Genomic DNA, 72,089 nt, shown 5'->3' on the forward strand with positions numbered 1-72,089 from the left:
TGCAGGTGCCTGCAGAGGCCAGAAGATGGTGTCATATACTCCTCGGACTGGAGAGCTACAGGCAGTTGTGAGCTGCCATGTGGGTGCTGGGAATTGAACCCGGGTCCTCTGGAAGAGCAGCCAGTGCTCTTAACCACTGAGCCATCTCTCCAGCCCCATTGTCAGTAATGTTTCAGTAACGAGTCACTGGGGGTGGGCTTTGAGGTTACAAAAGCCAACACTAAGACCAGAGTTTCTCTCTTGGCCTATTGACCGGGATGTAGCTCTCATCTCCAGTGCCACCTGTGCCCCCATGCTCCCTGCAAGGATGATAATGGACAAACCTCTGAAACTATAAGCAAGATCTCAAGTAAATGCTTTCTTTTTTAAGTTGCCTTGGTCATGGCATCTCTTCATAGCAATATTACAGTAACTAAGACAGACCCTGTAGGTGAGCATGAATTTACCTCATCTCTGTCACCACAAGGTCAGTTTCTAGTCTGGCTACAGCTGATGTTCTTTTCTGTGTGTGTGTGTGTGTATGTGTGTGTGTGTGTGTGTGTGTGTGTGTGTGTTACAGCTGATGTTCTTTTCTCTCTCTGTGTGTGTGTGTGTGTGTGTGTGTGTGTGTGTGTGTGTGTGTGTATGTTTGGTTTTGGTTTTTTGAGACAAAGTTTCTCTGTGTAACAGCTCTGGCTGTCCTGGAACTTGCTTTATAGACCAGGCCGACCTTGAACTTACAGAGATTTGCTTGCTTCTGCCTCCTGAGTGCTGGGATTACAGGCACTCCCCACGATCACTCATCACCCGTCTTCTGTTAGTTGGCCTCAAATTCACAGAGATCCATCTGGCTCTGCCCCCGGAGTGCTGGGATTAAAGGCATGTGCTACCACCACTTGGCTAGGTTTTTACAGCTCTGACATTAAATCTTACTAAATTATTCCAATAACTGTAAGAAAGACTACAAAACTGCTCTGATAAGAACATCTTTTAATGCCTAGACACAGACACAGCACAGAATGGGTCACAAGTAAAAGCCTGGCAAATAAAAACTGAAGGTTGGTTTGAGTCCTTAATTTTAAGTACGCCTCTGGCAAAAAAACCCAGTGGGGGTAAACAGTCTCAAACTGTTTTCAAAACCAGCACCTTTCCACCTGTCGTCTTTATTGGCTTTCCTGTAGACAACTGAAAGGCCACTGGCCATGCTCCAGGCCTCAGGCAACAGTTCCCCAAAGCAAGCTCTCACTTCCTCTGCACCGTGGTGAATGAGGGCATTTGGATGGGTTGGATGGGGTGCACAGGCTGGAACACGGGCTTCTTCCTCACGTCAGAGTGCGCCTTCACTGCGGGGAGCAGCTGGTTCCGCTTGATCATCTGCAGGGCCAGCTGTGTGTTGCCTAAAAAAACACTGTCCATTAAAGAAAACCAAGCACAGAACACTACCAATGCACAGACCAAGCCACCAGAACCCTGAAAAGGAGGTGAAGGAGGCCTAGACAGCCCTGCTCTGCAGCCCTGGCTATACACCATGACAAAAGCCACTGCTTAGGCCACACATTCTCATTTAAGTGATGTGTAGTGAGGCAGAGTGATGTTTGTGGGGGGCCCAAAGTAGCTTGACCACACAGCTGCCATGACAGGCTTAGGGGCCCAGACATAGCTGCTGTGATAGGCTTACAGCATCACCCAGGGATGGGCCAGCATCTAACGGGAAGAACCTGTCATCCCAAACATTTCAATCATTAGATAAGATTAGACAAGATAGATATCCCTGAGCCTAGCACATACCTATTTTCCTTTTTTTTTTTTCCTTTTTTTTTTTTTTGGTTTTTCGAGACAGGGTTTCTCTGTGTAGCTTTGCGCCTTTCCTGGAACTCACTTGGTAGCCCAGGCTGGCCTCGAACTCACAGAGATCCGCCTGGCTCTGCCTCCCGAGTGCTGGGATTAAAGGCGTGCGCCACCACCGCCCGGCCCTATTTTCCTTTTACAGATAGCCCTGGACAAATATCAGCCAGGGTCCTGAACCCTAGAAATCTCCTCACCCCAACCTCTGCTAAAGACCCTACCCTGCCTGGGCTTAGGGCTCACACCACTGTGTGGGACAGACAAGAGAGACCAAGCTCAGAGCCTGAAATAAAGGCTTTTACATATGGGATTTGGTCTCTGTGCTGTTCTTTTGGAGGTCGCCGTGATCTGGGCGAAACAATGTTGTTTTGTCCTGTGCTAGGGTTTAAACACAGACCCTGTACATGTTTACTACTCAACTACATCCCAGGCCAGCAACCTGTTATAATACAGGTGGGCTGTACTAAGAAGGGGTTCAAGGGATTCAGGACCACAAACTCATTCAAGTCTTGGCTTTCAGTCAGCCAAGACCTGTGGAGTGCCAGGCACTTAATGTTTCTTCAGTTATAAAAACAGGAGTTGGAGTGGTGGCATATATCTCTAACCAGTAGTCAGAGGCAGAGAGGCAGGCAGATTTAGGAGTTTGAGGCCAGCCTGGTCTACATAGTGAGTTCCAGATCAGCCAGGGCAACATAGTGAGACTTCAAAAAACAAAAGAATAAGCCGGGCGGTGGTGGCGCACACCTCTAATCCCAGCACTCGGGAGGCAGAGCCAGGCGGATCTTTGTGAGTTCGAGGCCAGCCTGGTCTACAGAGCGAGATCCAGGAAAGGCACAAAAGCTACACAGAGAAACCCTGTCTCGAAAAACCAAAAAAAAAAAAAAACCAAAAAAAAAAAAAGAAAAAAAGAAAAAGAAAAAGAAAACAAAAGAATAAAAATGACCAAACAAACAAAACAAAAAAAATACTGCATTGTTCAACTCCAAGTAAGCAGCATCGTGACTCATGTTCTCAAGAGTCAGTCAGCTGCCCAAGAAAAGCTGAATGTTCAGGGACTAGTTTTGATGGTCAGAAGTTAAAACTCTGCATTCTTTTTTGTTTGTTTGTTTTTCAAGACAGGGTTTCTCTGTGTAGCACTTGTCCTGGAACTCACTCTGTAGACCAGGCTGGCCTCGAACTCAGAGATCCACTGCCTCTACCTCCCAAGTGCTGAGATTAAAGGTGTGTGTGTGTGTGTGTGTGTGTGCGCGCTACCACTGCCTGGCAAAACTCTGCATTCTTCAGACTAAAGGGAATATTTTAATTTGTGGGCAGGAATCTGTATGACATCAAAACCGTGCTAACTAACTACTCTTTCCATCCCTGACTTCCTCTGGGCAGTGCTATGGACAGAACCCGGGCCAGCACGCCTGCTAAGCTCCAGTTGAGGCCCTTGTTGTGTGTGTGAGCACATGTGTGCATGCATGTTGGCATATGTATGGAGGTGAGAGGATAACTTTGTGATTCAAGCTCAGGTCACTAGGAGCAAATGTCCTTTATCTGCTGAGCCACTGTGCTGGCCCCTAAGTTATTCTCTCTACTTAGAAAACCGGATGGGTCATGTTCTCAAGGACTGCGAAACTTTGAATTGTTTTAAGGACACACCAGTATGGATCACATGACCCTTCTGCCTCTGCCTCTCAAATGCTTTAATTAGAGACACAAACCAACATGTCCTGAGTTTGGATCTGAAGAGAAACAGCATACACCAAAAATCATGAGCGTTTTGAAGGACAGCAGCATCCAATGAGAATCACTCACCGTTCTGCAGTTCAAGGTAGACTGCCAGCAGGATGGCCTCAGGGGGCACCTCCTTAGGATGGATCATTGAAGCCGCCTTTGCGCAAGAGAAAGACACCCATGAAAACAAAGTCCTCAGTGAGTCTCCATGAGAAGCTGGACACTGACTCGGGGCTCATGTTCACAGGACCCCTTGGCAGCTCTGCTGTCTCCCAGCTGCCTTTGCTTTTCTCAGAAACAGTTTCTCATACTGTAGCCCAGGATGGTCCCACACTGAGTGATGGGAGCTAGCATGCTTGGCTATCTGTGGCCAAATGAGGATGACAGGCCTGAACACACGGGGATGTCCTGCCTCATCCTGAGTACAGGGTACAGTAATATGCCACCTCACCCAACAGTGCATTATCTTGGTACCTATTAAACTCAACGATACTCTTTTTACTCTTTTTTTTTTTTTTTTGAGACAGGGTTTCTCTGTGTAGTTTTGGTGCCTTTCCTGGAACTCCCTCTGTAGTCCAGCCAGATCCGCCTGGCTCTGCCTCCCGAGTTCTGGGATTAAAGGCGTGCACCACCACTGCTCGGCTCAATGATATTCTTCCTCATGTATGGCATAAAAATGTAGATTTCCCAGCCTCCACCCATTTCTCCAACCCTGACTTTGGCTTTTTTCCCTTTGCTACCCCAAACTATGTAGCCAAGGATGAACTTGAATTGCTAACCCTGACCTCTACCACCTCCCTCTTCAATGGCTGGGAGTAGAGGACTGTATGACTATATCTGTTTTTAAAATAACAAAAAAAAATATGTAGATCTATTCATTTTTTTGTGTATTTTGCCTGTATGTGTGAATGTGCACCACATACATGCCTGGCACTGAGAAGGTCAGAAGAAGGCATCAGCGGATCCTTCGGAACTAGAGTTGTAAATGGTTGTGAGCCAGCAAGTGGGTGCTGGGAACCAAACCTGGGTCTTCTGAGCAGCCAGGGCTCAGAGGAGCCATCTCTCTAGCCCCCTTATTTTATTTTATTTTTTTTTGGCTTTTCAAGACAGAGTTTTGCTGTGTAGCCCTGGCTGTCCTGGAACTCACTCTGTAGACCAGGGTGGCTCACAGAGATCTGCCTGTCTCTGCCTTCATTGTGCTGGGATTAAAGGTGCGAGCCACCACTGCCCAGCGAACAAGGGCTCTTAATAGCTTAGCCATCACCTGATGTGGTGGCACATCCGTTTAGTCCTAGCACTCGGGAGGCAGAGGCAGGTGTATCTGAGTTCGAGCCCAGCCTGGTCTACAGAGTGAGTTCTAGGACAGCCAGGGCTATACAGAGAAACCCTGTTTCATAAAACCAAAATAACAAAAAAACCAAAAAGCTGAGTCATCTCTCCAGTCCCTAATTCATTTTTTTCCTAATTCAATTTTAAAAAATGATTTATTCTCTTGTGTGTGTGTGGGGCAGTGTGCACGCCACAGTGCAAATGTGGAAGTCAGAGGACAATTTGTGCCAAGTTGCTCTCACCATGTGGTTCCTGGGGAACTGAACTCAGGCCATCAGGCTTTACAGCAAGTGACTACCAGCTGAATCATCTTACTGGTCCTGTTTTCCTGCTTCTAACTTTTAAAAATGTTTGTGCAAGTGAGTGTGGGTGCGGGTACTCATAGAGGCTAGATCTAATAGCTTTAGACCCCCTGAGTGCTGGGATTAAAGGCACACCCACCACTGTCCTGCAGAACCCATGCTCTGAAGACATGCCCTATGAGCGAGGTGGGCAAGTTTTTTCTCCCACATCACAGATGTCTAACAGCTAGGTCTAGAAACTGAAAATTCTATACCTTTTTTTTTTCTTTCTTTTTTTTTTCTTTTTTCGAGACAGGGTTTCTCTGTGTAGCTTTGGAGCCTGTTCTGGAACTCGCTCTGTTGACCAATTTGGCCTCCAACTCACAGAGATCCACCTGCCTTTGCCTCCTGGGTGCTGGGACTAAAGGCATGTGCCACCACCGCCCAATCTGAAAATTCTATACTTACAGGTAGGCTAAGGTTTTATGTGGGGAAGAGCATCATCACACCACTTTGTAGACACTAAGATCTTTTTTTTTTGTGGGGTGGGTGGTGGTGGTGGGTGGTGGTTGTTGAGATGGATCAGTGGATAAAGGAAAAAACTAACTCCTTTCAGTTGTACACACACACACACACACACACACACACACACACACACACACACACACAGTGTAAAAAAGAAATTTAAGTTCTATTTTTTAGTGTCTAATAAACACAGGCAATTTGTTGTTGTTTTTGCATCAGCCTCAACCTACACAGCTTTTTCTAAGATACAAGATTTCAAGGTAACGACTTTCTGAGACTTAATGGCATTTGGCTGCTGACTGCTCAGAATCATGGGGTGGAGAATGACTTTGGAAGCATCAGCTCAGAGCCCTTTCCGACTCTCCAAATCATTGTCTGCTCTGCCAGACAGGGTGGGCCTCCCAATTAACAATGGTCCTGCCACTGGATTAACCCAAAGAACAGAGACCAAAAACAAACCGGGGACCCCGAACCAGGACTGACCTCATCTGCCTCTTCTGCATGGCAGCAGCCACGACCACCTGCAGTACGGGAACCTGAGCTGGACTGCACACACTAACTGCAGATCAAAAGCCCTGATGGCCACAGGGTCGGGGGCATCAGAAGGGCTGGTGACTACAGAGCTCTATCCCTGAGAACAGTTCACACTCAGCTCACGTGCGTGCTCAGCTCCTCGAGGTTCCCTGGAGAGCTCAGCATCGATTTTCTGATTCTGCACTAGAAATGCTGACCCTAAGTAACTACAGCTCACGGATGGTTGTTTTCCATGATGCAGCCCCATCACTTCTGGACACATAAGGTCACCTGCATAAGCAGACAGTGTCTGGAGACTGTAATGTATCCCGAGAGTCCAATCAGTTTCAGTGGCAGTCTCCCCAACACCATGTCAGAACACAGGTTCTCTCATGGTGTCTTGTGTTTGGCTTTGCTTTTTTTCTTTGAGACAGGCTGTCTTAGTTAGGGTTTATATTGCTGTGAAAAACACCATGAACTAAATCAATTTGGGGAGGAAAGGGGTGATTTCCACTTACAGTTTACAATTCATCATCCACAGAAGTCAGGATAGGAACTCAAGCAGGGCAGGAACCTGGAGGCAGGAGCTGATGCAGAGGCCATGGAGGAGTGCTGCTTACTGGCTTGGTTCCCATGGCTTGCTCAGCCTGCTTTCTTATAGCACACCCTCCCCCATCAATCACTAATTAAGAAAATGTGCCAGGTGGTGGTGGTGGTGGTGGTGGTGGTGGTGGTGGTGCAGGCCTTTAATCCCAGCAGGCAGACCTCTGAGTTCGAGGCCAGTCTGGCCTACAGAGATAATTCAAGGACAGCCAAGGCTACACAGAGAAATCTTGTCTCAACAAACAAACAAACAACAACAAATGGAAGGAAGGAAGGAAGGGAGAGAGAAAGGGGAAAAAATGCCCCACAGACCTGCCTACAGCCAATCTTATGGAGGCATTTTCTCAGTTGAAGTCCCTCTTCCCAATGACTCTAACTTATATAAAGCTGACATAAAACTATCCAGCACACAGGATCTTACTATGTAGCCCAGGGTGGCCAGGAACTCTCTTTGTAGGCCAAGTTGGCCTCAAACTCACAGAGATGCACCTGAATGGTGGAATTAAAGGTGTGCCCCGCCATGCTCCCAAGAATATTTTAAAGCTGGAAAATATTTCAGGTGTTTATTGATCCTAAACCACAAATAAAACGTCACACCCCATAAGCTCTGGTCCTCTAATGTATGCATGAATGCTGCCCTCTCCACACCCTCTTACCTGGTGCAGACACTTGCGGGCTTTGTCATACTCGCTCCTCAGGCAGTAGGCACTGCCCAGGTTGAAGAGCATCACAGTCCGGGCAGAGTTGACAGAACTGGGGTAGCACTGAGGGGCACGCTTGCCAGCTGAGGAGAGAGCGTAGATACTGATGAAGGGGCTGTGCAGAGGCCACGGAGCACCACTCCACCGCTGAGCACTTGGAACAAAGCACTATGCCTCAGGCTGACAGATACACGAAGGACATAAGAGATGCAGAGTCTAGATCTTTGGGATGCAGGCCAGGCTACTTAAGGGTTTACAAAACTTCTTACTTACAGGATTCCATTGCTTCATTTTCACCCTTGTCTGATCCTACAAATACACGAAAATAAATCTGAGGGCAGGACAACAGCACATTCTAAACACCTAAGTTTCTTACCAAGTAGGAACTTAACGGATGGTAGCGTTGACTTTTGGTGTTGTGGAGGTTTTGTTAAAGGGGTCAGGATGCAGCCTCACCACCACCCCCATGTGAGCTAGCCATGAAGAGAGGGGACCACATGGCTTCATAGCCTCCGAAACTTAACATGACTGAAAATTGTTTGAAAACCACACCTCCATTCCCTCTTACATGGAGGAATCAGTTCAAAGGAAAAAAAAAAAAAAAAAAGTGTCAGAACCAAACCAAAATGAATCCTCTTAAGCCAGGTGAGCTGGCGCAAATGTCTGTAATCTTAGCACTGAAAAGGTTCAGCCAGACCAGAGGATGGCATGTTCCCAGGAGTTTGAAGCCAGCCTGGGCAAACAGTGAGATTACGTCTCTTAAAAAAAAGGGGGTGGTGGGGTGGGGAGAGGAAAGGGAGGAAGGAAGGAAGGAAGGAAGGAAGGAAGGAAGGAAGGAAGGAAGGAAGGAAGGAATGGGAGGGAAGGGAGGAATCCTAACATTATCAGCCTTTGAGTGAGAATTTAGGCCAGTGACAATCGTTCCCAGAAGGAGGGAATGGGAGGGAAGGGAGGAATCCTAACATTATCAGCCTTTGAGTGAGAATTTAGGCCAGTGACAATCGTTCCCAGGCTTACTTAGCAAACAATTACTACACAGTAAGAACAGCCATGAACATGGAGAGCTGACTTCAAACTTCCTTCCCTTCACAACCATGCCCTTAGGTCTCTACATATCCTCAAGTACACCAGGAAGGAAGTGTCAACAATGACCAGTTCTGATCAAATGTGTCCTCATTAACCTTGGTCCTGCTCATTTGAAGAGATCCCTAAGGAGACATCAGTGACATTCTCTGGGTTCAAGTGCGTAATGGCATCGGATATTCTGTCGAGGGAGATGAGGGCTTCTGCAGCATATAAATGGCCCAAAAACCTGAAATGGAAATGCAGATTTCAGTCTGAAGAACAGGTCATCACAGAAATGCTTAGTGTACAGTAATACTGGGCATACGATTCACATACTCCATGTCACTGACCTGAAAGCTAAGCTTATTGGTCATTCTAATCCAGCAAGAAATCAGTGGGTAAAGCTATTTGCCACCAAATCTTATGTCCCAAATTCAATCCCTGGGACCCATGTGCTGGAAGGAGGGAGCTAAATCTTGCAAGTTGTTCTATGACCACCATATGCATATTATGGCATGTACTTGCCAACCTCAATTTGCACAAATACCACAAACAAATAAACAAACAAACATAATGAAAAAAAAAAAAAAAAAAAAAGGAACAAAACCATTGTAGGAGGGGCTGGAGAGGTGGCTCAGATGTGACACTGACTGCTCTTTCAGAGGACCTGGGTTCCCTTCTCAGTGGCCCAGAACCGGCTGCTAACTCTAGTTCCAGGTTATCCAATGCCCTCTTCTGGCCTTCAAAGGCAATGCACACATCGTGGTGTACAGTGGTGTACAAATCTACATCTAGACAAGACACCCATACACATGAAGTTAAAAATAAGTAAATCTCAGATCGCTGCCCCTCCCCCCCCAAAACCACTGCAGATTAGAAAGAAGCTGGTGAGATGGCCTAGTAGGTAAAGGTGCTTGAAAATGCAAGCCTGCTGCCCAAGTTCAATCCCCATAAAGTTGGAAGGGCCTCCCTGGCTCCCAGCCTGGAGTAGACAGCACAGTGGCAGAAACAGCAGGAGGAACTGGCTCCAGAACGCGGACCGTGAGCTGACTCTGAAGAGCGGTCCTCTGACTTCCAGAGTGCGGCATTCGCATAGCTACATTCACACACATTCTAACAATAAACTAAGTGTACACCCCGCCCCTCATCATGAGCCAGGCAAGGTGGAGCACACCTTTAACCCTAACACAGGAGACAGAGGTAAACAGCCAGTCCCCCAGGGCTACACAGTGAAGTCCTGTCTAAAAGTAAATACAACTGGAGATCCTCTTGCCAGCCTGTGCCACTACAGCTGGGGTTATGTGGCACATGTCATGTGGATGCTTCACCGGAACCCAGGGCTTCATCCCTGTGAGGCAAGCACACTATCAACCTAGCCACGCACGTTTGTTTGTTTGTTTTTTTCTAGGCAGGGTTTCTCTGTGTAGTTTTGGTGCCTGTTCTGGATCTCACTCTGTAGATCAGGCTGGCCTTGAACTCACAGAGATCCACCTGGCTCTGCCTCACGGGTGCTGGGATTAAAGGCATACATCACCAACGCCCAGGATGTGCCATGTTTTATACTTTTTTTGTTTTGTTTTTAAAGATAAGCCCTGGTTGGCTTTGAAGTCAAAGCAATTAATCCTCCTGCCTCAAGTCTTAAGTTCTGGGATTATAGTTATGAGCTACCATTGCCCGCCTGTCCTTCCTTCCTTCTTCCCTCCCTTTCTTATCTTGAGACAGGGTCTCAAGTAGCTCAGGATAGCCTTGAACTCGGTATGTGTCTGAGACTGGCTATGAATTCCTGATCCTCTTGCCTCCACCTCCGAAGTTCTGGGATAACAGTCACACATTACCATGTGCTGTTCTCACCAACACTTATCCCACTGGAGAGTAAAAGCAAGCCATGTAAAGAGCACCCAGAATCCTGGAAACAATCCTGAGTGCAGGGGAAGTCATACTTACTTAAGAGAACCCGACAGCTTGGGCTGCTGAAGGAGCTGGTCTGCATGATTCAAAGCCATGAGGTTATCACCTAATGCGAGAGCCACGTAAGCGCTGCAAGCAAGGATGGAACACCTACAACAGAAGACAGAAGGCAGGAGCCTGAGTCAGAGCCACGACGGGGTCCTGGTCCAGTACCAAGTCGTCATCCACTCATTCCCAGGGGCCATGTTGAGCTCTGTGTCCATCAGTTTTAGTACAGATGCTGCCAGAGTGAGCATGGAAATAGGGTCTCACTCCTAAGTACATACTGTTCTCAAACTTACATAGTTGAGACTGGCCTTATACTTGAGCCTCCCAGTGCTGACTGACAGACGTGCTCCCCATCAGGTGCTGACTGACAGGCGTGAGCCCCATGCCAACTTCTGTTTGGTTTTCTTTTTCTGAGACAGGGTCTTCCTCTGTAGTCTAGGCTGGCCTCAAAACTCACAGCAATCCTCCTTCCTCTGCTTCCCAAATGCTGGGATTACAGGCATCAGGATTACAGGCACGAGTCACCTTCTGGCACTTACTAGAGAGACCAGACTGGCCTCAAACTCACAGAAATATGCCTGCCTCCACCTCCAGAGTCCTGGAGTGAAAGCTGTATGTCACTGTACCTGGCTTGCTTTAATTCCTCTTTCTTTCTTTCTTTCTTTCTTTCTTCTTTTTTTTTTTTTTAAAGATTTATTTATTATGTATACAGAAGAGGGTGCCAGATCTCATTACAGATGGTTGTGAGCCACCATGTGGGTGCTGGGAATTGAACTCAGGACCTCTGGAAGAGCAGTCAGTGCTCTTAACCTCTGAGCCATCTCTCCAGCCCCTTTCTTTCTTTCTTTCTTTCTTTCTTTCTTTCTTTCTTTCTTTCTTTCTTCATTCATTCATTTATTCATTTATTTGAGACAGGGTTTCTCTGTGTAGCCCTGGCTGTCCTGGAACTTGCTCTGTAGACCAGGATGGCCTGGAACTCAGAAATCCACCTGCCTCTGCCTCCAGGATGCTGGAATTAAAGGTATGTGCCACCACCACCTGGCCTAATTCTCTCTCTCTCTCTCTCTCTTTTCAATTATTTTTTTATTTTATGTGTCTAGGTATTTTGCCTCCTAGGTATATGTGCATCACATGTGTACATGTGTGTCTGGCATTCGGAGGACAAAAGAGGGCATCAGATCCTCCAGACTGTAGTTACACATGGTTGTAGGCCACTAAGTAGGCACTGGGAATTGAACCCAGGTAACTCTAGTGCTCTTAACCACTGAACCATCTCTCTAAAAAAACCTCTAATCTTTTTGGTTGTTTGTTTGACACAGGGTCTCCCTACATAGCCATGACTATTCTTGAACTCACTCTGTAGATCAGGCTGGCTCCAAACGCACAGAGATCTACTTGCCTCTGCCTTCCAAGTTCTGGGGTTAAAGGAATGTGCGACCACACTGCCCATCTAATTCTACGGAAGCAACAGTGTCCCAGGAACATAGGGCTGGAGACATAGTTCAGTGGTATGGTACTTGACTAGCACAGGCAAGGTCCTGAATTCAGTTTCCAGTATCACAAAAATGAAAGAGGGCTGTGATAGTTTGAATGAGAAATGTCTCCTGCTCATTCATGTATCTGAGCAACTAGCCCCAGCCAGCAGTACTGTTTGGGGAGGTTATGGAACCATTAGGGGGTATACCTTGCTGGAGGACGGGGTCACTAGGGGCAAGCTTAGTGGCTTTGTAGTCCTGTTCTCCTTCCTGTCACCTCCTTACTTGCTTACTGGTGGTTGCTGGAATCTTCTACTAGTTTCAGGAAAAGGTTGCCCCAGGGTCCTGGGGACTGCCATCTCTTGGCTGGAAGACTCAAGGGACCAAGGGAGGAGAGCACTGACTAGCTGGGCACATCTCAACTTCAAAGACATTTCAGCAGTTAGATCTGTGTGACAAGACTAGGTAGCTTAATTTTTTCTTTAAGACAAGGTCTCATGTAGGTCAGTTTGTCCCCTCAAACGCATTGATGCAGCCAAGGATGACCTTGACTGAACTCCTATTTTTCTTGCCTCCATTTCCTAAGTGCTGGGATTATAGGCATGTGCCATTATACTTGGTTATTTTGATTTTAATTAAAAAAAAATTAAAACATAGTGTCTCACATAGTCCAGATCAGCCTCCAACTCACCATGTAGCCAAGGATGACTGGACTTCTGATCTCCCTGCTTCCACTACCTGAGTACTGGGACTGCAGACATCCACCCATTTGTGTGGCTGGGGATCTAGCCCAGGGCTTCCTAGATGGTATAAGTCTCAACTGGGCACATCAATATTCTTTTAAAAACTTTTCACTTTAATAAAACTTATTGTGTGTGTGTGATGTGTGTATGTGTGATGTGTGTGTGAATGAACATTATGTGCCACAGCACACACACATGTGGGTAGTCAGAGGATAATCTGTGGGGGTTGGTTCTCTCCATCTACCATGTGGGTTTTGAGGATTGGACTCAGGTTTTATTGGTGGCAAATACTTTTACATGCTGAGCTATCTTGCAGGTCAGGTCTAACAGCCCCTCTGGTTTTATTTAAAAATAGAAATGCATATTCGTACATTGAGGGAGTACACAGTGCACTCAGGAGGTAGAAGCAAAGGATGGTGAGTTTGTGGCTACCCTGGGCTACACTTAAAAATAAAAAAATAAAACAAAATAAAATAAAAAGGAGGGGAATGCTGGAGAGATGGCTCAGAGGCTGAGGACTGGCTGTTCTTGCAGAGCACCTGGGTTGCATTCCCAGCACCACAGGAAGCTATCTGTAACTCCAGGAGATAGTGCGCTCTCTTCTGTCATCCATAGACACCAGGCAGGCGGTGCACAGATATACATGCGGTCAAAATCACATAGATCCATAAAAGTAAAAATAAATAAACCTTAAAAAAAGGAAGAGAAGTTTAAAAAAACAGTTACATATATATTGTTATAAAGGAAAAATAAAACCACTTATTGGTTTAGCATTAGGGATTGAATACAGGTCCTTGCACATGACATAAAAAAAAATGAGAGTCTCTAGAGCCTGAAGGCTATCGCGATTTGTGCATAAATGATGCTTACAAAGTTTAATCTTTTTTTTTTTTTTAAAGACAGGATTTCTCTGTGTAGTTTTGGTGCCTGTCCTGGATCTCTACCTGTAGACCAGGCTGGCCTCGAACTCAGAGATCCGCCTAGTTCTGCCTCCCAAGTGCTGGGACTAAAGGCATGCACTACCACCGCCTGGCAAAGTTTAATCTTTTTAAAAACATTTTTATCTGTGACTTTTCCAAGGATTAAGGCAAACCGAGTTATTTAAAAGCAGAAGTAGTCTCCTCATTCATACAGTATCTCACTATTCTCCAGGAGGTATATAGTAACTGTTGAAAAATATGGGTTATGCTAGGCATGGTGGTACACATCTGTATTCCTAGCACTGGGGATTGGGGGGCACAGGTACAGAGGCAGGACAGTGTTCAAGGCCAGCCTGCACTGGACAGCAATGCCCCATCGCAGACACTGCCCCTCCTTTCCTTGGTTCCCACAGCCGGAGAGGCTGGCCCTGCTTGCTGTAGCTCCTGGAGCCCAGAACAGGACCACCTCAGGCAGGCTCACTGGGAAACACTGGCCCTTGCCTCTCCTGACGGTAGGTGGGCTATTACTGCTCCAGCCCACTGTCAAACTCACTTTGGGTCCAGAAGTCAGTCATGTAAGCACTGGAGCAGGGCAGTTTCCAGCATAGCCACGTCAAACCTACGTGTAAGAAAGTGAATGTTTCCCCAACTTTACCCTAAGATTCTATTAGTAAAATCAGTCCACCAAAATATTTAAATATGTCAATATAAAACTGGGGCCAGGGACGGTTCAGTGGTAAGAGACCTTGGCTAACATGCCTTGGTTCAGTCCACAGCAAGGTAAAACAACTAATTTGGCTGGCATCCTGATCAAGGGCCATGGAATGAAGGCAGTTTCACTCCTCTAACTGACACCAGCTTTTATGATGCTCTCGAGCTTCTTGAAACCTGATAATCTACCTGAGGTCACTTCTCAGTGCCCTCTCCACTCAGTTTCCTGTTAGAAAACAGTATTTCCCGCAGGCTCCAACAACAAAAAGAAATAGGCATGGCTCTCTCTACTAAGCCCTTGCAGAAAATCACTTTACTTTTGATCATTACTACTTAGAGTCCTCCCCATCCCCAACACACACTACACCCTGGAGTCACTGTCCGATCCGTTTTACCTGACGCTCAGTGGATCTGACAGCTCATCCGACTAGAAGATGGAGGAGGCAAGGGCAGAGACACTCTAGCTTCTGCCCCCTGTGGAGAACCCGACAAAACCCTCACTCCATCCACATGCCTGAGGAGCTAGCTAAGTCCTCAGACAACAACTAGAAAGAGAGAAGAAAGGAAAGAGAGGCGAAGGGGACTCCTTAACACAGCTCCAATCAGCTGCAGAAGACCAGGCCTTACAAACTGTCAGAGAGATATACATCCTGGGACTAATGAATGCAGTCCAGTTACCTCAAACTTCAACCACCAGCAAAGAAGCTGACATGGCTGAAATCAGTCAGTCACCATTTATCAAAAGAAAATGCATTTACAGTGAAATTTCACAACAAATATCATTGGAAAAATTGGCAAACAAAATCAATGCACAGCAGACTGAAAAATGTAAATTTTCAAAGAAATAAAACTACAACAAACAAGAGCCCCCAAACCACCAAGCTTACTCTTCTTCTCTACAGGAAATTCAGAAAAAAATGAACCCTGTCAGCTATTAGCTGACACCTGATTCTCCTGCCTCCACCTCCAGAGTGTGAGGATTACAGGCACGCACCACCACGTCCTCTGTGCAGTGGTGAGGATCCAACTCAAGAGCTCTGTACTTGCTGGGCAGACCCTCCACTAACTGAGCTACACTTGTAGCCCCTAAGAGGCCCTGCCCACACATGGAGACCCAGCTCTGCTGAAGCAGCCTTGGCTAACCTCTCCATTCCCTCAGTCTCCTAGGTTACAGGATCACAGTGTGGGCCTTACGTCTGGGCAACCCCCACCCTACTCCCACAGGAGACAAGGTCTTACTATGTAGCCCTGGCTGGCCTGGAACCTGTTAAGCAGTCCAGGATAGTCTTGAACTCACAGAATCCGCCTGCCTCTGCCACATGAGTGCTGGGGTTAAAGGCGTGCGCCACCACCGCCCGGCCAGGATTTTTTTTTTTTTTTGCTTGTTTTGCTCTTTCTTTAAAAAAAAAAAAAAAAAAAAAAAAAAAAAAAGGATGGGTATTTTGCTTGCTTGTGCAGGTATCACTTGTGAGCCCGAGGAGGCCAAAGAGGGTGAAAAAATCCCCTGGAACTGGAGTTACAGATGGTAGTGAGCCACTATGTGAGTGCTGGGAATCAAACCCGGGTCCTCCTGATCTCCAAAGTATATAAAGAACTCAAGAAACTAGACATCAAAATACTGAACAATCCAATTAAAAAATGGGCTACAGAGCTAAACAGAGAATTCTCAAAAGAAGAATCTTTTTTTTTTTTTTAAAGATTTATTTATTTATTATGTATACAGCATGTATGACTGCAGGCCAGGAGAGGGCGCCAGATCTCATTATAGATGGTTGTGAGCCACCATGTGGTTGCTGGGAATTGAACTCAGGACCTCTGGAAGAGCAGTCAGTGCTCTTAACCTCTGAGCCATCTCTCTAGCCCTCAAAAGAAGAATCTTAAATGGCTGAAAGACATTTAAAGAAATGCTCAACATCCTTAGTCATCAGAGAAATGCAAATCAGAACGACTCTGAGATACCACCTTACACCTGTCAGAATGGCTATGATCAAAAACACTAATGACAGTCAATGTTGGAGAGGATTCGGAGCAAAGGGAACACTCCTCCACTGTTGGTGGGAGTGCAAACTTGTACAACCACTGTGGAATGCTCAATCATACCACAAAGATACATGCTCAACTATGTTCATAGCAGCATTATTCGTAATAGCCAGAACCTGGAAACAACCTAGATGCCCGTCAACTGAAGAATGGATTAAGAAAATGTGGTACATATACACAATGGAGTACTACTCAGCAGAGAAAAACAATGACAGCATGACATTTGCAGGCAAATGGTTGGAACTAGAAAATATCATCCTGAGTGAGGTAACCCAAACCCAGGAGGACAAACATGGTATATACTCACTTATAAGTGGATTCTAGATATAAAGCAAAGAACAATCAGACTGCAACCCACAGAACCAGGGAGGCTACATAGCAGGGGAGACCCTAGGATGACTGCGGCTTAGAATAAGTTTTGGTTTTACTCAATCACTGGGCAAGCTTCAGTGAAACATTTCACTATTAGGATAACAATTTGTACTGTATCAAGCTGATAATAGAAAAAAACAAAGACAAAACAAAACAAAACAAACTGGGTCCTCTAGAAGAGCAGACAGTGCTCTAAACCACTCCAGCCCATTTTGCTGTATCTAAAAAGGCCCTTTTATCTTTAGCAAATGTAGTCTCACAAGAGCTGGTCATACGCTAGGCAGCAAATCAAACATACTGTCTGGCTGGAGAGATGGCTCAGTGGTTAAAAACAAGTATGGCTTTTGCAGAGGATGAGTCTGAGCCCCAGCACCAACTACAGCTCCAGGGGATCCTATGCCTCAAGCCTCCAGTCACTTGTCCTCACATGCACCCCCACCCCCAACCCACAATTAAAAGTCAAATCAATCTTAAGAAAAGCAGAAAGTCCTGGAGACCCAGCATTTCTATAAACAGGACCCTGATGTGACATAACCTGATTCTAACTCTGCTACCTGACAGAAGAGTGTGAGGCCAAGAGGGTTAAACTGTCTGTTCGCTTAGTAGCGGCACTGTAGTGGTCCAGAGAGGCAGAGTAGTGAGAAATCACTGTGCCCAGTGTGTGAACAGCAGTCAGCAGCTGGTCTAAGGGAGCTTTGTGGAGGCACACGGAATCCTGCTACAGTGGACACAAGGCAGATGATGTGCAGGACAGGGCTTCTGGGCAGGATCCCCTGGAGAATCTGCTGGATAGGCAGGCTATAGCAGGACCACACTCAAGTCATACATTGCCTGAAACCCCAGCACTGGGGATGCTGAGGCAGAAGGATCACCATGGGTTATACAGTATGACTGTGTATCACGTATCTATGCCTCAAATAGAAAAAAAAAAAAAATCAGTTGAAATGGGGAGGGGTATGGGCCCTAAGAAGAAGTACAAAAAGTGAAGAGCAGGTGAGGCACACCACCCAGCAGTCTCACCTACTCCAACTCTGCCCCAGGGCAAGACTCAAACCAACATCCACCCTCCTGCAAGACCCATGTTAACAGCCAGTGTCCTTGGCGTCCTTTCAAACAATGGAGAAAGAGCTCCAAGGGTACCAAGTCAGGACCTAAGGATTACCTAACCCACCACGATTTAGAGTTGTATAACAGTCACACTGGGCCTAATTATGTTTGTCCTAAACATTTGCTTCTATCCATTAAGACAAATTAAAACTCATTTTTACTTTGTGTGCTTTGATTTTAATTTCCTGTACAGAAGTCTCCCACTCTGGTCCCAACCTTGTTTCCTCCGCCTCCCCAGGACTGCTGTAGTCTTTCCAGATCCTGGAATCCTCTAGCTCATCTAAGATTTATGCTACCTTAAATTATGTGTGTATGTACGGGAATGCAGGCAAAAGGGAATACAGGGAAGCTTTCATCTTTCATGACCTTGGATTCAATCAAAGGTTTTTGGTTTTTTTTAGACAGGGTTTCCTGTATTCTAAGCTGGCCTCAAATTCATTATGTAACTGAGGGTGACCTGACTTCTGATCCCCCAGCCTCTATCTCCACAGTGCTGAGATTACAGGACTACATCACCACATCTCATCTCTTCACCCCCCCACCCCACCCCCACCCCCAGACAGGGTTTTTCTCTATAGTCCTGGCTGTTCTGGATCTCATTCTGTAGACCAGGCTGGCCTCGAAATCACAGAGATGCGTCTGCTTCTGCCACCTGAGTGCTGGGATTAAAGGCGTGCGCCACCAATCACCACTTGGCTCTCTTACTCATTTTAAACATCAAATAAGTTTTTGGAGGTGATGAGCATAGAATACAAGGCCTAGGACACAGAGGCTACCAAGTTTCACCCCAGCACATCCACGGTCAGCGATAATAGTACTCCTTGTTGTTGTATTATTTGACTTTATGTGCATGTGCCTCTGCCTCCCAAGTGCTGGGATTAAAGGTGTTTGCTACCACTGCCCGGCCCCATCTGTAATCTTTTTTTTTTTTTTTTTTTTTTTAAAGATTTATTTATTTATTATGTACACAGGAGAGGGCACCAGAACTCATTACAGATGGTTGTGAGCCACCACGTGGGTGCTGGGAATTGAACTCAGGACCTCTGGAAGAGCAGTCGGTGCTCTTAACCTCTGAGCCATCTCTCCAGCCCCCCATCTGTAATCTTAACTACAAATGGTTCTGTACTCCTGTTCCAGGAGATTCAAACAGTTGTTATGACCATTTAGCAACCCTGTCTTTATTTCAGAAGGCTGTTATGACTAATATGTTATACCTCTGCTTCTGTAACCCCGCCTATTTGCCTGCCAAATCCCCATTTGGAAATCCCTACTCCTGAGAGCAGAAAGGAGGGAGGCTGGGCTAAGAACTCTCAAGGCCTACATCTAGTGAAGTACACCTTCTAGACCAGTTGAGGTCAATGCGTTCAAATACATGAGTCTATGGGAGATGTTTTACTTTCAAATCACAAATGGTGGCATACTGGGAGAAATGAAAACACTTGCCACTTTACCATGGCTGGTTTTGGGGATTAAACCCAGGACTCTGTGAAAGCCGCGAAAGCATTCTACCGACTGAACTACATCTCCAGCCCCAGTGTCACCTGTCTTTAGCTTGCTTAGAGTGAGTTTTTTAGACTCGTCTTCCTTTATGTGCAAATGGAAAGACTGATTGCGTGTCTTACAGATGGTCTGGATGGCTTGTCCACAGCAGCTCTGCTGGAAATAGGAAATGGCCCTGCACTGGTGCCTCTGGTGTAACTGAGCACAAGGGGTCAAACACAATGGTCTATCAAAAGTAAACTTCACACCAATTACACATTTTCAACCACATAGAAGAAGTCAAGTCAGAAAACGAAGTCTTTTATGATCTCCATCTCGACAAAGACACGAGGTGCTCAGGCTCTTTAGAAGATGTCTGTTTCCTGTCTCACACTCTCAACACATCCCACTGTGTCTCCAAGTACCTACTGCTGCTGTCTGCACCCTGGGCTCCTGAGCTTGCTACATTTCCTTTTCCCCACATCTTCCACAGGGGAAAGGTTAGTATGGCCTGGAGACCCTGTTTCTGCCTCTTTTTTTTTTTTTTTTTTATCATGGACTTCTCTATGGACATCCCATGCCTCTTTCCACACAAAGAGAGAAGTAATTCTATTTTCTCTGAAAATCACCAGTTGTCCCGCTACGACACAAGGAAAGCAGAACTGCACTGTTAAAGATGGAAAACTGAGAGGCCTCGCTCGGCTGTATCTGCCCTTCTCTCAGGCTCATTCTCAGAAGGGAAGTGAAATTACTACAGTGCAGGGTAGGTCTGGTGTCTGTTGGATGCCTATAATCAATCCTAGCAGTAAAGAGACGGAGGCAGGGGTACCAGGATCATCCTTGGCCACATGGCCAGCCTGTGCTACATAAGCTACCTCAAAACAAACAAACGCTGGTGAAGTGGCTGAGTGGGGGAAGCACTGGCCATCAAGTCTGAAAATCTGAATTTAGTCTCTGAGACCACATGGTGGAAAGAGGGAGTAAACTCTTACAAGGTGTTTTCTGACCTCCAGGGCTCTGTGTGGACACACACACACAAAATAACTAAGTGTAAAACTTTGTCAGGCATATGTAAGGAAAGTGTCTGGGGCAAGGTTACAGAGTTTTCTCAGAGGCTGTTCCGGTGAAACTCACCATGCATGTGTATACATTACACCAAACCCAGCCAGTTTTTTTGTTTGTTTGTTTTTGTTTTTTCGAGACAGGGTTTCTCTGTGTAGCTTTGGAGCCTGTCCTGGAACTCACTCTGTAGACCAGGCTAGCCTCGAACTCACAGAGATCCTCCTGCCTCTGCCTGCTGAGTGCTGGGATTAAAGGTGTGTGCTACCACCGCCAGGCACCCAGCGAGTTTTATAGAATTCACTTTGCTTTTCCATTTGGGACAAAAATGTAGTATAGTGACTTTATTTTAGTTATACAAGTGGATTTTTTTTTTCTTTTAAAAGCTCAAACATGTCTCAAAGTCACAATGTAGCAGAGGCTGGCTTTGAACCCCAATCCTCCTGGCTCCTGTTAAGTGCTGTGATTCAAGGTGTGGACCACCATATCTGACTCCAAGTGGAATGTAAAGCTTTTTTTTTTTTTTTTTTTAGCTTTTTTCTATTTTTACACTTGTATTAATTTGCATGTGTATTCACATAGGCACTCAAGTGTAGAGGCCACAGGACAACTCATACAACTCCTTTCTATTTCATGGGTGTGGGGATCAAACTGAGGTCATCAGGCTTGGTGGGGAAAAGCCTTTACTGCTAAGCCATCTTGCTGGTTCAGCGACGACATACAAACAACCAACCAACTGTATTTGGTAGATTTAGTGCTCTTAAGCCCTGAGCCATCTCTTCAGCTCATATTTCTGAGACTTTTATCTTTGTTTTCTTCAGTCACCCTTTTTTATGAGCCAACCTGCTTTTTGTTCAGCTCACTGGAAAATTTACTTTTTCAGAGAACAAGGTGCTATACGATAAAAGCCAATCAGGATCTGTGACTAGAGGCGGAGCCTAGCTCCATGGTAATGATGAAGCACCTGCCCAACATGCACATGTCCCTGACGGCATCCCCAGCATCATGGGTAACAGTACAGGCTGTGCAGGCATGGGAACTTGACTTTGCATCCCCAGCAGCCATGGAAAAGGCCAGGCATGGCTGCACACCCTGTAACTTCAGCATGGGGGTGGGGAAAGGGAAAGGCAGGACTGTTAGGTCAGCAGGACAATAGAGCCAGAAGATGGTGCTATGGAGCAGTCCAGACAATGGGGCAGGCGTGTGGCTCACCATCTGACAGTGGTGTAACAGAGGTGAAAGCCAGGACACTCACCTCCATGGATGCTCACTGCATCAGATACTTACTTTAGGTTTTCTAATTCCTGTTTCCTCAGCGGAGAAGAAGGTGGGGCTGGAATGAACTTATCTCCATCATGGCTTTTACTGCTGAAATAGAGAAAGGCTCAGACAGAAAAAGAAACAAACCGGTGTGCAATCTGTTTTCCTATCCCTACTTCACCACACCAATGCACTACTGCATTTTCCCTAGTACACAATAGCACTTCTACGAAATCTCTAGCCGCAAACATCCCTACTACATAAGTATCTTCACACTTTAGTTTTGCTCCAAAATTTCTTTAGTAAATAAGCTGGGGTTGTGGTTCCGTTGATAGAGTGATTGTCTAACATATATGGAGCCCTGGGATCCATTCCCAGCATTGGATAAGCCAGGCATGATGGTGTGTATCTTAATCCCTGTATATGGGAGGTAGCAGCCTAAGGGTCAGAAGTTCAAGGTCACCCTCAGCTACACAGTAAGTCAGCCAGGTCTATATGAGACCTTGTTTCAAAATTTCTGTAACAAATACTTAAAAAATTATAATCAAGAAAGGAGGTGTTGGAAATGGAGACATGGGTTTAAGGTAACACACAGGACCACAGGGCATGGTGGCTTGTACCTCTCATCCAGCACTCAGGAGGCTGAGGCAGAAGGCTCACTGGAAATTTGAAGCTGACTTGAGCTTGGGCTATAGATCTAGACCAACATAAAAACAGAAACGAAAAGAGTTAAAAAAAAAAAAAAAAAAGCAAGTAGTTTTCTTTTCTTTTTCTTATTTTTGGAGACAGGGTTTCTCTGTGTAGCCCTGGCTGTCCTAGAACTCACTCTGTAGACCAGGCTGGCTTCTAACTCACAGAGATCCGAATGTCTCTTCTTCCTGAGTACTGAGACTAAAGGCATGTGCCACCATGCCCAGCTGGCATTTAAATATATATATATACATATATATTTAAATATGTGCATGTGTATGCGTGTGGCCACGCACGTGCCACAGCGTACACATGGCAGTCAGAGGACAACTTGTGGAAGAGTCAGTCCTTTCCTTCTACCAGGTGGCTCCTGGGGACTGAACTAAGGTTGTCTGGCTTAGCAGCAAGTACCTTTACCTAATGAAACCACCTTGCTTGATCCCTTTTTTTGGGAGGAGGCAGGACCTCATTATATAGCTCTGGCCGTCCTGGAACTTGCTAGGAACTCACAGAAATCCGCCTGCCTCTGCCTCCCAAGTGTTGAGATTAAAGGCATGTGCCACCTTGGCCTAGCTTGGCTCCTAATATTTAATAAAAGTGAAAAAAGAAATGCTGTTTCTACACCCACAAGACTTTTGAATACCCCCACTGTTAACCTACAGGTATTTCTTTTCTTTCCTATAGCTTCACGGGATTTTGTTATGTAACCCAGACTGGTACCCAACTTGTCCTCCTGCCTCCCAGAACTGGAATACAGATGTGTGCATCATACCTGGCTCTGGCTTCAAAGCTGCTTCTTTAAAAACTAAAAGAGCCCACACTCCAAGTTCGTTTCTATCTTGTCTCAAAGCACTCTCCTCACGTCCTTGGCCTCTGCTTCAGTTCCTGCCTTCTCTCAGTGATGGACTATGACCAAGACCAAACCCTTCCCTTCTGGTAGTGTTACAGTAAGAATAGCTCCCGCAGACTCACATATCTGAACGCTTAGTCACTAGGGAGTGGCACTATTTCAAAAGGTTAGGAGGTGTGGCCTTGCTGGAGGAAGTGTGTCACTGGGGATGGGCTTTGGGGTTCAAAAACTCAAGGCATTCCCAGTGTCTCTCTTCCTGCTGCCTGTGGATCCAGATGTAGAACGCTCAGTCATTTTCTTCAACACCACGTCTGCCTGCGTGCAACTATGACAATAATGGACTACACCTCTGAAACTGTAAGCAAGCCCCAATTAAATATGCGTTGCTGTGGCCATGGTGTCTCTTCACAGCAACAGAACACTAAGTAAGACACTTCCCAAGTTGCTTTTGGTCATAGTGTTTACCACAGCAGTAGAAAGACACAAGACAGGAGGGAGTGGGAAGGGTACCTGCACGTCTCGCTGCTCTCGCTGCTCTCGGTATTCCCTCCCAGCTGGCTGCTGTTCTTGGAGCCATTTTCCTGCTTTGGGTCTTGCTGTTCTTCCGGTAAGAGCAACAAGGCATTTCTGAGACAGATAGCTGCGAACTCCACACTGGCTACAGGGATGGCTGAAGACTGCCCGTCACTTCAAAGAACAAGACAAATAAGCTGAACAGACAGCAGAAAAGTAAAGCGGACGCTGCTGCCGCACACCTTCAATCCCAGCACCGGGGAGACAAAGGCAGGTGGATCTCTGAGTTCAAGGCCAGCCTGGTCTACAAAGTAAGTTCCAGGGCAACACACAGAAACCCTATCTCAAAACACAAAAACAAAAAAGGAACTGAGACAATATATGTTCAATACAGTTATAATTTTTTTGCTTGTGGATGTTTTCAATCAGAGGCTGGTTGACTCCATGATTGGGGACTCACAGACAAGGGTGAGGAGTGTAGCCAATTGTTCTGGAAACAGTGTGATCTACAATGGAGACACCAAATGCCTTCTTCTGGACGTTCTGACTCATAGCAATGAAGAGGCTGCTTCCTCAGGATATAGACAGTTTCAGCACCACAGCACTAAATCATAATTACAGTAGGCACATCAACTCACTGTGGATTTACTCAGTATGGGCCTATTTGTTTGTGGGTCTGTTTACCGATGCAGCAAAAAAAGTCATCAGAAAGCAATTCCTCCTGTGAAACCCAATAAACCCCAGGCTACTTTCCATTAAGACCACAGTGCGAACAGGGTTATTACAGAGACACACTGGCTCATGGCAAAATACTTACTTGTAGACAGTGTTCTGAACAGACTGTGATGCCAGAACTATTTTACGGTGATATCCTTGACCAACAATAGACTGTACAATTCCCTTTTTGGTAGGAAGACCTTTAGTTTCTTGCTCAGAAGTCTACAAAACAAAAAATATTTCAAATAAAATTTAAAGGAACTATAAGAAATGACATAAAATATGATCAATTAATTTACAGTGATTATGTTTTATAAATGTATTTATTTTATGTACATAAGTGCTTGCCTGTTGGTATGTATGTACACTATGTGTGTGCCTGATGCCTGCAAAGGCTGGAAAAGGGCACTAGACTCCCTGAATTACAGGCTGTTGTGTGCCACCATGCCTAGTTCCTAGGCACTAGGAACCTAACCTGGGTTCTCTGCAAGAGAATCAAGTGTCCATCTCTAGCACTAAATTTTACAGTTATTGAATGTGGATGTGTGTGTTTAGGATACAGGATTTTGTTATGTAGTTCAAGCTGGTCTCAAACCTGCAATCCTACTGCTTCAACTTCCTACAGCCATTTTGTGAGGCTGCATTTCCCCTTCCTGTGTATCTGTATGTGTGACGCATGTGTGTGGTGATATTGTGTTCCCCAAAATATTGTGTGCCCTAATAAACTTATCTGGGGTCAGAGAACAGAACAGCCACTAGATATAGAGGCCAGAAAATGGTGGCACACACGCCTTTAATCCTAGCATTCCAGAGGCAGAGATCCATCTGGATCTCTGTGAGTTTAAAGCCATACTGGAAACAGCCAGGCATGGTGACTCAAGCCTTTAAGCCCAAGAAGTGAGGGCAGAAAGGTATACAAGGTGTGAAAACCAGGAGCTAGGTTGGTTAAGCTTTTAGGCTTTTGAGCAGCACAGTTCAGCTGAGAGGCATCCAGTGTGAGAAAACAGGATCAGCTGAGGAATTGGTGAGGTGAGGTAGCTGTGGCTTGTTCTGCTTCTCTGATCTTCCAGCGTTCACCCCAATACCTGGCTCCAGGTTTGATTTTATTAATAAGACCTGTTAAGATTCGTGCTACACGTGTGCCCATGTGTGCCTGTGTGTGACTCTGGAAACCAAGGGTAACATGTGGAGCTGTCCTCGGCTCACCTCCTGTTTATTTATTGAGGCCGAGTCTCTCAACAGAACCTGGGCTGGCTGTAAGGCTAGTTTATCTAGCCGGCTAGGGATTCATCTCTGACTTCTCGGTTCTGTAATTGTACTCATCCTTTTCATGGTGCTGGGAAGCCAAACCCTAGTCCTCATGTTTATTGTGGCAACCGGTTCATTTTGGAGCCATCTCTCCAGGTACCCCGGGCCCCCCACTCTGGCCCCGCCCTATGTGTTTTTGTTATATAAGGTCTCACTATGCAGCCCTAGCAGCCCTGGGACATGCTATGTAGACCAGGCCAGCTTTGTGATGGCCCCGCCTTGTCCTTGCCTCCCAGCTGCTGAGATTATAGGTACCACCTTGTCCAGCATCTTTTCCCTCTAAAGTAGTAATCACATCACCAGAAATAATCTCACAAGCTACATATGGAGTTCACACTGGTAGAATTCTTGCCTTCTAGGCAATTTAAAGCCTTAATCCATAAAACCAACAAACACTTAAACTTAAAGATACAAATTACTTCACCACAGGAGCTTGGTAACAGCAGTGACACACACCTCTCCTTCCACTTCACTAATTACCATCATTATCATATGAGACACCCTGAATCTCCTCTACAGCAGCACATTGGAGCCAGCCAGCACGAATACAGAACTCAGCTTGGCCCTGGAGCCTTTTCTCTAAGCACAAATACTTCTGTAATCACTCTCTCCTTCTAGTTAACACAAAAGGGCCTCACAGTCAAGTTCATGAAAGGATTAAGAAGATAAGTGACTCCTAGGGACTCATTTACATTTATTTTTAAATTATGTGTATTTGTGTGTGCTTCAGTGGGGGTTATGCACATGAGTGCAGTGTCCAAGGAAACTAGAAGAAAGCATTAGATCCAGTCTAGATTCTAGAGTCTAGAACTTGAATTACAGGCAGTTTGTGTGCATGCTGGGCATCTAATTCAGCCCCCCTGGAAATGCAGCAAGTACTCTTTTTTTTTTTTGAGACAGGGTTTCTCTGTGTAGCTTTGCGCCTTTCCTGGAACTCACTTGGTAGTCCAGGCTGGCCTCGAACTCACAGAGATCCTCTGCCTGGCTCTGTCTCCCGAGTGCTGGGATTAAAGGCGTGCACCACCACCGCCCAGCCAAGTACTCTTAACTGATGAACCATCTCTCCAGTCCCTAGGCCCAGTTAACAAGTTTCCTTTTTTTTTTTTTTCTTTTTCTTTTTTTTTTCTTTTTTTGGCTTTTTAGAGACAGGGTCTCTCTACATAGCCCTGGGCTGTCCTGGAACTCACTGTAGACCAGTCTGTCCTTGAACTCAGAGATCTGCCTGCCTCTGCCTCTCAAGTGCTGGGATTAAAATCGTGCGCCACCATTGCCTGGCTTCAAACAAGTTTTTTTTTTTTTTAAACAGGTATAAATCTGTCTATAATTTATCAGTTAATTTAAAAATGATTCAAATAAGAAAGCTGTCTTTTGTTTTTGAGTCAGGTTTTTAAATAGCTCAGGATGATCTTACCATGAACTGCTAAATCTCCTGTCCCTACTCTGAAGTCTTTTTTTTCTTCCTGAGACAGGGTTTCTGGCTGTCCTGGAACTCACTCTGTAGCCCAGGCTGGCCTCTAACTCACAGAGATCCACCTGCCTCTGCCTCCTGAGTGCTGGGATTAAAGGCGTGCGCCACCACCACCTGACATTCAAGTCCTTTTTAAAAGACGAAAGTACAAGAGAGACAGCTCAATGGTTAGGAACACTTGCTGCTCTTGCTGAGGGCCCAGGCTGTTTCCAGCATTCACATGGCACTCAATTTCCAGGGGCTCCGATGCTCCTTTCGGCCTCTGTGGGCATTGCACACACATGTGGTGCACAGTATATATGTAGGCTAAACACTCACATAAATAAAAATAAATCTTAAAATGAAAATCCCCAAAGAAGCTCAGTGGTAGAGTACATTCCTACTATGCACAAGGCTCTGAGTTTGAACCAGTATGTGTACATGCATGCATTCTCATTCTCTCTCTCTCTCTCTCTCTCTCTCTCTCTCTCTCTCTCTCTCTCTCTCTCACACACACACACACACACACACACACACACACACACACACACACACTCCCCCCACCCCCATGCCATGGAAGGTAAAGTACATTAAAGCCTTTCAGGAGCATCATTAATCTCTTCTCTACTGTATTCAAGCCATCGATACTTAAATACTGAATGCAAAAACTGCCCAGCATACATGCTTCTTTTAAACCCCTTGGTTCTTTTGCCTGCTTTTCAGAAACTGCTGCTCAGTAAAGAACCTCATCATCCTACATAACCTATGGTGGGCAGGCATGCCAGGGAAGGCCTTAGGAAGTCAACTGCTGTAGCATTCCCACACCCAGGGAACATGGGAAGAGGGGTGAGGGGAACTTGGCATTTCTTATTTCCCCCACTTTTCACTGACCTCTCTCAACCAGTGATTCAGAAGGATGCTACCAATATAGAGATAACAATGTGGAGCAGCCTGGTTTTTTTAGATACTGGGGACCGATGTGTTAGCGAGGACACGACTGTCATGTGCTCCACTGGAGGGAATGCTGTTCAGTGTACCCCTGTCTATTGTCTAACAGAACCAACTGTCTCTTAGCACCTCGTCCACAGTCTCCTCACGCTTGCAAAGGGCACAAGCCGGGCCCAGCAGGAGCAATCATTGTCCCCACAGTCTTCTCATTGGCATCCACCCTTGGCCAAGAATCAGAGCTAAGCATGATGTTTTGAAACTAATTCCAACCTCCAACTGCTAAGAGAAGACTCTCTGTCAATTCAGGGAGGGTGAAAGGAAGTGAGGTCTTTGACTCTCAAGTATGTTTAGCTTCTGTGTAAAAGTGTTGGAGAAGAGAAATAGAGGTTCAAACCCAAGTAGCACTCACTCCTTTATTGGCAGCAATGCAGCATTCAGCCAGCCGTAGCCAAAGACGGGGATTTGCATGATAAACCTGAACAGCTTCAATCAGACACTCGAAGGCAGCAAGAGGCCTCCCGATGTGCAGCAGCTGGATCCCACAGTTATATAGCAGCTCATATCTTTTGTTGGTTAGCAATGTACACATGGGTCTTCCAGAAAACTTCTTACCTAGCAATAAAAATTGGAGGGTAGATCATTAAAGTTAGTTGCACCAAAGGCATTTGTTCTCCCAAGTAAACGCTTGTATGTCAGAACCAACAACCACAATTTGAAACTGTAATCAATGGCTCTCTCCAAGGTGGTCTCTCCAAGCTTAACCCGACAAGTATCTGCCAGTCACGTCAGATGTCTGTGCTAGCAGGAACCAAGAACCAAGATGGCCTTGCTTGGGTCAGCTCTTCTGTCGACATTGCTTCAGGAAGACACAGAAGTCAGTGAGAGTCACTGGCTCCCCGAGCCTATAGCACCTTGCCCTGCTTCAGCTTATTTTCAGTGACTCACAGTCTACAATATGACCCATGCCATTTAGGATGTATTTTTCTTTTTCTTTTTTTCTTTCTTTTTTCTTTCTCTCTCTCTCTCTCTCTCTCTCTCTCTCTCTCTCTCTCTCTCTCTCTCTCTCTTTCTTTCAAGACAGGGTTTCTTTGGGTAACCCTGGCTGTCCTGAAACTAACACACACTCTCTCTCTCTCTCTCTCTCTCTCTCTCTCTCTCTCTCTCTCTCTCTCTCTCTCTCTTTCAAGACAGGGTTTCTTTGGGTAACCCTGGCTGTCCTGAAACTCGCTTTGTAGACCAGGCTGACCTTGAATTAAGAGATTTGCTTGCCTCTGCTTCTTGAGTGTTAGAATTAAAGACATGTGTCACCATGCCCAACTCAGAATATATTTTTTCATCAATTAAATACATGCTTATGATTTTAAAAACTAGAAAATTGCTTGATTTTAAGCATTTCTGATCAAGGATTCATATAATCTGAATGTTAAATAACAAACCAGCAATGCTTTAAGGCTGTCAGATGCCACCAATCCATCGCTTGGGAAGTTCTGCCAACAATTTACAATAATGTTGGCCTGACAGTCGAGAAATCTTAATGACTAATTAAAACTGATTGACATACGATGTAGGATTACTGATTCAAATCCAAACAAACTGAAGTAATAGAATTTTTTTGTCTTTTCTTTTTTTCCCATGCCTGTGTGTTTTCATGTGTATACAGGTGTGTGCGGAAGCCTAAGCTTGAGGTCAAGGATCTCCCTCAGTCACTCTTGTCTTCCTACTGCTGGCAGTCCTTCAATCACACGGAAGCTCGCTGATAGAGCTGCCTCACTAGCCAGCTTGCCCCAGGATCTCCCCTTTGCTTTCTAAGGCTGGAAGTGCAGGTGAGCTGCCAGGGGCGTACAGCATTTATGTCGTTTCTGGGCTCCAGTCTGCTCCTCTTGTTTAACTGCTGAGCCATTTCCCCAGCTCTCATTTTTTGGTAATTCAAAATTTCTCTTAGCTTTCTAATATCAAGCGGCAATAACTACTAAAAGTCTCCAGAGCCAAGTCTGTCTACATTGTCTGCACCCTTGATGGGATGACTGCTACTCCTTGTATTATGACATCTTGTCTCATCTCTGAGCCCTGACTATATCCCCTACACCCAGTTCTCCTCCTCCATGCTTGCTATCTCAGTCATGTGTTTCTCAGGTAGGACACTGCAGTTCCCAGTGCTGCTTACCTGGATCAGTGCCACCTGCACTCAGCTGGGCACAGACGTTGTCATTTTCTTGCAGAGCCTTCTTAAAGTAGAAAATCCCCAAATTGTGCTTGCTCATGGCAAAATGGATGCAACCAAGATTATTCCAGAACATGCACCTCAAGCATTCACCTGAAAACAACACATACCACTTTATCCACAGAATTTTGTTTTTGCAGCCCCTCCTATAAAAATCAGACCTAGCTGCTGTCAGCCAACTAACCTATTTGGAATGTCACTTGGTCGCTGAAGGACACAGTTCATGAGGCATGGTGCAAGTCATGAGGACTGGAGAGGGTGACGCAAACACTCTTTCTGGCAGATAATATTATTTTAAAACAACCTTGCATATTTTTTTCTGACCTTATTTCCAGCAAGTGACAAAAAATAAAAAACTTACTACATAAGCCATACATCCACAGTGAAATACTGTACAAACTACAAACAATGAAGCAATCTAAACATGAGTAAGCTCAATGGTAGAACTGGCTTAGCATGTACAAGGTATTGAGTTGAACATATACAAGCACATGGAAACAGCTAAAATATATTAAGTAAAGAACAGTAAGGAAAATGTATGCAATAGAACAGAGTAGACAGCACTTGGGAGGCAGAGGCCAGTCTGGTCTACAAATCGAGTTCCAGGAGAGCCAGGACTACAAAGAGAAACCCTGTCCCAAAAAACCAAAACAACAACAAACCAAAAGAGAATACAGCATATACAAACCCTGTTTCATTTGAAGCTTAAGTTTCCACTCTTTATTTACTCTGTCCATCCATCATACTACTTACCACCTGAAACAGGACCCTGTGTAAGAAAGGCTGGCCTCACTTGAACTCTCTACGCAGTTGAGAATGACCTCATTCTCTTGCCTCTACCTGCTAAAGTGTAGGGATCACGGGCATGCACCAGCACACCTGGTTTGTGTGGAACTAGAGATGAACCCAGGGCTTTGTGCATGATAGGTGAGCACTCTACCAGCTGAACTGCAACTCCAGCACTCTTTTCATTATTTTGAGAGAGGGTCTCACACTGTGGTCCTGGTGGCCTAGAACTCACTAGGTAGCTGAAGCTGGCTTTGAACTTTGCAAATACTTCTGCCTCATCCTCCTGAGTGCAGGGATTACAAGCGTCATCTGCCACACCCAACTAGGCATTATTTCTTAGTTTATGTATTATCTCATCTGGTCTATCAGTTGCCCCTTGACTTGTAAGTCAGAGAAGCCTTCTGTCTGTTTCAAATACTCATGCCCATAAATATTTGTCATTTTTTTTTGTGACTTGATCTTGTAATGTATGTGTATATTTGTGTTTTTAATAATAAAAACTGAATCTTGTGTGTGTGTGTGTGTGTGTGTGTGTGTGTGTGTGTGTGTGTGGTCAAACTCCTTAGCTATCTCTCCAAACTCTATGGCACTAGGATTTTGGATAATGTTCAAGCAAGCCTTCTTCACCACAAAGTAGAATATTCATACCAGTCTCCTTCTGCAATTTTATTTTTACATTTCAATCCTTTACCTTGATCGATTTTCACTTTGGTATAATGAAAATAACCCAGATTTAGCTTTCACTTTCACCATTGACCAAAGCTTTGTGGTGGCAGAGAAGTAGCACGTGCCTGTATCTTAGCACCTGAGAGGTAGCGGCAGTGACGTCAGAGTTCACGGTTATCCTTGCTTACACAGCAAGTTCAGCGGTAGCCTGGTCTATGTGGGACTGGCTGTGGTGGCTCATGCCTTTAGTCTCAGTACTAGGAGCCAGAGTTAGGCACATCTCTGAGTTTGAGGCTGGCCAGAGCTACATAGTGAGACCCTGTCTCAAAACAAACCATGCTTTATACTCACAACACAAAATGCCAGATTATGACAAGTTGGTAACAGGATCTTCACTGCTAAATACCAAGGGTGTATGCTTTGAGTATTTTTTTTTTTTATTTATTTTTGTTTTTCAAGACTGGCTTTACTGGAACTCGCTCTGTAGATCTGCCTGCCTCTGCCTCCTGGTGCCTCACCACCATCTGGCTATGCTTTGAGTTTTAAACAAGGCGGCAGTATCAAAAGGAAAAGAAGGGGACTGGGAATTCAGTTTCATGAATCAGACTCTGGGTCTGACCACAGATAGGAAGAGGAAGGCTGGCCGGGGCTGCAGAGCAAAGCCCTATCTCAAAGAAAAACCATACAAAAGAGAATAGTAAGCACACTAAAATGCTTAAACAGACTGACTCTAGGGATGACATTATGGGCAATTAAAGCTAGGTTCTATCTTCCAAATACTCTTTAATAAGCGTATTTTATCAATAGCAAAAACTAAAGTTTACATAAGGGAAACAAAGATTTCAACATTAGAAGTTGCATGGTGGTGGTGGTACACACACACCTTAGGTGAATCTCTGATTTCAAAGCCCACCTGGTCTACAAAGTGACTTCGAGGAGAGCCAGGGATACACAGGGAAACCCTGTCTTGATAAAAACAAAAAACAAAACAAAAAAGAAACCTTCCTATCAGAGAGCCCTAACTTTGATTCAACACCCACTTCACGCCCAGCTCTTGACTTCTGCTGTTTTCTCAGAGTGTACTTGTGATTTGAGAGGTCATTTTATACCATGACAATAAAAACGTTAGAAACAGGATTCAGGAGAACAGGCTAGGGATGTGGTTTAATAGGTTGGGTGCTCCCTAGCATTCACAAGCCGTTGCACATCCTCAGTCCCTAGCACCACATTAACAGGGGTAGTGGCACACGCCTGTACTTCTACCACTGGAGACGGAAAGGTAGGAGGATAAAAACAAAACAAAACAAGGTTATCCTTGATACACCGAGTTAAATAAGCAAGTCCAGCCAGGGTACATGAGCTACAAGACACAAAGCTAAACAAACCCAGGAGGATTAGGGGTGAGTGATTAAAAGAATGTCCAAGAGGAAACCAGAGTAGAACTGCTTTTCTCCACTCTCCAGTAAACTCTGACAGCAACCTGGTGGAAGGTCCAGCACGTCTGCAGGTAGAGGCTATGTAGTATATATACATCTGAACAGGATCCAAAGAACACAAGCATTCGAACACACACACATGGACCAGGAACAGGTAAGGTTAAAGGAAAGCAAAAATGTAATGAGCCCTCTTTCAATGCAGAAACAAATTACAAGGCAAAATCTCAACAATTTTTTTTGCGGGAAGAAATAGGAAGACCCTGTTTTAAGACAGAGCTTTGAAAGGCAGCCTGGCTGGCCTCAAATTAGAGACTCCTTTGCTTCAGTATACCCAGTGATGGGATTAGTGTGTCACCATACCAGACTTAGAACATTTCTACTTAAAAACGAACAAAAATCACTTCAAAAAGACTGGTGTGGGGGGGAGGTGCGGGGACCCCAAGCAATAAGAAGTAGACCAACTAAAACTTTACACTTTTCGCTGGGCGGTGGTGGCACACGCCTTTAATCCCAGCACTCGGGAGGCAGAGGCAGGCAGATCTCTGTGAGTTTGAGGCCAGCCTAGTCTACAGAGCGAGATCCAGGAAAGGCGCAAAGCTACACAGAGAAACCTTGTCTTGAAAAACCAAAACCAAAACCAAAAACTTTACAGTTTTCTCTTACCTGTTTTCATGAAGCCTGGATGCTCGGCAATGTTTGAACTATTTAACAGCTTCACTGCTTTCCGATAATTGCCCCTTAAGTACTCAAAATTGCTTTTAAGAAACAGGGAGGGTGCAGACTGCAAAGGAAATATAAAAGTGATTTAAAATTTGTTTCCAGTTCTTTTTTTGCATGATCGGGACTACACTGCTGTGCATGGAAGTGTTTAGGACATAAATCAATCAGCTGAATCATGTCACAGAAAACAATCTCTCAATGCTTCATGGACCTTGCTATTTAAAATACTAAAAACCTATAGGAGAGAGGTGGCTCAGTGGTTAAGAGCATTTACTGATGTTCCAGAGGAAATGGGTTCAATTCCCAGGTCATCTGGTGTCCGATGAAGGAAGGAAGGAAGGAAGGAAGGAAGGAAGGAAGGAAGGAAGGAAGGAAGGAAGGAAGGACTGACCTTGCAGAGAACAGCCTGTGAAGTGTCCACCTACAAATATTATAACACATGTGCCTAAGAACAGAGTTCAGAGTATCACCTGACTGTTTTTCATTCACTGCAGTCTCCCTGTGCCCAGCATGGTCTATGTTCAAGTGATCTTCTGCCTTAGCCTCTTAGGCAGTTGGGGATACAAGCACAGAACCCTGGGCCTGGCTTTTTTTATAGCACAAACTATGACTTTTGTTTTAAGGGTTATTGCAAAATTGATGATTGTGGTGGTTTGAATGAGAATGGCCCCTGCAGACTCACACATTTGAAAACTTGGTCCCCAGTTGGTGGAACCATTTGGAAAGGATTAGGAGATGTGGCCTTGTTGAAGGGGGTGTGTCCCCGGAGCCAGGCTCTGCAGTTTCAAAAGCCCCCATCCTTCACAGATAGTTCTCTGCCTCATGCTTGTGGATCAGATGTCAGCTCTCAGCTCCTGCTCCAGTGCCATGTCTGCCTAACTGCCACGTTCCCTGCCTGCCATGATGGTCACAGACTCTAACCTTCTGGAACCGTGAGCCCCCAAATTAAAGGATTCATCTCGTAAGTTGCCTTTGTCTTGGTGTCTCCTCACAGCAGTAGAAAGGTAACTTGGAGAGTGATCTTCCTTATTTCTTTTTGATTTTAAAAAGATTGTGGTGGTTTGAATGAGAATGGCCCTCAAAAGCTGGACAATGGTGGGGCATGCCTTTAATCCCAGGAGAGGACAGGAGCAGAGGCAGAGGCAGGCATATCTCTGCGAGTTCTAGGACATCTAATACTACACAAAGAAATCCTGTTTTTGGGGAAAAATGTTAGCTCCCATAGGCTCATATATTTGAATACTTAGTCATCAGGGAGTGTCACTACTTGAGAGGGATTAAGAGGTGGGATCTTGTTGAGGAAGTGTGTCTGGGGGTGGCTTTGAGGTTTCAAAAGCTTGAGCCAGCCCAGTGTCTCTCTCTCCCTGCTGCCTGGGGATTCGGATGCAGAACTTGAAGCTATATCTCCAGTGCCCGTCTGCCTGTGTGCCACCATTCTCCCCACCATGTTGATAAGGGACTAACCCTCTGAAACCATAAGCTGGCCCCAGTTAAATGCTGTCTTTTATACCTCCTGCCTCTACCACCCAAGCGTTGGTACTGTAACTCTGAGCCACAACACCCAGGTTTTTTATTTACGTATGTACTATGGAGGGATATCTTTTTTGTTATTGTCACTTCAAGATTTCATTTTTAATTATTATATGTCTATGTGAGTGGTAGTTTGTGTACTAGAGTACAGTACTCTTTCAGGTCAGAAAAGGGCTTTACATCCCCTGAATCTGGAGTTACAGGCAACTGTGATCTGCCTGATGTGGGTGCTGGGAACCAAACTCATGTTGCAAGAGCAGTGAGTGATCTTAACTGCTGAGTCATCTCTCTAGCCCTCGTTGTTTTTTTTTTTTTTTTTTTTTTTAGCTGAGGATTGAACCCAGGGCCTTGTGCTTGCTAGGCAAGCGCTCTACCACTGAGCTAAATCCCCAACCCTCTAGCCCTTGTTTTTAAGATGGTCTCAATGTGGCCCAGGCTGGCCCTGAAATCCTGATCCTCCTGCCTTCACTTCTAAAGTGATAGAACAGTATCCTGTTTGTATGTGTGTGTGTGTGCGCGCCTGCTCTTATGAACTTAAGACTAAACCAAGGGAAGGACTGTTGTGGAATATTAAAGATACGTTACATTTGTTTATGCTGTGAAATATTTGTTTAATGATGCAAAGATATATTGCACTCTTTTATGTTGCATTTGTTTAACTCTGTAAAGCTGTTTACTTTGCCTGCCTAAAATGCCTGATTGGTCTAATAAAGAGCTAAATGGCCAATAGTTAGGCAGGAGAGAGGGATAGGCAGGGTTGCCAGGCAGACAGAATAAATAGGAGCAGAAATCTAGGTTTGGGAGAAAGAGGAGGAGCGAGAAAAGGAATAGAAGAGGACACCAGGGCCCAGCCACCCAGACAGCCTTGGAGTAAGAAGGAAAGAAAGACATACAGAATAAAGAGAGGTAAAAAGTCCAGAGGCAAAATGGAGCTAAAGAGAAATGGGATAATTTAAGTTAGAAAAGCTGGCTAGAAACAAGCCAAGCAAAGGCTGAGTATTCATAAGTAAGAATAAGTCTCCATGTATTTATTTGGGAACTGGGTGGCTGGCTCCCAAAGAACAAACAGTGAAAAAACCAACTACAAAGGACTGCATGCTAGCCAGTGCTCTTCCAATGAGCTATCCCCAACCTTTCTCATTTCTTAGGATTCAATTCACCTTTCACCTAATACCCAATAACCAGTTATTCTCCCAAATATAAAAGGAAACTGTGTTACTGTATGAAAGGAAGAATGTACAAACAGAAAGTTTTGTTTGTAGACCATAATCTTTCTATTCCAAAATTCTTGTTTTGGATTTCAGATCACTTTTACTAAATCTTCATGCTAAGGGGCCTCCAGAGAGTACTGATTTAGAGTACACACACACACACACACAGAGGTCTGGACACTGTACTTTGAAAATCTCCATCCCAGCATTTACTCACTAGTTCACAAACATTCTCTCCTTTGATGGCCTAGTTCTTTCTCTCTCTGCTCAGCCTTCTGTTTGCCCAGAGGTCTTCTGGTCTCTAAGAAATCAGTCTTAGGGATTATTCTAGGTGGAGGCACTTTCAAGCCAAGTACTCATGGCCTCGGGTATAAGCAGTAAACTGCACAAGAATTATCAATTCATTTTATTTATTTAGGTGTTTTTTGTTTTTTGTTTTCCCCTTCAAGACAAAGTTTCTCTGTGCTGGAATTAAAGGTGTGTGCTACCACCACCAATTTTTAAAAACAAGATTTATTTATCTATTTGTATGTGTGTAGGTACATGAGCCCGTGTGAAGAGGCCACAAGAGGGCAGGTGTCCTACCCTCTCTCCCTGTTCTGTTGATACAGGCTCTCCTCCAACCTGAAGACTGTGTCTTCAGTGGCAGGCTGGAAGCCAGCAAACCCAGAATCTTCCTGTTCCCCCTCAGAACTTGGGTTACAGACATGCGCTTTACCACTAAGCCACCCCCTCATTGAAAACTGATAAATCCTCGAAGTCTAACTACGAAAGCCAGAAACTGATAACCATGAGGAAAGTCCAGGAGGAACTTACATTTCCAGCTGTGTTCATGACAGACTTGATTTCCCGTTTGCATGCCTTCAGGGACTTCATTTGGATGTATGCTCTGACTTTGTACTGTCAAGGAGGAATATAGGAGGGGTGGGTCATTTACACATGCTCAAGTTCTGCTTCCCAGTGCAGGACATTCAATCTCATCTGCTTACAACATAGTCAAATGCCAGTTAAATGCAAATGCAACCTTTAAATTAAATATTTGTTTCCATTTCCGGTTTTGTGGTGCTGGGGACAGAATCTAAGGTGTCATGCGTTGTAGGCAATCATTCTACTCCTGAGCAAAAAACCTACAAATCCAAATCTGCATAATTTATCTTATCTACATAATTTTAAAATTCCATATATTGACTTACCATACATTCTAGGTTATTTCAAAGTTCTACACAGTAACTTAAAGAAGTTATATTGTATGTATCTCAAGCAAAATGCATTTAGAGGGAAAACTGTACTTCTAAACTACAAGCCTTCGAAGCTGATAAACACACCGCCTTGAGTCAGTGTTTGTGCGCCTCTCACACTGCTCAGTGCACGCCCACCCTCTGAATACACACTACCTGGTGTATCTTGGATTTTGCAGCCTCTATTAGAGCTCCACTCTCAGCTTTCGGATTAGATCCATCTTTGTTGCTATTATTGCCAGTCTGTACAATAGTGAAACAGAGTCGATCAAAGAGTTATCATCATAACTGATTTCCAAGTGAGCTAAGTACAAAGTGCTCAAGTCAAGTGCCCAGAGGCCAGTTTCAAATCGAACCTGCTGCAGAGTCCACTCCTAGGGACTAAGGGCCAGTGTAGCATTCCTAACAGGAAACTCACAGATGAGCATAACCATGGATCCACTTTTAAATCACGGGTGCCACTCAGACAATATCTCTCTAAAACCCAAGACTTCTTACACCTTTCTCTTCTAACACCCTTCTCTGCTATAAACACTGCCAGCACCACTGACCACCAACTTCCCAAGGAAACACTGTCTCCCACCTTCCTTATGCTCGGACCCATTTGCACTCTAGTGAGCTCTCCACACGTCTTAGACACTGCTCATGTGAGTACCACGGTGATTCAGCCCCTTCGTGCTGTCTTCTTCCCACGACAGTTACCTATTCCAGCCCTCCCTTTCTGACTATCAGACTGAATATTCCAATTAGACACTCAATTCCTGGAGACTTCTCTAATTTTCTTCCGTCCTACCCATGAGCTCACTGTACTCCATCCATCCCTTCCCTGCAGAGGGCCCCGAAGACAAGGAGTGCAGTGTTCCTGCTGTCAGATTAGAACCTACCACACATATACACATCTACCAACTAAGATCCACTTCACCAAATACAAGTATCAAATATGAAGATGAAATATTAATGCAACACAAAGTTTAGGGAGAATGCTAAGAACATTCGGAGGCAATCTCTTAATACACTTGTTGGGGTTGAAAATGTAAACTATGCAGATGTTAGTAAATGAAGTTTTTAAAAGGCAGTTTACAAGGTTGGACAGATAGTACAGTTTCTGTGAATCACACCTCCATAAAGCTGCTAGGACACTAACTATCTCACACGACAGACATGGGTCACACTTTCTAAGCTTCGGTCTGACGCCTGGGAACTCACCTCGTTCTTCCCGTTTTTGTTGCTGCTGCCCTGTGAAATCATTTTTTCTAGGACAGCAAGAAGATGCAGAGCTTTCTCAGCTTGGTGGGTTAATATATACAAGTCTACAAGCAGAAAGCACACTGCTTGGGCAAACTTTTCTTCTGGCAAAACAAACACACAAACAGGAAAAGTTATAATCCAAGGCTGAGCATATACCTCTGCTTACTCTTAAACAGGACACAGCTCTGCAAAACAAAGCACATCTTCACTCCAACAAAGGATGTCACTAAAGCCATGAAAGAAAGCAGCATGCTATCCCAGAACTGCCATTGTTCTAGTGGGGTCTCCAGGCCTCTTTCAAGGAGTCAGTGACCGAGCATTCTTTGTAGAGTCTTTATAAAGCCAGCCACACAGTGGGAAGAAGCCTCAATTCCAGCACTTGCTTTATTACTTACGAATACACAGTGACTTCTGCATATCACTTAACTTCCAATCTGTATTTATTTTAGTGTGACTGTGCATGCATGCGTGCATACATACGTACATGTATTTGTGTGTATGTGCATTTCTCCAGGCACATGTGTACCACAGAGTATGCATGAAGGGTCAGAGGCTTTGTTTGATCACTGCATCTAAAAGTCTCTATTTCATCAGCCTCTACCCTTTTACCTGATTTTAGTACTACTCCACAGCATTCAACTACCTTATAAGTCTGTGTTACACCTTCTCCAATAAGAGTGATAAGGGTAACAGTTTCCTCTGTTTAGCTCACTGTAATACCCCCACACTCCAAAGCTATTTGTCTGTGTACTTAATAAATGTGCTATATGAAGAGCTCCAACTTGGATGAATACTCTAGAAACACAACTATAAAGATGGCAGAAAGCTAAGTGTGTGGGGGAGAGGAGAGAAGACAGCCAGGAAACAGCATTTACTTTAGGGCAGTGACTGTCCTCTGGAGAACACCCCAGTGGGGAGGTACTTTGTCCAGATCTACAGAATGTACACCAGGAGTAAATCCTAATGTAAGCTACGGACTCTGTGGGACTGTGGTATGTCAGTGTGGCTCACCCAAAGTACAAGCACACTGATCCTTACCAGTGAGGGGCAGCCATTATAGAGAGCTATGAATGCTGATGAGGAGGGCAATAGAAAATAACGGTATTTTCCTTTCTATTTTGCTATGAACCCAAAACTGCTCAGAATAAAACCAAAACCAACCAACCAAAACCCAACTAGTACAAAGCAAAACCTGAACTGCACACGGTGGTGCACACCTTTCATCCCAGCACTCAGGAGAGGCAGGCAGATCTCTGAGTTCCAGGCCAGGCTGGTCCACATAGCAAGTTCCAGGACAGCCAGGGCTACACAGTGAGATCCTGTCTCAAAAATAAAGTAAGGGGCTAGAGAGGTGGCTCAAAGGTTAAGAAAGCTTGCTGCTCTTCTAGAGGACCAAGTTTTACCTGCATGTATGTCTGTGCACCATGTGCATGCCTGATGCCTGAGGAGGCCAGAAGAGGGCATCAGATCTTCTGAGAGTGTCAGATGACTATGAGCAGCTATGTGGGTGCTGGGAATTGAACTTGTCCTAGGAGAACAGCCAATGCTCTTAACTATGAGGCCATCTCTCCAGGTCGACTCTAGTTTTCTGAGACAGGTATCTCAATAGCTTAGAGCTTGTTAAGCAGGCCAGGCCATCTAGCCAGCGAACTCACGGGATCCACCTGTGTCTGCTTCCCTAGCACTGTATTACAAGCATACACTACCATGCTCAGCTGCTTTTATGTGCATTCTAGGCATTGAACTCAGGTCCTTACATTGGCAAGGCAAGCACTCTACTGACCCAGCTAGTCCCTTTAAATGCTGACATACAGCTCTAATTTAGGTCATCTAGATAAAAACATTAGAGAATTTTCCAAGTAAGAGAGGACGAGATTTCTGGCTCGACAGATAACATACCAAAAGGTTCTATGAATTGATAAAGTTTTTCACCAACAGATATGGCCTCTGTATACTGCCGCAGATGATAAAGAATGACTGCTTGATTATAATACAACATGCTGTTTTCAACATCATCTAATCCATCCATTTCTTCAACAGCTGAGTGAACCTACAAGACAATCCAGGCAGAATGTGCTCTAACAACAGTAAGAAAACAAACTGCAAGGGAAAGACTTCAGCTGGGTGTGAGGCACACCCTGTAATCTCAGCACCTACAAAGCTGAGTTCAAGGTCAGCCAAGGCAACATAGTGAGTTCCAGGCTAATCTTTTAAATAGCTGTGAATGCAGATATGTGCATATATGCCCAGCTCCAACACATCTTCTTATTTTCCTATATTTTAATAGTACCTTCACCAGGCTGGTGGCACACACCCCTAATCCCAACACTGGGAGGGAGGGACAGGCAGATCGCTGAGTTCAAGGCCAGCCTGGTCTACAGAGCAAGTTCCAGGATAGCCAGGGCTACACAGAGAAACCCTGTCTCAAAAACAAAATAGAAAACAACAAAAAATAGTCCTGTCAGGTTCTTTTAATTAAAAAAAAATTTTTTTTAATTTACTTATATTTTATGTATGAGTGCTCTGCATATATACCTGCATGCCAGAAGAGGGCATCAGGTCCTATTAAGATGGTTGTGAACTACCATGTGGTTGCTGAGAATTGAACTTAGGGCCTCTGAAAGAGCAGTCAGTGCTCTTAACCACTGAGCCATCTGTCCAGCTCAAGTACCTTCAGGTCTTTTTTTTTTTTTAAAAAGATTTATTTATTTATTATGTATACAGTGTTCTGCCTGCATGTATCCCTGCAGGCCAGAAGAGGGAACCAGATTTCATTACAGATGGTTTTGAGCCACCATGTGGTTGCTGGGAATTGAACTCAGGACCTCTGGAAGAACAGCCAGTGCTCTTAACCTCTGAGCCATCTCTCCAGCCCAGTACCTTCAGGTTTTAATTAGTTCCAAATACTAGAAATTATTTCATCTGTTTCATTCACATTAAAATTCTGTTAAACAAAACATTTTGAGTCTGACTTACATAGCATGTTCCAGGCCAGCCAAAGCTACACAGTGAGAATGCAGAAATTCATCTTATAAATAAGGGAAATCAGAATCTTAATTAGGTTGTCCAAGACCAGGGGAGTATATTTAAGGGTTTAGTCCCATAGTAAAAAAGAACAGATGTTGCAAGCCACCATGTGGGTGTGGGGTCTTCTGCAAGAGCAGTGAGTGCTATGAATGCTTAGCCAGCCCATCTTCCCATTTCTCAGAATAAGATTTCTGAAATGTGTCTCATTCTATAGCCCAGGAGGACCCAAACACACAGTAATCCTCCTGCCTATTTTAACAAGTGTAGGGGTTAGAGATTAGGTTTCTGTTTGTTTGGAACAGGGTCTCACTATATGGCCTCAGCTGCCCTCAGAGTACTGCCTCCTGAGTGCTGGGGTTAAAGGCGTGCACATACCTGGCTTACTTGTTTTCTTAAGACAGGGTCTCCTGTAGCCCTGGCTTGGCCTAGAACTCATTTTGTAAGCCAGGCTGCCTGAATCTCTTTACATTTCACAACAAGTCTCTAATTACTATTAACACACATAACTAAAATTCTAGCCACATTAAAACTAACATTTCTTTACCATCATAAAAATGAAAACAAATTATCATATAACATTATAAGGTTAATTCTGATTAACATTTCCCCAAATCACGCAGTGGTTTAGTCTACATGGATGTAACAACCTTGGTATGGCTGATGGCATGGAACCTAAAGCTTCACAGAACACAGTGGTTCATAACCAGACTCAGTCACCGAGACAGTTGAGCCTGATGCGGCAGGGGAGTTCACACTGTGGAAAAGAGCCTGGCTGACCAGCAGCTCAAGGAGCACTTCTTTACTTCCCCAGCCACTATCTTCATATTAAAAGGTGTCTTAAACAGAGAAAGCTCCATTTCCAAAGAAAGGCAACTCTTTCGTAGTATTAGTTTAGTTTATTTTCAAATTTCTGTTGTGTGTTCATGTGTGTGAAGCTCCTGTGAAAGCTAGAGGCTGACATATCTTCCTCTATTGCTCTCCATCTTTTTCTGGAAACAGGGTTTCTCACTGGCCTTGGGCTTACTAAATAGGCTCGGCTGGCTGATCAATGCCTCCCCAGTGTTGGGACTGGAACAATAATTAAATCAAACAAAACTAATAGCAACAAAGGATTCAGAGAAATAGAAATTCTGTCCTTAATATCAGACAAGCAATCACATTTATTTTCCTTAACTATTTGTATTTCACAAATTAACACAACAAATTTTACAATTAAATTCATTTATCACCTGATTCTTCAGCTGGTTAAGTGTTTGCCTCAAATTATCTGTTGTTGTTTGATTATTTTTAAAAAATTCAGCTACTGCTGTATTCAAAATTATTTTGTAATCATCTTTGTTTATATCTTGGAGACAGGCAAGGTGTTGCAGACAGGCATCATAATTTCCAGACTAAAAAGAAAAGACAAACAAAACCACACATATATACACAAAATTCCGTATCAGCTTTAAGAACAATACAGCTTTTCTTTCCAAATCCGTTTCCCTCCTCTTACGTTTTAAAGTGAGAGCCCCTTAGTATTCTAAGTGAAAGCTCTAGGTAGAGCACGGATAGATAGAGGATGTCAGTGAACACTGTGTCATGTTTTTAAGACTCAAGCTCTCACATCAGCAGGTAGAGCCATAACTCACACAGGCAGACAGGATAGATATGTGCACATATTGCTGGCGGGGTACGGAGAGGAGAGGCTAGCCAAGAAAGGGAATGTAACCAGTCCAAAGGTCAGATCCTAGTAAATATACTTGGAACGCAAATCAAATCCTTCTGTCTAATGTATATTTCCAATGTATGTACATGCATATCACAAGGTTTTTTTCATATTGTTTAATGTCAGAAACGTTGTAATTCTGACAACAAATACTTGGTGTTCCGCTTTAAAGTACAGTCAAGACAAGAAGTGAACAAAGTGGGGAAAGGGAAAGACTGACCCACACATTGACCAACCTGAATGTAAACGACTCAGACAACACTGGAGCTAAAACATGTTTGTGAAAACAACAATCTGGGGGCAGCTCGAAGTACTTCCAATCTTCTCACCATGTTTACAATAAAATGAAACCTACTTCTCCCTAAAGTTAATTCCTGAATTATGACAGAATAGAATTTATAAAATTCAAATGTGTTTTGAAGAGAGAAACCATTTCTTACTGTGAAGGCCTGGAAAGCGCTGGTGGACAGCTCCTTCTCCTGGTCGGTGACCCCGGACGACTGGCCTGTCCCTTCATGTTTCTCAGCTCCCTGATCTGCAAACACAAAGTTTCTTTAGAAATGGAAGTTGGGGCTGGCAAGAGAAAATACTGTTTGCTCGTAAGCCTGACAACCCGAGTCCAAACCCCAAATCTTTTTTTTTTTTTTTTTTTTTTTTGGTTTTTCGAGACAGGGTTTCTCTGTGTAGCTTTGCGCCTTTCCTGGAACTCGCTTTGGAGACCAGGCTGGCCTCGAACTCACAGAGATCCGCCTGCCTCTGCCTCCCAAGTGCTGGGATTAAAGGCGTGCGCCACCACCGCCCGGCCAAACCCCAAATCTTAAAGGATGGAGAGAACTAAGTTATCCTGACCTCCACATGGGTTTGACAGCTCATCTCATGTCCACACACGCACAAGAAATGAAGCTAGGAGGAGTTGGTGAGAACATGGAGATTAAGAGCTTGGAGCAGGGACACCTTAATCCCAGCACTCTTTAATCCCAGCCGTCTCCGTGGGACTCGACCAGAACGAACATGAACATTCTGCCCGAGGCCAACCCAGGGCCCAGCTGCCGATCCTGCGAAACCCAACAACTTGGAGGTGCTGGTGAGATTGCCCTACTGATCAACCTGCTCAGCTGAGATCCATTCGGGAGATGATTCAGAATCCTATAGTCTGCAGTCTGAGGAAACAAGATCAGCTGAGGAGTTGACGAATGAGCAAAAAGCGATCTGAGAACACAAGAGAAAGAGCCACCCAGCCACTGAACCAGATCACCAGAATCATAAGCCCACCCTACACCAACTGGGAACAGGTAAGGCCCCATCTCTGGTCTGGCAGACCAGGTCTCTAGCCCCTAAACCCCAGCCATTGGAACCCCAGGGACCAGACAGCTTCCTTTCCCTGATCCCTCACCAAAATAAAAACCCAGCCCCTGTGAACCCAACAACCACTGGAGCTATAAGCCCACCCTGTACCAATTGGGAACAACTGCTCCCTGAGACAGAACCCACTAACACTGATTGGACTAAGCTGCTCCCGGAGAAACAGAGCCCAACAGCACCGATTCAACCAAGAACTCCTAGTGGACCAAGACTAAAAATTAGAACAAGAGAGGCACCTTCAGACACAGACACCACCTACACCAAGCAGAGGAAGAGATGAGTGGACGCCAGTGCAAAAATACAGGCAACAACATAAAGACCTATATGACAACATCAGAACCTAGTGATTCTATACCTGCAAGACCTGAACATACCAAGGCAGAAGCAGCAGAAGAAATCAATCCTAAAAATGACTTTAAGAAGATGACAGAAGCCCTTAAAGAGGAAATGAAAAACTCCCTTAAAGAGGAAATAAAAAACTCTCTTAAAGAAATGGAAGAAAAAACAAACAAAAATTGGAAGAAATCAAAGAAAGCCAAGAAACAGTAATTAAACAGATGAAGGAAACAGTTCAAGATTTGAAAATTGAAATTGAGACAATAAAGAAGACACAAACTGAGGGAATGCTGGAAATAGAAATTCTGACTAAACGAACAGGAACTTCAGATGCAAGCATAACCAACCGAATGCAAGAGAAGGAACAGAGAATCTCTGACGTTGAAGACACAATTGAGAAAATAGATTCGTCAGTCAAAGAAAACACCAAGCCAAAAAAGTCATAACACAAAACATCCAAGAAATTTGGGACACGATGAAAAGACCAAACCTAAGAATAAAAGGTATAGAAGGAGAAGAATACCAACTCAAAGGCACAGAAAATATATTCAACAAAATCATAGAAGAAAACCTTCCTAACCTAAAGAAAGAAATACCTATGAAGATACAAGAAGTTTACAGAACACCGAATAGGCTGGATAAAAACAAACAAACAAACAAACAAACAAAAAAGTCCCCTTACCACATAATAATCAAAACACTAAACATACAAAACAAAGAAAAAATATTAAGAGCCGCAAAGAAAAAAGACCAAGTAACATATAAAGGCAGACCTATCAGAATAACACCAGACTTCTCAATGGAGACTCTCAAAGCCAGAAGGTCCTGGACAAATGTTATGCAGACACTAAGAGACCATGGATGCTAACCCAGACTATTATACCCAGCAAAACTCTCAATCACCATAGGCGGAGTAAACAAAACAAAAAAACATGATAAAACAAGATTTAAACAATACCTATCCACAAATTCAGCCCTACAGAAAGCACTAGAAGGAAAAATCCAACCTAAGGAAGTTAAACACACCCATGAAAACTCAGGCAATAGATAATATCACACCAACAAATACCAAGAAGGGAAACACAACACTACCACAAAAAAAAAAAAAAAAACAAACCAGGAATTAACAATCACTGGTCATTAATATCCATCAATATCAATGGTCTCAACTCACCTATAAAAAGACACAGGCTAACAGAATGGATACGAAAACAGGATCCATCCTTCTGCTGCATATAAGAAACACACCTAAACTTCAAAGACAGACACTACCTCACAGTAAAGGGCTGGGAAAAGGCTTTCCAATCAAATGGATTTAAGAAGCAAGCTGGTGTAGCTACCTTAATATCTAATAAAATAGACTTCAAACTAAAATCAATCGAAAGAGATCAGGAAGGACATTAAATATTTATCACAGGGAAAATCCACCAAGATGAAGTCTCGATTCTGAACATTTATGCCCCAAATACAAAGGCACCCACATTTATAAAAGAAACATTACTAAAGCTTAAATCGCACATCAAACCCCACACACTAGTAGTGGGAGATTTCAACACACCACTCTCACCAAAGGACAGATCTACCAGACTGAAACTTAACATAGAAATAAAGGACCTAACAGATGTTATAACTCAAATGGACTTAATAGATAACTACAGAACATTCCACCCTAACACAAAAGAATATACCTTCTTCTCGGCACCCCATGGAACCTTCTCAAAAATTGACCACACGCTCACAAAGCAAATTTTAACAGATACAAAAACCTTCTGTATCTTATTGGACTACCATGCCTTAAAGTTAGATTTCAACAACAACAAAAACTATAGATAGCCTACAATCTCATGGAAACTAAATAATGACCACCTGAAGCACCAATGGGTCAAGGAAGAAATGAAGAAATTAAAGATTTCCTAGAATTCAATAAAAACGAAAGTACAACATCCCCAAACTTATGGGACACTATGAAAGCAGTGCTAAGAGGAAAATTCATAGCACTAAATACACACATAAAAGAAGTTGGAGAAATCTCATACCAATGACTTAACAGCACAACTGAAAGCTCTAGAACAAAAAGAAACAAACTCACCCAGGAGGAATAGACGCCAGGAAATAATAAAATTGAGGGCTGAAATCAATGAAATAGAAACTAAGAACAATACAAAGAATCAATGAAACAAAGAGTTGGTTCTTTGAAAAAAATTAACAAGACAGACAACCCCCTAGCCAAATTAACCAAAAGGCAAAGAGAGAGCACCCAAATTAACAAAATCAGAAATGAAAAGGGAGACATAACAACAGACAACGAGGAAATCCAGAGAATCATCAGGTCATACTTCAAAAACCTGTACTCCACAAAATTGGAAAATCTGGAAGAAATGGACAATTTTCTGGAAAGATACCACATACCAAAGTTAAATCAAGACCAGATAAACTATTTAAATAGACCAATAACCCCTAAAGAAATAGAAACAGTCATTAAAAGTCTCCCAACCAAAAAAAGCCCAGGACCAGATGGTTTCAGCACAGAATCCTTCCAGATTTTCAAAGTTAAGCTAATTCCAATACTCTTCAAATTGTTCCACACAATAGAAACAGAAGGAATATTACCAAACTCTTTTATGAGGCTACAGTTACCCTGATACCCAAACCACACAAAGATGCAACAAAGAAAGAGAATTACAGACCAACCTCCCTCATGAACATTGATGCAAAAATACTCAACAAAATATTGGCAAACCAAATCCAAGAACACATTAAAAAAATTATCCACCATTACCAAGTAGGTTTCATCCCAGGGATGCAAGGATGGTTCAACATGCGAAAATCTGTCAATGTAATACACCATATAAACAAACTCAAAGAAAAAAACCACATGATCATCTCATTAGACGCTGAAAAAGCCTTTGACAAAATCCAACACCCCTTCATGATAAAGGTCTTAGAGAGATTAGGCATACAAGGAACATACCTAAACATAATAAAGGCAATTTACAGCAAGCCAACAGCCACCATCAAATTAAATGGAGAGAAACCAAAGTGATACCACTAAAATCAGGAACAAGACAAGGCTGTCCACTCTCCCCATACTTATTCAATATAGTACTTGAAGTTCTAGCTAGAGCAATAAGACAACAAGAGGAGATCAAAGGGATACAAATTGGAAAGGAAGAAGTCAAACTTTCACTATTTGCAGATGATGATAGTATACATAAGTGACCCCAAAATTTCTACCAGGGAACTCTTACAGCTGATAAACTCCTTCAGTAAAGTGGCAGGATATAAGATCAACTCAAAAAAATCAGTAGCCCTCCTATACACAAATGATAAAAGAGCTGGGAAAGAAGTCAGAGAAACATCACCCTTTACAATAGCCACAAATAATATAAAAAACTTGGGATAACACTAACTAAACAAGTGAAGGACCTGTTTGATAAGAACTTTAAATCTCTAAAGAAAGAAATTGAAGAAGATATCAGAAAATGGAAGGATCTCCCATGCTCATGGACAGGCAGGATTAACATAGTAAAAATGGCAATCTTAACCAAAAGCAATCTACAGATTCAATGCAATCCCCATCAAAATCCCAACACAATTCTTCACAGACTTGGAAAGAACAATACTCAACTTCATATGGAAAAACAAAAAACCCAGGATAACTAAAAGAATCCTGTACAATAAAGCAACCTCTGGAGGCATCACCACCCCTGACCTCAAGCTCTACTATAGAGCTACACTAATAAAAACAGCCTGGTACTGGCATAAAAACCCACATATAGACCAACGGAATTGAATTGAAGATCCTGACATTAATCCACACACATATGAACATCTGATTTTTGACAAAGAAGCCAAAACTATACAATGGAAAAAAGAAAGTATCTTCAACAAATGGTGCTGGCATAACTGGATGTCAATACGTAAAAGATTACAAATAGATCCATATCCGTCACCATGCACAAAACTCAAGTCCAAGTGGATCAAAGACCTCAACATAAATCCAGTTACACTGAACTTGACAGAAGAGAAAGTAGGAAGTACTCTTGAACACATTGGCACCAGAGATCACTTCCTAAATATAACACCAGTTGCACAGACACTGAGAGCAACAATTAATAAATGGGACCTCTTGAAACTAAGTAGCTTTTGTAGGGCAAAAGACACAGTCAAAAGACAAAAGACAGCCTACAGAATGGGAAAAGACCTTCACCAACCCCACATCTGACAAAGGACTGAGCTCCAAAGTATATAAAGAACTCAAGAAACTAGACATAAAAACACTGAACAATCCAATTAAAAAATGGGCTAAAGAGCTAAACAGAGAATTCTCAAAAGAAGAATCTCAAATGGCTGAAAGACATTTAAGGAAATGCTCAACATCCTTAGTCATCAGAGAAATGCAAATCAGAACGACTCTGAGATACCACCTTACACCTGTCAGAATGGCTATGATCAAAAACACTAATGACAGTCAATGTTGGAGAGGATGTGGAGCAAAGGGAACACTCCTCCACTGTTGGTGGGAGTGCAAACTTGTACAACCACTGTGGAATGCTCAATCATACCACAAAGATACATGCTCAACTATGTTCATAGCAGCATTATTCGTAATAGCCAGAACCTGGAAACAACCTAGATGCCCGTCAACTGAAGAATGGATTAAGAAAATGTGGTACATATACACAATGGAGTACTACTCAGCAGAGAAAAACAATGACAGCATGAAATTTGAAGGCAAATGGTTGGAACTAGAAAATATCATCCTGAGTGAGGTAACCCAAACCCAGAAGGACAAACATGGTATGTACTCACTCATAAGTGGATACTAGATATAAAGCAAAGAACAATCAGACTGCAACCCACAGAATCAGGGAGGCTACATAGCAGGGGGGACCCTAGGATGACTGCGGCTTAGAATAAGTTTTGGTTTTACTTAATCACTGGGCAAGCTTAAATAAAACATTTCACTATTAGGATAACAATTTGTACTGTATCAAGCTGATGATAGAAAAAATAAAATAAAATCTTAGCCGGGCGGCGGCACACACCTTTAATCCCAGCACTTGGGAGGCAGAGGCAGGTAGATCTCAGTGAGTTCAAGGCCAGCCTGGTCTACAGAACGAGTTCCAGGACAGCCAAAGCTGTTATACAGAGATACCTTGTCTCAAATAAAACAAACAAGAGCGAACATCTCAAACCTAGCTTTGTATTCTATGTCTGTGGATTGGAATGCCACTGTCTGCCTGTCACTTGTCTTGCATGAACCTGGAGCACTCTGCCCTATAAGTTTTGATCCCAGGCCTCAGCATACTTCTCTCTAGCTCTCACCTTGTATTAGCACTGTCAAATGTGACATTTGGGAGAAGCTTGTGGAACCTTTGGCCTGTAGTTCTGTTGCAGGCATCATGTTCCTGCTTCATAACCAAAACATTGTTCTTTTAAGATGATCTGTATTTGGCCTGGAGAGATGGCTCAGAGGTTAAGAGTACTGGCTGCTCTCCCAAAGGTCCTGAGTTCAATTCCCAGCACACACATGGTGGCTCACAACCATCTGTAGTGAGATCTGGTGCCCTCTTCTATTGTGCAGCATACATGCAGACAGAACACTGTGTACATAATAAAAATAAAAATGAATCTAAAAATTAAAAAAAATGAAGCTGTACAATGACTGTACAATGAATTTGTTCTCCATCTGTTTCAGTTTTTTTTTGGGGGGGGGTTGGGAAGTAGGTTTATACAGTCTCATGTAGTCAATAGCCTCAAAAATCAGGATTTTACTGATCGTCTTCTACCTCCCGAGTGCTGGGATTATAGGCACATGCCACCTACACCTGTCACTGTGTGTGTGTGTGTGTGTGTGTGTGTGTGTGTGTGTGCGTGCGCGTGCGCGTGTGCTGCTGAGGGTTTAGGATCTTGAGCACTTGCTCTGGTTACCAGACTTGAGGTCACACCCTGTCCCAACAAAATTTGACCACTCATCCTTGATAAGCTAATTAAAATAGCTAAATTAATAGTAAAAAGCAGAAAAGGGATTTATTTATTCAGTGTGGCCTCACTGAGAACTAGGACAAAGAGTCCTAATAACTTTTCAGGTCTACCTTCAGAGTTCTGAAGGTAGGCTGAAGTTTAAGTAGAAAGCCAGAGTTATATGCATATCTAAGCAGACCCTAGCCAAGGTGGTTCCATCACACACACACACACACACACACACACACACACACACACACACACACACCCCTCATGTATGCTCCCTGTGAATTAAGACAATAGTTGAGTTGGGACTGTAGTGACCTAGTGGAAGAACTCTTACCTAGACTATACAAGGTCTTGGGTTCGATTCCCAGCAACACCAAAAATGAACAAACAGGATGTAAATCGGTTGGCGGAATGCTTGCCTAGCACCTATAAGGTCCTTGGTTTAGTACTCAGCACTGCATAAACCAACTATGGTGGTTCCTAGCACTCTAGAGGTAAAGTCAGGAGACTCAGTTCAAGGTCATCTCCAGTTAACAAACTCAATCAAGGTCAGATTAAGATAGGAGACCCTAACTTAAAAAACATTGTTGGGTGAGAGGGGGCTGTAGAGATGGCTCAGAGATTAAGAGCACTCACTGGCTGCTCTTCCAGGAGTCCTGAGTTCAATTCCCAGCAACCACATGGTGGTTCACAACCATCTATAATGAGATCTGGTGCCTTCTTCTGGAGATCAGGCAAACATGCAGACAGAACATTGTATACATAATAAATAAATAAATCTTAAAAAAACCCAAAATAAACCCAAACCATTGTCTAGAAAGCTGAGGCAGGAAGATTGTTAGAAATCAAAGAGTTCAAGACCAGCCCAAGGAAGATAGTGAGACCTTGCTTCAAAACTAAAACACAATAAAGTGCTCATTTTGGCATCTCACTTACTAAAGCTGGAATGACAGAGATCAACAAGGCCCAGGGATGACTTGAAGATCTGTGAAGTGCTCCATACTTAACACCAAAACCAAACCAAGTAAGGTAGTAGGGATGCTGGCTGAGTGCTAGAGGTGCTTGCCTAGCAGCTAAGGCCTCGGGTTTGAGCCCCAACACTGTGTGTGTGTGTGTGTGTGTGTGTGTGTGTGTGTGAGAGAGAGAGAGAGAGAGAGAGAGAGAGAGAGAGAGAGAGAGAGAGAGAGAGAGAGAGAAGAGAGAGAGAGAGAGAGATCTTAACTATTCAGTAAGGTATTCAAGATTTCTTTTTTTCTGAGACAGGGTCTTAACACTAGCTCAGGGTATCCTGGAACTTACTATACAGTCCAGGGCTAGACTCAACATCATAACAATCCTGCCTCAGCCTCCCAAGTGCTGGGCTTACAGGATGAGCCATGATGTCCATCTAGGACACTTAAAAATTTAAACATCTGTCTTCCACTAAAGTCAGACTTACTAGACTTAGCCACAGCTGTCATCATCCCTGAAAAACAGAAAAAGTCTCAAGACTCCCCAGGAAATTGGCCAGAGTGGGGATGACGGATTCTGAACCTCATTTCTACGTCTACAGAGACCTGAGCTGCACACTCTTTTAAATACTAGTCAACCATAGTTCCCCTCCATCTTCTGCTCCAGGATAACAACCAGGAAACACTTGGACGAGATGACTATTTTGTACTTCTTGTGCACTTGCAGGGTTGCCATGAGGCTTTCCAATGTTTAAAGAGACATGCACTGTTCGTAGCTGCTGACTTCTTACCAGACAGCGTCTGCACATAATCCCACAGTGTGTCTTTACTTGTCCAAAAGTAGTCTCCATTGCCAATGGAGAGCGGGCAAGCCCGCTCCTCCAGCAGCTTCACCTTCCTTCTGCCCTGGCCTAAGGAACATGGCTGACGCAGGCGTACAGAGCTCTTGGATGCACACACCTTGACACTCTTCAAGCTGAAAGACTTCATTTCTAACCACACACACACACACACACACCTTTAGGTTTCAACTACACAGAAAGAAATGTAAGACCTCTTCCAAACTGAAAGTCAGTTAACTGAAAGCCCAGACATATTCCAACACAGAATGTTAACGTTCAAAGCTGATTGGAGGCTGACTACAAACTGTGCTGTCCAAACACAGCCCCGGGGCGGTCAAGGAAAGACTGGAAACACAATGTTGAAGGGGAAGACAGACAGTATGGTCACAAAATATCAGCAATTCCTTGGCAAAGCCAAGTTTTAAACTATGTCTTTCATTTTATTTTGTTTTGTTTTTGAGGCAGGCTCTCATGTAGTCCAGGCTAGCCTCAAACTCACTATGTAGCCAAGGAATCATCTGAAGGTCCTCTTTCCTCCACCTTCTGAGTGCTGGGATGACAGCCCTCACTGAAGTCATCAGAGGGCTGTTAGGACAGCTCAGGTGTAGTTTCTACCACCCACAGGAAAAATGAATGCATCCAAACTCTCACATTAGCTTCAATATAATGCAAAGAAATTACATGGCCAAAGGAGTAAGGTGGGCTGAGGAGACGGCTCTGTGGGTAAGTGTGCTTGCTCTGCGAGCATGGCAATGTGAGTTTGGATCCCCAGTCCCCACATCAAGAGCTGGAAATAGCTGTACATCCTTCTGCACAAAGACAGAAACATCCCAAGAGCTCAGTGGCCAGCTGCCAGCTTAGCCAAAACAGTTTCTGGTTCACTGAAGGACCCTGTCTCAAGAGCATGAGATAGTAGAAGACATGTGTCCTCTGGCCTCCATATGTTAGCTCACATACTCATGAGCATGTAACACACACACACACACACACACACACACACACACACACACACACACACACAAAAGCAGAGCTGGGAAAAATGGGAGAATACCTGTTCCGAGACCAGAGCAAGGTACTTGTAGGCTGAAGTACTCCGGTTTCAAACATCCTGATCAAGTCTGTTCTCAGGGTAGCTGAGTGCCGTGGTACAGGGAGACAGGGACATCGCAAGTTTAAGACCAGCTCTGAATACTAAGCAAATTGGAGGATGGCATGCGTGACCTCCATCTGCTCTCTGCCTTCTTTGTGTTTTGTTCTGTTGAGACAGGGTCCCAATCTGTAACCCAGAAAGACCTAGACTTTACAAATTTCCCAGGCTGACCTCGGTCGTGTGGGCCATTCTGCCTCCAATCCCCAAGTGCTAGGATTACTGGCCTGTGTCACCACACCCATCCTCTCACACAGACACTCTGCCATTCATTGAACAACACAGCCATAGGGGTCCTCACCAGAGGCTCAAACACTGCCATTTGATCTTGGACATTTAGCATCCAGCACTGAGGTAAACTGAGGATGATGACACACATCTGTAACCCCAGCACCTCAGGAGGCTGAGGCCAGCGTAGGATCTACAGGCTCATCAACTGTCGAGGAGCCACACAACCCAGACCCAAACGAAAACTATTCTTCCCTTTAAACGATCTTTAAGCAAACGGAAAGAGAAAGCAGAAGGAAACTACGCAAATCCTCCCTCCTTTCGCTCCAATGTGTTTCTTTCTTTCTTTTTTTATACATATTTAATTGCCAAGTCATTTCTAGTCCCCATACCTCATTCTTTTTTTTTTTTTTAAGATTTATTTATTTATTATGTATACAGTATTCTGTTTTGCATGTATCCCTGCAGGCCAGAAGAGGGAGCCAGATTTCATTACAGATAGTTGTGAGCCACCATGTGGTTGCTGGGAATTGTTCTTAACCTCTGAGCCATCTCTCCAGCCCGTGTTTCTTTCAAAAACTGCTTCCAGAGGCTGCTCAAGGGTGAGGCTGCCTTAAAAAACCTCCCACGGGGCCTGGCAGCGGTGTTGCACGCCTTTAATCTCAGCACTCAGGGGGCAGGTGGATCTCTGCAAGTTCAAGGTCAGTCTCATCTACAAAGTGAGTTAGTTTCAGGGCAACCAGAGCTACACAGAGCAATCCTAACTTGAACCTCCACCTCCAACACCCCCTCCAAAAAAAAAAAAAAAAAATCCCATGGGAAGTGACTGCCATGGCTTCTCACAGCTCATGGTAGATCAAGAGCAGGGACAACCCAGAGCTGATGTCATTTGAGCCTTTACTAGCTCTAGGAGAAAGACACTATCACCATTTTTACTGTATACATAGGAACACTGAGGCTTAAAAAGGCTTCTCAGGCCACCAAGATGGCTCAACAAGCCACCGAGCCTGATGACCCAAGTTCAATTCTTCAGAGGTGAAATCTGAGTCCCATATGTTGTCCTCTGACCTCCACATATGTATTGGGGCATGAATTCTGATAGACACGCAGATAGATAGATAGATAGATAGATAGATAGATAGATAGATAGATAGATAGACGGACGGATGGACAATAAAAAAACTAAAAAGCAACAGCTAGAGAAATGTCTCAGGAGTTGAGAGTATTTACTGCTCCTGCAGAGGACCTGAGTTTGAAAGTCAACTGTGAAAAAGCTCACAAACCATACTAAAGAGTAAGTAAACAATGAGATAATCAGACAATTTACAGAGACGAAAACAGCACATCCAGTGATTATTTTAGAAAAATAAAGAGCAGTGAGTGACTGGGGAGATGTTTTAATGGGTAAACACTTGGCACACAAGCCTTACAACCTGAATTTAGATGCTCAGAACCTGCTTAAAGCCAGACAGGATGGCGTGTGTCTGTAATCCCAGCACTCCCACAGTGAGATGGATGGTCAGTGAAGACAATGGAACCCCTGGAAACTTGGAGTATTACAGCACAGTGGCAAACAACCAGAGAACTCTTCCTCAGATAAGAGTGGGCATCTTGTAGATGGCCCAGTGATTAAGAGGAGCATATTGTTCTTCCCGAGTTTGGCTCCTGGTACCATGTCAGGAGGCTCACAATTGCCTGTAACTCCAGGTCTAGGGGATCGACACCCTCTTCTGAATTCTGCAGACACTGCACCCACAGGCATATAACCACATAAAAACACACAAATGTACATAATTCAAAATAAAAAAAATCTTAAAAAATAAAAAAGTGGAAGATGAAGACACTCAAGGCTTCTTGTAACCTCCACACACATGCCATGGCACATGTGTACCCCTCACAGAAAAACACATATGCATAATACCACATACACAAATTCACAAAATGAAAAAACAGATCAGTGAAGCAAACACACTGAATAGAAAGAGACTAACAATACTGTCTGGAGGCTAATGTGAATAGATACAATTTTAAAGAGTGTGCACTGTTCATCAGAAGACCAGAGTCTGAACGCCAACACGCACATGAGTTAGCTCACAATTGCATGTAACTCAAGCTCCAGGGGATCAAAACACCTCTGGCATCCTCCAATATCTCTCCACGTATGCACATCTGCATATACCCACACAAAGACACGTACACATATACATAGTTAAAAATAAGTCTTAACTTGGGCGGTGGTGGTGCATGCCTTTGATCCCAACACTCTGTGAGTTCGAGGACAGTCAGGGCTACATAGAGAAACCCTGTCTCAAAAAACCAAAAATAAAATAAAGTCTTAAAAAAAAAAAGACTAGTATGAACGAGAAAATATGGAGACTTGAAGGCCAGAACCATGTCACTGAAAACAGCAGAGATTCACGAGAACTTTGCCAAACTCATCTACTTCACACAAATTCAACATCTCAGCAGAAGTGTCCTAGTCCAGGAACATCAAGGCTGCTCTGGATCTTTCTTCAATTAGACATGTTACACAGCTCTTACCAACTGGAGTGCAAGTCCCCAGGGGTAGGTTGTGTCTCTTCGACACCTGCAGCACTCCCTGCACAGAAGCTTGGGAATGAATGAATGAACCAGTGAAGCAATTCCATATGACTGAGACACTGGGTAGTCCTCTCTATCCAGTAAGATGGTTCCAGGGAAATGAAAGCAATGGCCTCAATAAGCAGGAATGTTACCTGGGGGCCCACAAGCACTAATTATCCTAATTAACAAGACGATGTTGAGTCCTACACCACGAGGATCATTCCTTCACTTTATTCAGATCTCTGCTCAAATATTACCCCAGAAGGGGTTGGCTCAGCAAGTGGCTCAGAGGGTAAAGGTGCTTACAGTCTGATGATGCAAGCCTAATAATTTGAGTTCGATCCTTGGCAAAGCATTCATGTCCACACATACACTCACACACACACTCACAAATAAAACATTAAGAAAAAATTCACCGTGGGGCTCAGTGATTAAGAGCACATATGGCTCTTCAGAGAACCTGAGTTTGATTCCCAGCACCCACAACCACCTCAACTCCAGCTTCAGGGGACCCAACTCCTCTGACAGCCTCTGCAGGCAGCTGTACAAGGGCACACACCCACAATTAAAAATTTAAAACACCTCACTAGAGACGTTCCCTGACCAAGCTATCTAAAATTCCATAGCAGCAGGCTCGGTGGTACACACCTTTAATCTAGCCCTCAGGAGGCAGAGGCTGTAAGTCTTTTGGGAACACCCTGGTCTACAAAGCAAGCTCCAGGCCAGCCAGGGCTATACATGTGACCCTGTCTCAATCACTAATCAATCAATTAGTTCCACAGCAAACATTATTAGCCGCAGTCCCTAAATCTTTATTGTTTTCTTATGGGCCACTGAGAAGATTCTCCAACAGTCTTGTTATCTGTACCTGAACTGGGATAGGCTCACTTTAACTTAAAGGTCATTTGTCAGTTGTTGAGTTGAGGACCACCTAAAATCTATGCTGATATATTTTTTTTTTCTAACTAAAGTTCACTGGGAAAAGCGTGCTGACCACTTTAAATTCTTGTCATTTAAGTTTCTTTCAATAAAACCTGAGTACCACAAAGAATATTACTTTCTTGAAAGAAACATAGCAGACCTTCCAGGTAATGGGCTAAAAACTCTTCATATTTTCTAATTGAAAAAATTCTAGAGGGGCACTACAGAAAAATCATAGAGATTAAGAGCTTAATCTTAGGGCTCAGACGATGGCTTGCCGCTCTTGCAGAGGACTAACACTGGGTTCCCAGCAGCCCCAAGAGACAGCGCACAACGGTCTGTTAACTCCAGCTCCATTAGCTCCAGCGTCCTCTTCTGGCCTCTGCGGGCACCTGCACTCACACACATTAATTAAGAATTTTTTTTAAAAGAAGTTAATCTTGAGGAGCTAGAGAAAACCAAGTAGCGAAACAAGATAACTGAGAACAGGCAGAAGACACACTGAAACTTCACGTCTATTTAAACAGTTTTCAGAAGGAGGATTCCACAGGACACGCTGACCAGAGGCAAACTTTCAGTGGCTGAGCCTGGGGACCTTGAGACAACTGTGTACGCTCGGGAAGACCTTCCCTTGAAGCGTCTGGAAAGCGGAGTGACACATTTGAGTTTCCTGGGCCACAATTATCTCGGAGAAAAAGGCAAGGATGGTCTGCAGTGGATTCAAGAGGAGTCACAGCAGAAAAACACCGGTCGTGGGACCCGAGGGCTCACAGTAGACAGCTGAGAAGAGTGAAGGGTGGAAGTACAGGAGCGAAGTCAAGTGGCCCTCGAGTCCCCCACGCGGGCCCCGCCGTCCCCGCGCGCGGAGTGTCAGCCCCTGGGTCGCGGCGCGGGCGCCTCACCTGCAGGCTTGTCTGCAGCCATCTTCCCGCCTCGGCTCGAGTTCTTCCCTGCAGGTGGCGTGGCCCCGACTCCCGCCGCCGGGCTGGCCGCAGGTTCTGCAAGGCGGGGGACAGCGCTTAAGCTCAACCCGGCTCCGGTCGCCTCTGGTTCGGGCCTGGACGGACCACGGGCTGAGGAAGTGACGAAGCTACTGTTCGTCGTCTAGCAACAGCACCAACATATCCGCCTGTGCAGGGCTGTTTTCCCCGCCATCCACAGCTTCCGCCCTGTAGCAGCCAAGGAACACACTACTTCCGGGGCGGGGCCAGCTGCGCGGTCAGCTGGGCGTGGGAACAGGGGGTGGCCTCGGCCCCGGAAGCTCGTGCAAAGCCGGAAGTATGCTAGTGCAGGTCCTGAGTGAAACACGGAAAGGATAAGGCTTTTTGTTCCGCGTCTCACCAAAATGACAAGCACCACACCTGACGTTTATGTGCCAAGCGCTGAGCCGCACATGGCCTGCACTGTCTCACTGGTTTCCCACAACAACCCTATGAGGGAGGCGTTGTTGTAGTCCCTCCCCAGATAAAAGACATTTTTAAGTTTTACAGCCGATTTGTTATTCGTAGCCAAATCATTTACAGAGTTCCTGAATTATGCATCCTGTTTCCCGCATAGCGAGCCCTGCATCATTAACTTATTATGGTCACATCTAAGACATCAGCTTGGTGCATCACTATTACTAAACACAATGATACAATTTCAGATCCTCTGCAAGAACAAAACCCATTCTTAATCACCGAGCCATCTCCAACTCATATCTTGACAGATTTTGTTTAATTTTTTGAGACAGAGACTCACTATGTATCCCTGGCTGGCAATCTTTGTGGAAAAGGCTTTATGTGTGAACTGGTTCTGGTTTTGTTCAATGACCACAGCCTTGGGCTCCAGAAGCACTTACTTCATCCTTCCTTTCCCTTCCAGGGAACAACCAGTGCTTATGGGTACAGAGGTTCATATCATAAAGGGAAACAGACACCGAGGACACATGTGTTAGACTTTTTGCTGCTGTGAAAAATGCCCTAGAAAAGGATTTAAATGAGGAAGGATTGATTTTGCCCTGTGGTGTCAGAGTTTTCAGTCCACAGTCACTTGGTTCTGTTGTTTCTGGGCCCTTGGTGAAGCAGTGCATTTTTCCAGGGCACATGTGGCAAAGTAAAATTGCTAACTTCGTGGTGGCTAGAAGCAGAGAAGGTTGAGACAGGAAATAGCCTTGAAGGACACGTCCCACTGAGATACTTATTCTAACGAGGCTCCACCTCCTTAATTTCCACTACTTCCCAATAATGAATCAAATTACAAATCTGCTAATGGATGAATCCATTGAATAGTTCCAAACCCTTGGAATCCTATCACCACCCTCAATGACTGGGGTTCAGGCCTCTATATAGGAGCCTTTTGAGGGAGTGGGCACTTCATATCTAAACGACAACAGCACTGTTTTTGTTTTGTTTTCCGAGACAGGGTTTCTCTGTGTGACAGTCCTGACTGTCCTGGAACTCACTTTGTAGACAAGGCTAGCCTGAAACTAACAGAGATTCACCTGCCTCTGCCTCCCAAGTGCTGGGATCAAAGGTGTGTGCCACCACTGCCCAGCTCAACAGCACTGAATTGTAAAGTGACCCAGAGTGGTGCTTTGATGGTGTGGTGGTTTGAAAGAAAATGGTCCCCAAAGGGAGTGTCACTATTTGGAGGTGTGGCTTTGTTGGAGTAGGTATGGCCTTATTGGAAGAAATATGTCACTGTGGCAGTGGGCTTTGAGGTCTCCCATATGCTCAAGCCATACCAAGTATCATAAACTACTTCCTGTTGCTTGCAAGTCAAGATGTAGGGCACTCAGCTACTTCTCCAGCACCATGTCTGCTTATTACTACCATGTCACACCATGATGATAATGGACTAAACCTCTGAAAATGCAAGCCACATAGATTAAAATTTTCCTTTGTAAGAGTTGCTGTGGGGGGCTAGAGAGATGGCTCAGGGGTTAAGAGCACTGGCTGTTCTTCTAGAGTTCCTGAGTTCAATTCCCAGCACCCACATGATGACTCACAGCTGTAGCTAGAGTTTTCCTGCCTGACCCACAGTCAGGACAAATCTCTCTCACCTGGCATTCCCACAACCGCTCAGACCCAACCAAGTAAACACAGAGACTTATATTGCTTACAAACTGTATGGCCGTGGCAGGCTTCTTGCTAACTGTTTTTACAGCTTAAATTAATCCATTTCTATTAATCTATACCTTGCCACATGGCTTGTGGCTTACCGGCATCTTCACATGCTGTTTGTCATCATGGCGGCTGGCAGTGTCTCTCCTACCCAGCTTCCTGTTCTCTCAATTCTCCTCTCTGTTAGTCCCGCCTATACTTCCTGCCTGGCCACTGGCCAATCAGTCATTTATTTATTGACCAATCAGCAACACATTTGACATACAGACCATCCCACAGCACACAGCCATCTATAATGAGATCTGGTGCCTTCTTCTGGTGTACAGGCATACTATATACATGGTAAAGAAATACATCTTTAAAAAAAAGAAACTAAGAGTTGAAAAAAAAGAGTTACTGTGATCATGGTGTCTCTTCACAGCAATTAAAAGCCTAAGGCAGAAGTAAAGATAGTAAATAAACAAATAGAATACATTAACCTATTTAATTTAAAATTTCCTATTTTCTATGTAGCTGAACTCACAGATATGCCTGCTGCTGCCTCCTGAATGTCAGGATTAAAGGAATGCACCATCATACCAGGTGTTACTCACAGGATTTTTTAAAAAAAAGTTTTAATTTTTTTTAAAATTAAGCCAAGAAGCAACAGAATATATAGGAGGGTAAACAGCTGCCACCAAACCTGATGTCCTGAGTTTGATTCTCAGAACCTACATGGTAGAAGGAGAGAAATGACCCCCACAAATTGTCCTCTGACCTCCATAAATACACGCTGTAGCACACCTGTGCACACACAGAGAAATGAATGAATGAATGAATAAGTAAATGTGAAAAAAAATAAATTGAGCAAGTCAGGGTGAGATACAACCACAGGACTCAATAGGCTGCAGAAGGAGGAATTCTAGTCTAAGGCCTGTCAGGGCTATACATAAGACCAGACCTTGTCTCAAGAAAAAAGTAACAAAATATTTTATTAAAATGTTTAGAGTAGTTCCTATTTTTCAAGCTAGACCTTGGATAGTATAAATCTTTGGCAAAAGGTTTAGAGGTCAGATGTAATGGTGCATACATAATATCCCAGAACATGGGGGTGGGGGCTGAGGCAGGAGGATTTTGAGTTTGAAGGTCAACCAGATTGAACGACAGGATCTTATCTCAGATTTAAAAAAAAAAAGATGCAGAAGAAAACTTTTGACTCTCTATTGATGCCTCTTTGAAGTTATTTTTAATTTGACACTTTAAAGACATTGCTACAAAGATGATTCTTGAGCATGTACAGAGCTAAGATTCGTTCTTTAGGATCCAAACAATGGATAGGAGTTTAGCTGCATGTCACCTTAAAATTTTATTGTGAAACATTCCAAATGTACGCAAAGTCAGTGAGTATCACAACTCCCATGTCTACGGTGTAATTTTGCTGTGTATTCGTTTCCTCAATGTTCTTCTGCATTTTGTGTTTTGTGGCTAAAAAATGTTGAAGCAAGTCCAAACATTTCAGTATGCAATTGTTGGGAAAGAAACATGTGGGGCTGATCAGGGGTAGTTGTGTATTCCTTTAATCCTAGTATTCATTAGACAGAAGCAGGCACATCTCTGAGTTCAAGGTCACCCTCTTCTGTAGAGAAAGTTCCAGTACAGCCAGGGCTACACAGAGAAATATTAAAAAAAAAAAAAAAGAAAAAGAAAGAAAAGGAGGAGGAGAAGGAGGAGGAGGAGGAGGAAGATCTAAGACCTGGGGAGATGGCTCAGAACTCACACCCACCTGGAACCTGATGACCTGAGTTTGATCCCTGGAATCTACATGGTAGGAGAGGACTCCTGAAAGTTGTTCTCTAACCTACACACAGACACTGTGGCATTTGTACTATGACAGGTGCATAAACAACACACACACACACACACACACACACACACACACACACACACACACACGCGTGCGCGCACGCAGGCACATACACACACAAACTAGCAGAGTGTTTGGTCTTTAATTCCAGTATTTGGGAAGTAGTGGTCCAGAAGATCAATATGATTTCCAGGACAGTCTAGGTAGAGAATGACACCCTGCTCAAAAACCTCAAATCATGTGTGGTGGCTCATGCGTATCATCACAATACTGGGAAGGCAGAAGCAGAACCAGACATTTACAGTCACCCATGGCCAGCATGGTAAGATGCATGGGACCCGGTCACAAACAACAACAATAAAAACGAAAGGCCAAACAAACAAGGGAGAACAAACAACAAAGAATACCCACAAAACAAACAAACAAACAAACAAAACAAATGGGTCTGGAGAGATGGTCAGTGGTCAAGGATATCTGCTGTTCTTTCAAAGGACATGAGTTCAGTTCCCAGCATCCATGTCAAGTAGTGCACAAACTACCTGTAACTTTAGATGCAGCAGATTCAACTTGCTTTCTGGTCTCCAAAGGCACCTCCTCACTGACATTGTCATATACACACAGAGAAAAAGAGAAAAAAAAAAAGCAAAAAATTTCAACCAATAGGTTGACTCCCACTTTCCAAGTTCTGGCATTACAGATGTGCACCACCACACCTGATTTATGTGGTGCTGGGGATCAAATCCAGGCCATCATGGGTGCTAGGCATGCATTCTGCCAGTAAAGCTCTATCACTAGCTACAAATAGTGCCTTTAGACTTGTAACTCGTCTCTTCTTGCACACTGTGCAGACATATCAGTGGAGGGTTCTTGTGGAAGAAAAGACAGATGCAGATGCCTTTTAGATGAATTGAACCTGTTTCCTTTGGGAACTCCCAGTTTATTAAGTACCTGTCCAGTCTCCATTGTGATCTTCCTCAAATCCTCTTATGTCTCCAGGACTTCTGGGCCATTGCAAGTTAAAGTGTGAGGTTAAACAAATATCTTAAATGTCCCTGAATTTTGGTGTGAGCTTTTCCTGAACCTTCCATGCGAAGAAAAGATGGCTTTGCCTTCCATGCCAAGAAGAGACCTTTCATTGCCAACTATATTGACAAATGTCAACAGTTGGCTCCAAGTGAAGAAAAGCCAGGTTGGATAAATTATACCATTGGGTAAATCACACATTTTTTTTTCCTACCTAAAGGAGACAGAAAGAAACGTGCAGAGTAGGGGCTGGAGAGATGGCTCAGTGGTTAAAAGCACTCATTGCTTGTTGGCAGACTTTTCTTTCCTGCCTGTCAGTTCCCAAATAACTGACATGGGGACTCAATATTAATTATAAATGTTTGACCAATAGCTCAGGCTTGTTACTGGCTAAGTCTTACATTTTACATGAACCCATATTTTATCTATGTTCTACTACCTTATCTACATTATCTATCTTATCTCAGTACAGGATGTTCATGTCCTACTTCCTCTACATCTCCTGAGACTCCTCAGATCCCGCCCTTCTTTCCAGTGTCCTCTTAGTCTGGCTCTCCCACTGAATGTATTATGAAAAGAAAAAAGAGAGAATATGGATATGATAAGATAAAAAGGGAGATTATGGAATCTACTTTTAAAAAGGAACTACTTGTTTTTTTTTTTGGAACTACTTGTTTTAAATAAGATAAATAATAAAAATTTTTTGGTCTGAGTTTATCAGATGTTACTGGACTGGACATTGTTAATATATATAATGGAGTTTTTATCTGAATCTGTCAAATGTTAATGGACTAGACATTATTAATGTAATTTTTGGCTGTATATATTGTGTATACTTATTGGATAGTTTTTCTTGTATTAGTTATAAGCCTTTTTTAATTTTAGACAAAAAGAGAGGAAATGTGGTGGTATTGTGTTCCCCAAAATATTGTGTACCTTAATAAACTCTTCCTGCCCAACTATAGGCCGGTCAGCTCTTTATTAACCAATGAGAGTAATACATATTTACAGTGTACAAAGATTGTTCCACAGCAGTTGCTTATAGTCAGAAAGTTTCTCTGGTCCTGCCAAGTCCCAACAGTCCTGTGGTCCACTTATAGAATAATCACCCAGAAGCTTATATTAATTATAACTGCTTGGCCATTAGCTCAAGCTTATTACTGACTAGCTCTTGCACTTATAGTAACCCATAATTCTTATTTATGTTTAGCCATATGGCTTGGTACCTTTTCTCAGTTCTGCCTTGTCATCTTGCTTCTTCTGTGTCTGGCTGGCGACTCCTGCCTCAACCCTTCCTCTTCCCAGAATTCTCCTTGACTGCTTGTCCTGCCTATACTTCCTGCCTAGCTACTGGCCAACCAGCATTTTATTTATCAACCAATCAGAGCAACACATAGTCACAGAATAGAGAACAGCAGTTGCTCTTTCAGAGGTCCTGAGTTCAATTCCCAGCAAACACATGGTGGCTCACAACCATTTATAATGAGATTTGGTGCCCTCTTTTGGCCTGCAAGCATACATAATAAATAAATAAATCTTAAAAACAAAGAAATGTGCAGAGTCAGAAACAACAACAAATAAACCAAGTGGATCACCAGTATTCTTTGGAAGAGGGGGTGCAAGGGCTTCAGAACTGATATAAATCCCATTATGGGGATATGAGCTTCATAATAGGGAGACCAGCAGTGACAAGTGCTTTAGCTACTCTTCTCCTTCTGGGTCAAACAGATGGTAAGAAATTAGTTGAGGAAGGAAGGGTTTATTCTGGCTTACAGTTTGAGGGAATATAGTTTGTTGTAGTGGGAAAGTCTTGGCTCCAGGTGGCTCCATAGCTTTAGTGGGAAGCTGCTTGCTCACATCTCTGTGGATCAGGAAGCAAAGAGAAGGAAATTCTAGCATTCAGCTGATTCACTACGTTCAAAGAAAAGATGTGTGGCTGGAGAGACAACTCAGAGGTCTTCTAGAAGACTTGGGTTCTTTCTACTCCCTCACTGGAATGGCAGCTCTCAACTGTCTGTAACTCCAGTTCCAGGAGATCTGGCCTCCACAGGCACCAGACATGTACGTGGTACACAGACATGCAGGTGAAATGTTCATACACATTAAAAAAAAAGTGTGTGTGTGTGTGTGTGTGTGTGTGTGTGTGTGTGTGTGTGTGTAGGTTAGAAGACTACTTTTAGGAGTCAGTTCTCTCCAGCCATCAAGTGGGTTCCAGAGGGTGAAATCAGGTTGTTGAACTTGGTGGCAAGTGCCTAAACCCACTGAGTCATCTCATTGACCCGTGCTATTCTCATACAAATGTGTCAGTATACCCTTTAAAAACATGGTTTGAGGTAGGGTCTCACTATGTATCCCTGGCTGCTCTTGGAATTTGATTTGTAAACCATGCTAGCTTGAACTCACAGAAATCCACCTGTCTCCTGTGTGCTGGGATTAAAGGCATGTACCACCATGTAGGGTCTATGTCTGTATACCCTTCCTTCCCCATAATTATGCTGTGGTCTGACAGTCCAGCCCATGGCATGGGTGTACTGGTTACTTTTGGGTCAACTTGACACAAGCTAGAGTCATTAGAGAGGAAGGAGCCTCAGTTGAGAAAATGCCTCAATAAGATGCAGCTGTAAGGTATTTTCTTCTTTTATTTTTATTTTTTTCTTTCTTTTTGGTTTTTTCGAGACAGGGTTTCTCTGTGTAACAGTTCTGGCTGTCCTGGAACTTGCTTTGCAGACCAGGCTGGCCTAGAATTCACTGAAATCCACCTGCTTCTGCCTCCTAAGTGCTGGGTTTTAGGGTGTGCATCACTACTACCTGGCTCATTTTCTTAATTTAGTCATCAATGGGGGAGGGCTGGTGGTCCTGGGTTCTATAATAAAGTAGGCTGAGCAAGCCATGAGGAGCAAGCTAGTAAGCAGGTCCCCTCCATGGTTCATGCATCAGCTTCTGCCTCCAGGTTCCTGCCCTGCTTGAGTTCCTGTCCTGACTTCCTTTGGTGATGAACAGGTTGTTAAAATGTGGAATGTGGAAGTGTAAGCTAAATAAACCCTTTTGCCCCCAACTTGCCTTTTGGTCACGGTGTTTCGTTGCAGCAATAGAAACCCTCACTAAGACAGATGATACCACCATTCAGCCTGAACCTTCCTTTCTCACTTCATCCTCTCTGGAAACTCCCTCTCAGACACACCCACAGATGTGTCTCCCAGGTGATTCCAAATCAGGGTCAAGTTAGTAGTGAAAACTAACTAGGCAGGATGAGGTTGCCGTAGGCCTTCAGGAAATGCCACTGTCAGCCTTCTTCTCTGTGTATGTAGCAGCCTGGGCATGTGGTGAGCCACGTGACCTTTATCACACTCAAAGTTACACAACATACAACAGGACTTCGGGGCACCATCCTCCACCCTCAGATGAAAAGGCTTTATCCTTCCCCCTTCCTGATCAGGTAAACACATCCTGGCCCCAAACACTCTGGACTCAGAACAGCGACCCTGGGCAAGTCTCTAGGGTTTTGGAGACCAACCAAAAGCTCATTAGACAAGGGAGCTAGAGAGATGGCTCAGTGGTTGCATTTGCAGAGAACCTGGGTTTGGTTTCCAGCAACCACATGGTGGTTCACAACCATCTTAACTCCAGTTTCAGGGGCTCAGACAAACTCTCTGACTTCTGCAGGCATCAGGCATGCACAAGGTACACAGACATACATGCAGGCAAAATACCATTATGCATTAAATCACTTGAAAAACATATTTTAAGAGAAATATCTTTAGATTATCTCAAGGTCCTAGCTACAAGCCCTTAGGGGTCAGGCCCTAGAGTCATGTTACACCTCACCCTCTGTTACCTCTGTCCACAGATGGTGCTGTTATCTGTTTCAGGACCCCATATTCTGACCTCAGAAATGACCTTCCTAGTCCCAGGTTCTCTCTACACCTATTTTATGTGTGGCTGCAGCACATGCATTGAATGGCACCACTTTAAAACCTGTGTAACTTGGCTTGTATACATACTACTAACAGAAAACGCCAAATTTACCGTTGGCCACTAGATGGTACCATCTCACAGATTATGCTACATTTAGAGGGTACATTCTGAGACAGTTTTGAGAGTGTTTGCTTTGACCAAGGCGTCTTCCTGGAGACTGTCAAGTTTAAAAACACTGTGGACCCTCTCCCAATATGAATGTAAAGAACTTGACTGAAACTGTCATGGTGGCCTGTAATCCCAGCACTTGAGAGGCAGAGGAAAGTGGAATCCTGTGAGTTTGAGGTCAGGCTAGCCGGAATTGTGAGTTCTAGGACAGCCAGAGCTACGTAGAGAGACCTTGTCTAAATGATGATGACGATGATGATGATGATGATGATGATATAAAATTCCTTATAGTCTTAAATATATATATACATGTATATATATATTATAGTTATACATATATTGGTCAGAAGAGAAGCATCTACAGAAGAGAAGCATCCAGACCAAGAAAAAGTTTGCCAGGAAGAATTTAAAAAACAGCAGTGTGCCTTTTCCTGTCTGCTTCTCTGTCTGTAAATGCAGGCTGCGTCTAGACAGCGAAATAAACACAATTGTTTAGTGTAATTGTTTCTATTGTTTATGGGGCTGAGTCAGCGTGGGGAGGGCTGCCTAATGAAGAGGTTAACCATATTTTCTTCTTCCCACTCAAATGCAGATTGGAACAAATAGCTTGGATTGGGACAAACACAGCGTTGCAAAGGTAAAGTAATGTTTTGGATGCCTTCCTTAGGCCTCTTCACTGATTTCCCTTTACTCTAGTTCCAGTGGTGGTGGCTGTGCTGGGAAGGTTTTGCTGTTGTTGTTGTTGTTGTTGTTGTTGTTGTTGTTGTTTGCTTTCTTGTTGTTTTGTTTTGTTTTTGTCAATTTGACATAAGCTAGAGTCATCTAGGAAGAGAGAAGCCAATTGGGGAAATGCCTCCATCAGACTGGCTTGTAGGCAAGTCTGTGGGGCATTTCTTGATTCATGGTTGATATGGGAGGGCCCAGCTCATTGTGAATAGTGGTGTCCCTGGGCAGGTGGTCCTGAGTTGTATAAAAAAGCAGGCTGATCAAGCAATGGAGAGCAAGCCAGTAAGCAGCACCCTTCTATGGCTTCTGCTTCAGTTCCTGCCTCCATGTTCCTGCCTTGACTTGTCTTCCTGATGGACTGTGACCTATAAAATGTAACAAACCCATTCTTCCCTGAGTTGCTTTCTTTACAGAGTTTATCACAGCAATAGAAATCTAGCATGGACACTGGCATTACAGTGATGTGGCCCAGGAGTCCTTGTGCAGAGCAAGCGACCCTACTGTCACAGCAGTTCAGCTTTTGGCTACGCAGCCCTGTCCTAGTTAGGGCTTCTATTGCTGCAATGAAACACCAAGACCAAAAAGCAAGTTGGAGACAAAAGGGTTTCTTCGACTTCCACTTCCACATCACTGCTCATTGTTGAAGGAAATCAGGGCAGGATCTCACACGGGGCAGGGACCTAGAGGCAGGAGCTGATGCTGTGATTGTATGTGTGGGGTAGGGGAGCTTGTGCACAAGTGCAGTCCCTGCCACCGTCAGAAAAGGGCATCAGCACCACTGGAACTGGAGTTACAGGTAGTTGTGAGCCTCCTGAATGAATACTGGGCATTGGATTTGGGTCTTCTGAAAGAGTAATATGTGCTCTTAATCACCAAATCATCTCTCCAGCCCTCAAATAAATCTTTTTTTTTTTTAAAGTGGCATCTAAAGTGTCCATAAAGACCCTTGATACTGGTTCCCCTGTGGCAGTGGTTCTCAACCTGTGGGTCGAGAACCCTGGGGTTGAGCACTTCTTTTATTGGGGTCACCTAAGGCCATCTGCATATCAGATATTTACATTATGATTCATAACAGTAGCAAAATCACAGTTATGAAGTAGCAACAAAATAATTTTGTGGTCAGGGGTCACCACAGGAGCTGTATTAAAGGGTCACAGCATCAGGAAGGGTGAGAACCGCTGCTGTATGGTCTTTCTCACCGCCATTACATCATATACGCTCCATGTGTTGCAGCTTATAAAGACTTAACCTTGGGTATTGTTAGGTTTTTATCTTTTTTTTTTTTTTGGTTTTGTTTTTTGAGACAGGGTTTCTCTGTGTAGCTTTGGTGCCTGTCCTAGAGCTTGCTCTGTAGACCAGGCTGGCCTCGAACTCAGGGATCCGCCTGGCTCTGCCTCCCAAGTGCTGGGATTAAAGGCGAGCGCCACCACCGCCAGGTCCTTAACTTTGTTTTTTAAGATGAAAAAGATTAAACAGCCCTTTCAATTTTTAAATGTTAAAAGAGCTATTTTTTCCCTTTTGCCTTCTTTGCCAAAGCTATACTGATCAGTAAATATCTTGGAAATTTTCATGCGAATAAAAACAAAAAGTATTGTTGCCAGGCAACAAATAAAAGGAGAGCATTATTTTTACGCTTTTTGGGAGGTATACCATCTCACAGTGCAGTTTCCATGGAGAATCCCAGTTATCAAGATTAATCAAACACTGCAACGTTGAAATTTTATGCAAAGAGACTTTTTTTAGTAAGCAGTTACCAACACTAGGGGACAAGGAGGAGGAATTCTTAAATGGACGCTCCTAGATGGGCACAGGAGCACAGCAAGCACCCTGAGCGTCTCCCTGGGGAACTGTATCCTTGTGAACAGATAGACGTGCAGAGGGTGTTTGGAGGACAAAGGGTTTGATTTCGGTGTGCTAACCTGGGGGAGCCTACCAAGGCTGTTTGTTTAGGCTCTTGCTGGCATCTGGATCTTTCTCTCCTGGGACGGAGAATGTACCTGCCACGTGAGCATCTGCAGGGCGGAAGGAAGAGAGAAGATTGGAAAGTGACGTTCTTGGGTTTCCTGATGTGCTTTAGGAGGAGGACCAGAGAATTCTGCAGATGTGCTCAGAGGTTAGATCGCTCCCTGCTCTTCCAGAGGACGCTAATTCAGTTCCCAGCACCCACATGGAAGCCCACAAGCTCCTGTAACTCCAGCTCTAGGGTGTTGATGACTTCTAGCCATCTTGGGCTGGAAGACACCCGCAGACACGTGGCATGCACACCCAGAGACACATAAAAAATTAAATCTTAAAAAAGAAAGAAAGAGGAGCTGGAGAGATGGCTCAGAGTTTAAGAGCAGGGGCTGTTCTTTCAGAGGTCCTGAGTTCAATTCCCAGCAACCACATGGTGGCTCACAACCATCTATAATGAGATCTGGTGCCCTCTTCTGGCCTGCTGGCTGAACACTGTATACATAATAAATAAATAAATCTTTTAAAAAAAAAAAAAGAAAGAAAAAGAAAGAAAGAAAGAAAGAAAACATGCTCAATATTATCAGCCTTGGCCCCCACCCAGCTGTTTCCTGACTGCTGAGGTGATGTGGACAGTTGCCTCATGCCCCAGCCTTGGGCTTTCTTATCTTTAGAAACTCTGAGGTAAGTGAAACTTTCCTCCCTTGTCTAGTTTCTGTCAAGCATTTTGTCAGAGTGATGGAGAATTAACTAATACATGGTTATTCAAACATTTAACTTATCAAGTTTAGATTTGTTTATAGATTTATAAGTCAGTCAGCTTCAAGGTGAGCTGGAAAAATAAAGCCCCCCCCCATATATTAGAGAAAATTTAATACAGTTCTAAGTGAGTTGTAACTGATGTTATCAGCCTGGTGCTTTTGTGCCCCCCCTCCCTCACCTGGAAACATCTGTTGTTCTGCTTAAGCTTGATTATTTACTTGATGGTATTTAGACTCCCCTCGGGCATGTCTGTGAGGGAGTTTCTAGACTGGGTTAACTGAGGTGAGAAGACCCACCCTGA

General features: G+C 44.0%; 1 protein-coding gene across 7 annotated transcripts; it reads right to left on the reverse strand.

The window, feature by feature from the left end:
• Positions 1-952: 952 nt before the first annotated feature.
• On the reverse strand, positions 953-59,483 carry Cnot10 (CCR4-NOT transcription complex subunit 10). 7 transcript variants are annotated; one of them, XM_059268818.1, is made up of 19 exons: positions 59,197-59,483; positions 44,390-44,484; positions 43,471-43,632; positions 41,114-41,264; positions 39,173-39,315; positions 38,123-38,209; positions 37,545-37,628; positions 33,931-34,048; positions 30,320-30,469; positions 28,565-28,767; positions 24,553-24,674; positions 23,733-23,909; positions 21,710-21,790; positions 10,505-10,618; positions 8,677-8,807; positions 7,769-7,804; positions 7,451-7,578; positions 3,625-3,700; positions 953-1,376 (listed from the first exon to the last, which is right to left on the reverse strand). In XM_059268818.1, the coding sequence occupies exons 1-19, from the start codon at positions 59,216-59,218 to the stop codon at positions 1,222-1,224; spliced, it is 2,235 nt and encodes a 744-aa protein (XP_059124801.1). In that variant the 5' UTR covers positions 59,219-59,483; the 3' UTR covers positions 953-1,221. The 7 variants fall into 7 exon arrangements, with proteins under 7 accessions (XP_059124801.1, XP_059124798.1, XP_059124797.1 ...); XM_059268815.1 differs by lacking the exon at positions 59,197-59,483 and adding an exon at positions 53,365-53,654 and having other exon boundaries at positions 39,173-39,312; XM_059268814.1 differs by lacking the exon at positions 59,197-59,483 and adding an exon at positions 53,365-53,654 and having other exon boundaries at positions 21,710-21,787.
• Positions 59,484-72,089: the final 12,606 nt, after the last annotated feature.

The sequence above is a fragment of the Peromyscus eremicus genome, chromosome 7 (assembly GCF_949786415.1).
Source record: "Peromyscus eremicus chromosome 7, PerEre_H2_v1, whole genome shotgun sequence".
Lineage (NCBI taxonomy): Eukaryota > Metazoa > Chordata > Mammalia > Rodentia > Cricetidae > Peromyscus > Peromyscus eremicus.

Bases quoted from the DNA above. Each gene is read 5' to 3' on its own strand.
- Cnot10 (XM_059268813.1), bottom strand. From the start codon at position 53,563: ATGAAGTCTTTCAGCTTGAAGAGTGTCAAGGTGTGTGCATCCAAGAGC. The intron at 23,910-24,552 runs GTAAGTATTTTG...TGTTCTTTGAAG, and splicing joins GTTCAGAACACTGTCTACAA to TGACGGGCAGTCTTCAGCCA. The intron at 8,808-10,504 runs GTAAGTATGACT...TTTCCATTTCAG, and splicing joins AAGCTGTCGGGTTCTCTTAA to GTTTTTGGGCCATTTATATG.